Genomic DNA, 72,089 nt, shown 5'->3' with positions numbered 1-72,089 from the left:
GTCACGTCTAGTTGATCCAGTTCGAGTGCAGCTGAGTCATTTGTTCTAAGAGAAGAAGATATTAGAGATGAGGGTCACAGCTTTCGAGAATCAGCTAAAGCTCCAAGCTGCCAAGCATCACGAAGAGATGGACTTAATGACAGCACTTGTTCATTCTCTTGATTCTAGACTTGACCAATGCTTGGCTCAAAGGGGAGATAAGAGTGGTTGTAAGGATGATGAGCTTGCTAAGAAGACAAGAGATGATGATCATGAAGATCAAGATCAAGCTCAAGGTCCAAACCAAGAATAACCAACAAATGGTGAGCCAGAGAATATAGGTCAAGGTCAAGATGTTGATGCTGCTATGGATACAGAGACTGCAAATATTCAGGGGGAGTCGCCAAGACAGACAGAGTCGGAGATTGCTGGTACAACTGGTGCTAGTACTTCTAGGACTCAAGATAAAGGTAAAGCTGTGATGGCTGCTCCAGATGCAGATCTTGATGATCCTGATGATGATGATGAGGAAGATTCCAATTCAGGTAACTCCAATTCTAAATCTAATAGAATAGAAAGGAAGATTCGAGATAAGTTAGTGAATGATCCTCATAATCATGGTGATAAAGAAAATCTTAGCAAAAGAAAATCTACTCAGGATAGTGAGTCAACTAAGACCGTATCTACTACCAATGCCTCTACAGAGTCAGATTTGCACCCATTAATTGTGCATAGGCTAGAAAAGAGATTGGGTTATGATCCACAGGCTCATATGAGAGCTAGAGCAGAGATTATGGATTATGATGATTATTACGTCTTCCAAAGATGATTGACTTCTTGTGACTGGACCAACACATTTCCATTTGTTTCAGTTTGGCCAGCCTGAATTGCTTTAAGTATAGTCAACTCATCTGGGGAGAGCCCAGTTGTACCAACATCCTTCACCACTTCCTCATCTTTTGTTTTGCCAACTTCAGTTGTCAGATTATGTATTGCAGTGGAGTGTTCAAATACCTTGCTGGCTAGAGTATCTAGACTGCACCTTAACTGATTGATCTCAGATGTAATGGGAGTGAGATCAACCTGGGGCGCTGCAGTCTTGGTGATCTCAGATATCACCCTTTCCATAAATTGTTGTTCTCTAGCAGCCAAGGTTTCTTCTATCTTTTGACCAACTGAAATGGCCAACTGGTTGCCAAGCTCGATCACATCCGGACCAGGTTTTTCAATAAGCACCTTAACCTGTCTTTCAAGTTCTTTCAAATCAACCTCTAAAGATCTAACAGTTGTGTTCAGCAGGTTGGTAATGGATGATGTGACCCTAGTTTGAGTAAGTGCAAAAGCCTCCCTTAAAGATGTTGCAAGTAGATTGGAGGAATTGACCAACTCATTGAGCTTGTTGAATACCAATTCTCATTTGCAGAGAACTTATTGATCCCTAGGTCAACCACTTTGACATTTGTAATGTGTTCCTTCTGGTACCTGGAGAGGGACTTGGTATTTTTGTCTAGTACCTTTTGAATATCCTCCACCCTTGTAAGAAGGTTTTGGATATCCGATTGAAAGGATACAAATTGGCTATCCAGTGACGGAAGGGAAGGTGTCACTGGACCAGTTCGAAACGCTACAGGTACAACTGGAGGAGGTGTTACAAGTGTTGATCCTCCAGATGTAGTAGCACCAGTTGAAACAAGAGGAATTGTTGAAGAAATAAGGAGAAGAGATTCAAGTTGACGTACAAGCTGAGAATGCTCAGGTATGTACGCCAGCGACGGTGGGGTTAGAATGTGTCTATTTCTAGGCACATTCATGGAAGAGAGGAGTTGTCTTGAGGCGAATTGAGGAATTTCTTGTAGTGTGGAGAAGTCAGGAGGTGAAACTGAAACTGGTAGATCTAGGGGTTGACCAGAAAAGGAAGGAAGCTGATCATGTATAGATGCATCAGCCATTTCCTAGTCAGAATGTGTCTCATCTGAATCCGAGGATTCAAGCTGAAACTCACCCACACTCATGCCTAGATCCATGAATGATAGGGGTGGCTGAACAAGCTGTTCAGACTTCTGGTGACCAGTTCTAGTTGCCTGGATGGTTTCACTAGTTTAGGGATCCATTGCCGAAGCATCTTCTCCATGGAAAGAGGTCACTGGTGCCTAAACCACAACTGCTCGATTCTCAGTTGTAGTATCATGGGCCGTAGAGTCTGGAACCTCGATCTCTGGCTGTGACTGACCAGAAACTTCGTCAGTTTGTGCTTCAAGAGTGTCAGAAGTATGGCTCTGCAAGTTAAGTGCTGACATGGACTCTAAGTTGGGTTGGGCTGACCCAATAACTACTTCACCACTTCCTCCTACAGCAAGTTCGGAAGTGGTTGCCTGCTGTTCACCCCTTTGACTATCTCCAGCATCTTGTTAGGAAGAGGCTGGAGGGCTGGCAATGGTACTAACGTCAGTGGCAAGATCTGACTGTCTCCTAAGGTGCCTTTTTGTTGAACGTTTTGCCTTTGGAACTACCTAGACACTTGTTGGGAGGTCTCGAGGGTGAGATGTTGGTGGAACTGACAGGCTGGAGCTGGTGCGGAAAGACTGCTGCCCAGGTTCGGCAACCGTCACAGTACCAGCAAACGAACTGGTGGGTTCCTCATTATTTTGAGGCCCACCCAGTAGTCTTTCTGACTCACCTTGGACTGGTGCATCAGTTTTTGAGAATGCCAGCTGCATTCTACTTGGCATCTCGACCTCTCCAGGTGAGGAGCAAAGAGAGTCCAAATTCCTCAGCATCTCTGGGACAGTATAAAGTGACTGTGTATTATGATAAGCATCACTGCCCGGGATCTGAAGGAAACACAGAGACAAGAATCTGGAGAAGGGTATGCACAATCCTCTGTTACCCTTCAACTTTTGCACAACTTCTGAAAATAATCTTAGCAAAATCCACTCTAAGGCTATTCCACAAGCAGTAAGCCATCTCTGCTTGGGTAGAGTTAATCTGGTCAAGGCCACCAGAACTTCCTCCCATACTCTCCACCAGATGTATGAAAAAGTATCTCCATGAGGATGTGAGTCCCTTCAACGTCATGGCACATTTGGTTTTCAACACCCCATTCTCCAAACATTCCTTGTTTCCCATGTCAAGGAGCACCTGGTGATAGTTTATATTTTGCGAAATGACTACAGGAGTCTCACCTTCCCTCCAGTAGTTGAGATGCAGAGCATCTCTCACAGTATCTGCTGTGATGGTACACGCAACTGTTCCATCCTTGAGAGAAAAAGAAATGGATGAACAGTCATCAGCGAGTTGTGTGGATTGAGAGAAAAAGTCACACCAATGGGAGAATCCAGAAGGAAAAGTTGAATTTTTCCGATGAGAGAATCGGTGGCTTGAACCCCTTTCAAACTAGCCATGGGATTATTAGGGTTCAATTTTATTAATTTTGCCTCAGGGGCACCATGTGCACGATTGGCTTAAGAGGATGGATTGTATGCAACAGTGAGCAAATTAATGTCTCTGCTGCGAGAAGATTTGGGAGCCATTTGATTATAGATAAAGAAAAGATTGAAATTTTGATAACTAGGGTTTTGATAATAAGCAGAGAGAAAAGAGTAATTTTTGATGATTGGAATTGAATGAAGGAATGTGAAACGAAAGTGAATAAGTGAAAGTAAATACAGGGTATTTATAAGCTGGATTCACAATCCCATAGAATAAACAAGAATATTTTGTTATCAAAAATCAAAACTTTTAGATATTTTGTTAAAAATAAGTTTGAATTTTGAGCCAAAACATTCAATTCCTAATGTCAGCATTAAATGCTACGACGGCTTATATACCCACTCGCCCATTAACTTTTCACGATCCCAATAAAAGTGCATCTTTTTACAACATGGTAATGACACGTCATGTGACAGTTGTAAGTGGGTTAAAACACTTGAGTATTATCACGTGTCACACAATTGACCAAGTATTCTTACCGTTATGAAAATCTGGTTAACCTCCAGTTTGAAGACGACACAAAACATTTACACTGGAGGAATAGTCCAGTACCAGTTTCAACTGGAGAACTCTCCAGTTGCAAAAGCAATTTTTGTTAAAAAAATGTTTTGAGTCTATTCCCCCTAAACATGAGATCCATTTGATCAAGGACTGGTTTTTGAGTACATCAAGGCGTTCAATCTCCAACCAATCAAGGATCACCTGAACCATCCTCAACTGGAGGGCCTCACCAGTTTAATGAGCATTTAACATGCCCAGTTTGCTGATGAGATGTTTAAAAGTTTTCTCATCAAGAGGTTTTGTAAAAACATCAGCTAACTGTTTGTCAGTGGGAATGAAATGAATTTCAATATCTCCTTTCATAACATGGTCACGAATGAAATGATATCTGATGTCAATGTGTTTTGTTCTGGAGTGCATCACTGGGTTGTGAGATATAGCAATTGCACTGGTGTTGTCACAAAAAATTGGGGTTCTTGAGTATTTCATACCATAATCAAGTAACTGGTTTTTGATCCAAAAAATCTGGGCACAACAACTGGCCGCAGAAATGTATTCTGCCTCATCAGTTGACATTGAGGCCGAAGTCTGCATCTTACTGGTCCAACTCACCAGTTTCCCCCCTAGGAAGTGACATCCACCAGTTGTTGAATTTCTATCAACCTTACACCCTGCATGATCTGAATCTGAATAACCCATTAGATCTAACCCTGATCCTTTGGAATACCAAAGACCAAGGCTAGGGCACCCTTTCAGGTACCTGAAAATGCGCTTAACAGCATGCAAATGTGATTCTTTTGGGTTAGCCTGAAATCTGGCACATAAATATGTTGCAAACATTATATCTGGTCGACTTGCAGTTAAATACATCAGTGAACCAACCATTCCACGATATTCTTTTTGGTCCACTGGTTTTCCATTTGGGTCAGAATCCAAATTTAAAGGAGCTACAATGGGTGTGATTTTTGATGGGATTGAATCAAATTTGTATTTTCTTAACAAATCTCTGACATATTTTTCTTGGTTGATAAAGATACCATCCATGGTTTGTTTAATTTGTAGACCTAAGAAAAACGTCAATTCTCCCATTAAACTCATTTCATTTTCAATAAACATGATTTTTGAAAACTTTTCACACATTGCATCATCAGTTGACCCAAATATAATGTCGTCAACATAAATTTGTACCAGTAAGATATTACCTTTTTCTTTCAAGAGAAACAAGGTATTATCTATTGCACCTCTTAGAAAACCATGTTTAAGAAGATGTTTGGTTAAAGTATCATACCAGGCTCTGGGGGCTTGTCTAAGACCATACAATGCTTTGTTCAGACTATATACCCAGTGAGGATGCTTCTCATCAATGAAGCCTGGAGTTTGTTTAACATACACTTCTTCTTCCAATGTTCCATTGAGGAACGCACTTTTGACATCCATCTGGTAGACTTTGAAATGCAGATGAGCTGCATAAGCCAAGAAAATTCGTATGGCTTCAAGTCTAGCAACTGGAGCAAAAGTCTCATCAAAATCAACACCTTTTGCTTGACAGTAACCCTTGGCAACCACTCTGGCTTTGTTTCTTACCACATTGCCATCTTCATCCATCTTGTTTCTGTAAACCCATCTAGTTCCAATAGGTTCCTTCTTCAACCCTGGTGGACAAGGAACAAGTTCCCATACATTGTTCCTCTCAAACTGGATAAGCTCTTCTTGCATTGCTTCTACCCAGCTTGGGTCTTCCAAAGCCTCGTCAATCTTCTTCGGTTCAATTAGAGATAAGAAGGTAACGTTCAAGCATTGTTCACTTGTGGCTCTTCTAGTCTGAACCCCACTACTTGGATCTCCAATTATTTGCTGGATGCGCTTGTGTCCATTTAGTGTATTGACTAGGTTGCTGTACAACAATATCAGTGCAAGTAACCTGAGGAACCTCCACAGTTGTTGAAACTGGAGGAGGATCAGTCCAGACTTCTTCAACATCATCATCAGAGTCAATGAGATCACGATTTGTATCGTGGAATTCTTCAATTGAAGGCACATGTTGAACAACTGGAGAACTTGGAGTCTGAACTGGTTCTGATATTGGAGTGGCACGAACATCTGATCCAATCACCATTTTTTGTGGTAAATTAAAACTGATGTAAGGATAGAATGAAGTGTCACTAGAGCTTCTCTTCTGTGCAACTGCTTTCAAGTCTTGGTGACTGCAAACATCTTTTGGTGTAGAAACTGATTGATGAGCTTGATCAGATACACCAAAATCAACTGGAACAACTGGAGATAAATCAAGGCTTGGTCATTTATTGATTGTTTCATTTGATTCATCGAATGTGACATTAATTGTCTCATGTACCTTTTGGAGTCTATAATTATAAACTCTATAGGCCTTTCTGATATCTGAATAACCCACAAAGACACCTTTGTTAGCCTTTGCATCAAACTTACCCAACTGACTGGAATCGTTAAGAATATAAACTGGACAACTTTATACATGGAAATAACCAATATTTGGTTTACGATTCCTTAGGACTTCATAGGCAGTCTTCCTATGTCTCTTGACATAAAATGACCGATTTTGGATGTGACAAGCAGTTGCTACAGCTTCAGCCCAAAAACTGGTTGGAAGACCTGATTCAAATAAAATACTTCTTGCAACTTCAATCAATGTGCGATTCTTTATTTCAACCACACCATTTTGCTCTGGAGAACTAGCTGAAGAGAAGTTTTGGGAAATGTCAGTTTCACTGCAAAATGATTCTAATTCTTTATTTATAAATTATGTACCATTATCACTTCGCAACTGACACACTTTCTTGGTATACTTGAGCTCAATTCTTTTGATGAGAGAGATGATTTCACCAGATGCATCACTTTTTGATCTGATGAACACCACTCAACAGTATCTTGTGTATTCATCAACCACAACTAAAGTGTATCTCTTACCAGCTTTAGTTTGAACATTCACTAGACCAAAGAGATCCATATGTAACATGTGAAGAGGCTCAGTGATGCTGAAGTTTTGCCTGGTTTTGAAACTGGCTCTTTTCTTCTTGCCCATCTCACACCTTGGACATGGCCTTTCCTTTTTAAAGGAGATTAAAGGTATCCCATCCACCAGTTGCTTTCTTGATAATTTGTTGATGTTTTTGAAATTTAGGTGGGATAACCTCTTATGCCATAGCCAGTTGGTGTCCTCATCAGCTTTTGCATAGAAACAATGCTCTTTTGGAGCTAGTTCCATATCCATCATGTACACATTTCCCTTTCTTGGAGCAATCATTACCACTTGCCAATCCTTGTTAAAAATGGTGCCTTGTGCAACATCCAACAAAACTCTGAAGCCATCATCACACAGCTGACTTACACTGATCAGGTTATATTTTAAACCATTCACAAATGCAACTTTAGTGAATTTGACTTGTCCATTGTTAAGCACACCATATCCTTCAGATTTTCTACTACCATCATTACCAAAAGTCACTGTCGGTCCATCTTGGACAGTGAACTCTTCCAGCAGGGGCTTACATCACTTGAGAAGTCACAGTTGATTGTTGAGGGGTGGAACTGGAGGTTGAATATGGAGCTTGTTCAATTACTTCAGATCCATGAGTAAAAACAATTGGTACTTGGTATTTGCTTCCCTTTCCATTTTCAGATTTGGTTCCAAATGGAACCTTTTGTTTTTGTTTAGACTTAGAAAGGGTTTTGACATTTAATTTTTCAACCGAAAGAGAAGAGGCTCCTTCCAGATTTTTTATTCTGGCAGTACAACTCTGAACCTGCCTAGACAAAAGTTGGAGTTGACTGTCCAGCTTTAGTAAAATGTCATTTTCTCCAGACACCTGACCCTTGGACTTAAGTTCAGTTGGATTGTTGGCCTTAGGATTCTTGGGCTCCTTTGACTTTTGAGGTAAAGGCTTTTCACAATCAACATTTTTAACTGGAGCTTTAGCCTGATTGGCTCCAGTTTTGACCTCAATGGGGGTGATTTTAACAGATCCAGTTTTGAAATTCTTAGGTTGATCATGAGGTGTTTCAACCTGAAGATACGAAGGCAATGCATGGAGATCTGGTATGGCAGCTGCCATTTGAAGATCTCCAGATTTTCATGCATTCTTTTGGGCATCAATTGTTCTTGAAAAGGCATCATAATTTTTCTCAGATGCATTAACCCAGGTCTTGATAATCTTTTTTTCTTTCTCAAGATCAGATTTTAAACTTTGATTTTCAAGTTTTAAAGCTTCAATTTTCAAAACCGATTCTTTTAAAGCCAACTGGACACTTTGCAAGTCATGCAACTAGGGTTTCACATTGTTTAATTCAGTTAAGATTGTTTCCAGATATTTTTCACTGTTAGTTCTTACAGTTTCAACAAACAATAAATCACCATTGAGTGATTCAGCAATGTCCAGTTTCAATTCAGGGTCATCCTGCTTATCATAATCACATACCTTTTTCAAAATGATGTCCACCCATCTTCCTGCAATGACATTATCTTTCACCAAATGTTGTTGCTGATCTTCAAGGGCCATAAAACACATATCCCTAATCTCTTCTTCATCATCAGATTAATCATCAGAGAGTTCCCACTTCCCTTCAGTGTTTGCCATCATGCATTTATTCTTTTCTTTTTCTTTTTCAAGGGACAAGAGGGCAATTTGTGCCTTAAGCTTCTTATATTTAGCTTTATATTTATCATCAGGCACATTATAAGTAGGGATAATGGGACCAGATTGATTGTTCATTTGACTAGACCTACAATCCTTCATAAAATGACCTTTCTTACCACACTTATAGCAGGTAAGATTGGCTTTGTCTAGAGAGTTGGAGCTGGAAGCATTGCTGGAACCATTAAATCTATTATATTTGTGCTTAAACCTATTAAAGGTTTTAGAAATCATGGCAACCAGATCATCATCGTCAGTTTCATCACAACGGTCTCAGTGGTTAACCCAGAGTTCAGTAAGTTGCTTAACATCTCCTTCATAGAATGTAACTGGACATTCTCAGAAGAAATTAAGGCAGCACAAGGTTGTCCGGTGAAACTGGTTCCCTTGGAACTTTGAGCATGGTTTATGGCATCCTGTTCAGCCATAAGTCTTGCAGCATTGTTATCCTCTGTGAATCTAAAGGCTCCATAGAGAGATGCAATAGTGTGACTGTGCAGGGTTTTACCTTGTCTTAGGACAAGAATCATGTTTTCCCATTTGGATGGAAGAACATCGCAGAATTTCTCAAGAAGAATGTCCTTGTCTTTTTCAACACCCAACCCTCTTAACTGATTAATAAGACTAGTAAATCTGATATAAGTACCAGTTAGACTTTCATTGGGTAGAGCAAAGAAGGATTCATACTTCTTGTTTAAAGCAACCTTTTTAGTGACAATGGTGTCCTCACCTCCTTCAAACTGAAAGACCAATTCATCCCACATAGCCTTGGCACTGGGAAACAACACAAGTGTTGGAATTAAGTCTTCAGGGACAGCAGCAAGGATCATGTTTTTCAGTCTGGTATCTAAGTCTACCAGTCTGCGATCCTCATCTGACCAGTGGTCTTCTGGTTTTTCTCTAGACCCTCTTCTTCTAGTTGGATCAAGAAGAGGACTTACCCCGAGAGACATGGGTATATAGGGTCCATCTTTAAGGATTTTTAACATATATCTCTCTATCCCACCAAAATGCAGCAACATTCTGGCCTTCCATGTCCCAAATGTTTCACCATTCCCATCAAATTTAGGAACAGGAGTATTTGAATAATGGACATGGACATGGTTTGGTGCATTAGGAGGAGGTAGAGGAGGATTGTTATTAGCAGTTTGATTAACATTTTGATTAGGTATAGTATTGTTAACATTAGTGTTTTCATCATTACCAGGACCATTCCCACCTTTAGTAGCAGACATCTTAGCAGATCTAGGCAATTATGTTAGCCTTCTGCTCTGATACCACTTGTAAGTCCCAACTCAAGAGATGGTACAAACTGAAGACATCTCTATGTCAATGGTGAGAGTTCTTTGCAATATAAACACTGAACTGGAGACGACCAGTTACAGTGATTGTATACCAAGTCCTTGAATAGATTACTTAGCAGGTGACAAAGAGAAAGACAATGCAATAAGTAAATATACCAAAGTAAAATGGTGAGACCAAGTTGTAATTTTCAAATGTATTTTATTTATTGATGCTAAATAAAATACAAGGTTGTTGCGGAACCAAGATAATACATAAATGTAAATATCCTAACAACCTATGAAATACAAATGATCTATACTCTGAAATTCTCTTTTAACAATCGAAAAACTTAAAGTTGTAAAGTGTTCCCTTTTACGATTAAGAGAATATTGCACAAGTACACCAAGAATATTGCAAAAATCTGAATATGCAAGTTATCTTCTTGTTGTGCAAAGACCTCTATATATAGACAAAGTTGGCATTGGGAATCCAACTTTGTCGTATAGATATGGTTGACAACATTTAAGGAAACTAAGTGAGTTCCTTTGAAATGCTTGATAAGGCAAGTCAAGACATTACTTTATCTAACCTGCTTTATGCACTTTTGTAGTTTAATCATAAACAAATGATATTGTCTGTATAAAGTTGCATAAAGCAAAAAGGTCTTTCTCGTAAACAGTGTAAAGCATTGTAAAGGCTTTAAACTGATATTCTCCAGTTTAAATCTGTGTAGAATGCCAACTGGGCTTCGCTGCCATTGTCATTCTCTATCTTCCATTTGTTGTCTTCGACGTCAATTGGAATGTCTTCAGTTCTGATCAGATCTCAACTGGAGGAAGTCTTCAGTTGCATTAACTGTACGTTGCAACTGGACTTTAATATATTTCTGGACAAATCTTCTGGTCTCCAGATGCAACTGGAGACTGGCCAGTTTGGACGAAACTGGTTCTAACAGTAATATCAAAATATTAATTAACAAAACATGTGAAAAATAACAAAGCATGAACAAAACAAACTTAAAAGATTAAACCCTTTTGTAGTAGAAGAATAATCCATAATCAAGCTACAATTAACAACAAATGATAATTAATCAAATGATTATTAAATAAACACGAACAAAATATCAAAAATGAATTTAAAGGAATATAAAAAAAACCATACGTTTTTTATTTGTTTGTGAAATTTTCTGAACTTGATTTGTCTATTAAAGTTAGGATGAAGATTAATAATATAAATGAGAATGATTAATAAAAAATTAGGTTGTACATATAATAATTTATTAGGAGAGTTTTAAAGGATATTATATATCATTAAAATTTAAAAAGATTTATATTGATAGAATAAGATTTATAATAGAGTTTTAAACATAATTATTTATTTTATTAAAAAAACGTAGAAGGAAAAGGAGAAAGTTCTTTTTAGGCTTAAAGAGATGTTTAAGATGTGCCAAATGTACCTCCAATCTCCTATTTTAGTAATCGTATAGATGATCGGGTGAGTTCCTAATGTCACATTAATATACTTTTTATATTTTTTATGTGTTCTTCCGCATATTACGCGGGTTAATAATCTAATTAATTATGAAAACTAATCCTACATTTTATAATTATATAAAGTAACTAATTTAATGATATAAGTATGAAAAACAATTCCTAAATTTCATAATTTTTTATTTTTATTTCTTTATAATATTTTCTTTTTTATATGTCATACATTAATATTAAATTATGACTTTATATAGGACTTTTATCATAAAAACGATTTTAAAAATGACAACATAACTATTTTTTACATCTTTATTTACGTTTTTTAAATTATGATATAAAAACTTAACATGTCATTAATTATCACTAAAATATAAAAACTTTCAGCAGATTATAATATCTACATTTAACTTTATACGATTACTTTACATTATTTTATGAAATATATAATTGACATACATATCTTGTTGATAATTTTTGATACAAAACAATTTTTAAAATGTAGTATCATCAAATCTTAACATGTCTTATATATAACTATTAATTTAGTATAAGTTATAACAAAAACTTAATATGTCTAACCTGTATATAGTCGGTTTGATAATGTGTCTTATCTATAACTATTAAAATGTACTCTTTTTTATGTAACATATATCTTGTCGATTTGATATGTTTTAAAATTGTCAATACTTGACCTTACACGGAATTCGACTTAAAACTGACGCGGTAAGTTGGGTAAGAGTTGTGAAATCTCGACCCAGTAATCCGTCAACTTGACCTTTTTAAGTTTGGGTCGGGTTGACATTTTTGGTTATAAGATCAACCTCCTAACCCAAATATATTTATATTTATATAATTCTTAATATGTCGACTCATCAACTCATTTGATCCGACAACCCACAACCCATTTGACGTAAAACCAATTCGTCAACCCACCAACCCATATGATCTGAGATCAACAAACTAACCCATTTAACAAATCAACCTGCCAACCCACCAACCTCTCTAACTCACCAACTCCTCGAGTTGGTGGTTGAGTTTGGGTTGATGGGTTGGCAGACCTCGCTTGAGATTTCCAAGTCGGCTTTGATATCAAGTCGGCTTTGGGTTGGGTATTATTGTAAGAACCCAAACCTTTTTAATCGAAATCCAATTTTTTTTATTTTTTTACAGGGCCCCACTGCGGCGCATTGAGGCAACACATACCCACTGCGGCGCAGTGGAAACCCATGGCCCAAACTGGCCAAAAGCCCACTGCGACGCAGTGAGCCTGAACGACTCCCACTGCGGCGAAGTGGGACTTACTGCACAGAACTTTTTGCCAAAAATCCATTTTTCCTGCACAAGACTTCACAAACTCAACTCAAACATCCATTTAACTCAAGATCTGACATGCCCTTGCAAATAGTTGTGTGTACACATCGTTGTGACCAAAATACATCACGACCCGAAAGCCAAATTACCCGACTTGACGAAATGGGTCGATGGCCCGAAACGTTAATCAACTAAACACTTGCAAAATATACAAAAAAAACAGCGACTAACTAAGTACATGACATCAAATCAAGTTTTACACCAAAAAAATAGATTTGTTCCATCAAACAAGACTTGTATCAAGAGCAATTGGGTCAAAAGGATTCGTCTACCCCAAATTATCCATAATGCCAACCTTCCAAATGGCAAGAGCTTCCAATTCTACTTCACTCGATTGTTTCTTTACCCTTGCTACTACCAACTCCTATAAAAAGAGTTAAACAACTAAAACGTAAGATACGCTTAGTGAATGCATACACATATAATCATAATCATGTCATTTCAACTTTGTGCATCAAGCACCATATAAGCCTAGCAAGCTAGCCTTTTTCATACAATTCAAACAACATACTTTCATTTTCAACATGGCCATGGACAAATTTGGCTAGTAGGAATTTACCCACCTACTAGCTCTTGCAAACAAATTGACTAGTAGGAATTTACCCGCCTACTAGTTCTTTCAAATAACTATTAAATGGGTCATATGAATTTACCCACCTATGACCTCTAATAACAAGAACATGACTATATGCATATACACTCACCTCAAACTTGGCTAGTTGACACAACAAGGCTACAAGATCAACAATTTATTCTTCAACACCTATACAAGAATAATCACATATCATCTATGAGTTCCATGACTCAACTACTTACAAACATCTACTTGCATTCAACAACTCTAAGATTATGGTGTTTAGCTACTAAACACTTTTCCAACAAACTCTAAATTTTCATGATAGAACTTTATTTCATGATTTCTAGCCAAACACCACCAAATATGAATTTCTTATTATGGGGGATTTTCCATTATCAACAACTCTTTAAATCAAACTAACCAATTCTTAATTCAATATATTAAGGTTCTTCTTGAAAATCTCAATTAATAAAAACCCATAATTCTAAGGTTAAGAACCCTAAATTTCAATAACAAATAAAAACTAGGGTTATGAAATCAATACCTCAAGAATGAGAGACAAAGAATTAGGGTTTTCAAATTGAAATTCTTCCCTTTTTTCTTCCTAAATATTTCGGTCACCACCACCTCCAAGAAAGCCCCAAATTTCAATTTCTAATTCAATTGGAGATGATTATTGTTATTGTTTTAAGATTAAACTTCTTCAATTTGAGTTTCTATTGCATGAACCATGGAAGGATTTTGAGAAAATGGAGTAGTTATAAGAGAAAAGAGCTTGAGTAGAAAAACATGAATTATCAACTTAGTGGCTGGCTTTTCTCCCTGCTAGCCACTAAAGTTCCAACTAAATCAACCTCTTAACTCAAAACAAAATACTAGGAAATTAATTTAATATCAAAACTACAAAAAGGGTTAATTTTCTATTATCTTAAAATACTGGGATGTTACAATTATCAACCCGCCATTCCGATCCCCTTAGCCTAAACCCATTATAATTATATTATAATTATATATATATATATATATATATATATATTTATCTTAGTTATTATTGTATATAAAGTTATATGTACGTTCATTAGAAATTTTAAAGTCGAGTTTTGGTGAAGTGGATCGTTGTCATCCTCACCCATTTTCATAAGTAACTTTTAATGGGTTGGGTTATGTTCAGAGATTTTTGAACCCGCCAACCCAAAGCCACCAACTCGATCTCATCGACAGCTTTATACAAAAGTAATAATTAGATTATTCATGTGCTTTGTCCATTTTAATATACATATCTTATTTATTAAAATGATTTCATAAATTTGATGTTATGATAAAAGTAAGTATGGTTGGGTTAGGTTAAAAAAAAAAATTTCCTCGTCAAATTGAAACCATCTACCCAAGCCCATTACAGTCGTATATAAAAATAGTAATTGGATAATTTTTTATGTGTAATGATAAAAAAAAATTATAAATATATGTTATGTTTTTAGTTTAAAATTTATCCATCCAAATATAAAATATATATCATTTATAAGAATATATAAACAAAAAGTGACTTCAAAATAAATAAATTTAATAAAAATGGTAGCTAATAATTAATTATTTGATTGAAAATTATAAATATTGGTCACTTCATATAACAATTCTTCAATTATAAATAATTTTAAACAACTTTTAAAAATTAAGTTAATTATATAAATGTTAAATATAATAATAATCACATATATCGTGACAAATGAAAATGACATAATTTGGTTATAATTTGGTTGTAGCTATTAATTTCTAACTTGCCAAGAGTAGCAATTTATTTTTTATTGTGGAGATTAGATTTTAGTTTTTTTTTAAAAGGGTTGAGATTAAGGGCGCGTTTGGTTCACAGAAAGTTTTTGGAAAGAATGGAATCTTTCGAAGGAATTGGAATCGGAAGGAATGAAATTTGACGGAATGTTTTTGATTTTTTGATAATTCAAGTGACGGAATGAATGAAATTCCTCCCTCCATCTCCAAGGAATGGAGATTCCATCAAATGATGTAATGTTTACATTCCCACGGTATAAGATTCTCATTCTTTGAACAACCAAACACACTAAGGAATGGAATTCAATTCCAATTTCATGAGATTCCATCATGAAACAAAAAATAATAATATTATTTTCTCTATGCTTTGAACCATAAATATATATAATAACTATTTATTTATATTTATGCCTTTGAACTTCAACGTGACCTGTGTTATAGAAGTACTACTGGTTGTAAATTTGATTGGCTTGAATGGATTACCTATCCATCTATCGGCAACCCCCCTTGACTTGTATACTTGTCTGCCCATTAAATTCAATAGATATTTAACCGGGTTAGGTGAATAAACTGTCACTTCATATCACTTCTTTTAGATGGCAGTTAGCAACAATTTGATCTCGTCTTCAAATCTAATATTTCTCATTTGTTGTAATTTTAAATCCCCAAAAACCTCTTTGAACTTTGTGACTTTTGGAAACTAAATAACATTCGCCTTAGGCTTAAACCGATACCAACGCGCAATATGACAAGCCTAGAATTTTTTTTCTTTATTTTCACCGGTATTGTTTTTTTTTTAATGACAACATTGTGTTTATTGTTAAGGTGATTATCGGTGATAATTGGAGACAGTGGGAGAAAATATGACGTTATAAACATAATCGACAAACTCATGTTTTTGTTATATATATTATTACTAGTATTGAGGCTCGTCCAATGGACGGGTAGTCTTAAAATATATTAATCAAAGCTAAAAATTGGAATTTAAGTATGTTAAATAGATACCGAATAAAATTAAATTACCTAAAAAAAACATAAAACGATTCAAATAAGGCAAAATGTTGAAGAAGTAATGCGTAATAAACTAATCTTTCGGGGAAGACCTATCATTCATATCGGAATCATATACATTATCAAAACATAAACATATATTAATACTTGAATAAATAAAGAAGTTCCATTGCGTACGAAGATCAAGTACTAATTCTTGATGGGTAAGTTTCTATATATATTCTTAGTAATTGATTCTTGATGACAACTTTTGATTATAGACGAATTAAAAATTTCACAATAACGGTATGATTCGAGCAACCATCAATATGATCAATATCACAACTTAATCAATACGAAAGCTAAAGAAAAAACATATGAAAATTAACTCCATATAAATATTGATTCCAGTTTACCTTTTTTTTCAACTTTAGTTAAATAAAAAAAGAAACAAAAAGTGTACAATATATAATTTAAAAAATACATACCAATTCATTAACAAAGACCATCTCGAATGTTTTGATTTTGTTCGGGTTGTTTCACTATGAAACAGTCCATACATGCACAACACAGAGTCGTAAATGATGGTTAACATGTGTTAGCTTAAAATCTTCAAGATGAACTAATGTGGTCTTATTTTTTGTTGTTGAAAAATAAGTCATTATGCACCCATAACGGACAACAAACTAAATTAAAAGAGATAATAATAACAATAACATAAGAATTCAATGTTAAATAATAATAATGATGATTAAATATGAACAAAGTATATAATATAAAAACTCGTTTGGTAGTTGATCGTAACTTTTTTTTTGCCGTAAGTTTTTTTTTTTTTTTGAGAATATGTGAGGGGTTTTTTCTCAGTGATATATAATAATAATAATAATAATAATAATAATAAAGATTTTTTTTATTAAAGGTCGGTCATTATTTATTAAATAAATATTAAAAAAATTGAGGATTAATAAGGAGAGAGATTAAAGGTGACAAGTGTACCCCAATCTCCTCTTTTAGTTATATTATAAATTAATTAATTAATAAATTAATATAGATAAGAGAATTCGAATTATAGATAATTCATTTATAAATTAAACTTAATTTATAATAAAAACCATGTTATAAATGGTTGTTACTTGTAAAGTACATTATAGCTCAGTGGTTGAGCACCAACTTTATATGCTGGAGGTCTTGAGACATGGGAAGGATATTTGAAGGAATTTCACAATAAAGTCTTCCATTGAAGTATTTGAGTCCTGCAGAGAGGACAGAGTTTTATCCCAATTAAATGTCGTGCCTCCAGGCGGTTTAGTTGGGAGTTTCTCCTCCTACTAGGTATTGAGGGTGAGGGGGCTCTCGAGCGTAGACTCAGTTAAGACAACGTAAGCTAGATCCACCGTTGCGAGTAAATGATTTACCTTTTAAAAAATAATAAATAATTAAAGATAGTCATTAAAACTAAATTAATTATTAAATGTGGTATAAAAATTGGAAAGTTTAACCCATTATTGCGTGAGAAATTATGAGAGGTAATTTTTAGTTTAAACTTTGGGTGGAGGAATATGACTGTGTTAGAGATATATTAAAAACTTGAATGTCGAGGTATACAATATCTTTATGATACATCCCACCAATTGAATAGATAGGACTTTGGTATCTAACTCTTTCATACTTAGGAAATAGAATGTTGAGATTCAATGTTTTAAGAATGCGTTTAAGTCTAGGTTTGCTAATTTTAATAGGAGCCCTTATAAACTCTATTTGTTGAAGCTCTTACCTTTTTGGGGTGCATTATAGCACAATCCGTGACTACTAAGAACCTAACTTCTTTCTCCCTTTAGGACAAAGATCCATTACTATGTTGTATCAGTACTTTCATGCATTCTAATTGCACATGTTCATAGTTAACGGATTAGCCACGAAAATTACCCACAAAAAATAATTAGTGGGTATTTACCCACTAAATACTCACAATTTATACATGATTAGTTAAAAAAAATTGATAAAAAGATTTACCCATAAATTTCCCACGTATTACCCATATAATCTCCAACAATTATATATTTGGTGTGTAATTTGAGGCTAAAATATACTAGCAAATTCTTTTTTTAACAAACTACCCATGAATTTGTCTTTCATGTGTATCAATGTGGGTAATATGGTAGGATATATATATTACCAACGAAATACAAATGTTGTGGGTAACGTTTTATTGAATTTGTGGGTAACTAAATTCATACAATTCTAATCATAATTAATTTTTGAGAAAAAAATTTTATTGAAATTTTATATGGGTAATTACTGGGTAAATATATAACGATTTTTCCCACGGTTTTGTTTATATGTTTATTTGGTATTGATGCTTTTTCATGGGAAATTTATGTGTGAATATATAACCTATGGATTTCCACACGTCATGTTTTAAATATACATCCATGTTATTATCATGTTTAAATTTGTGTGGTTATTTTGATATTAGTGTTTTATTTTTTTTATTTTTTTGCTAATTTGTGGGTGTATATTCACCTTGAAAAAATATGCGGGTTAAATGGGATTGGGTAGAATATTTTAGATTTGATTTTTTGTGTTTGGAAAGACAGAAAAAGATAATTGGATGGAAATCCTCTGATCCCATGTATTATTTGGTATCCACTAATCTCGCTCCAAGCTAGTGTATAGGTGAATCTCAACCACTTAATAATCCCCTGATTATTCTAAGTTTACTTTTTGCAAGACTCGAACCCAAGAGCTCTCCTAAAAAGTGTCGGAGTTGTTTGTTTAAAGATACATCACATTTGATAAATCTAACTTTCTAAACAAGATCATTAAAAATCAAACATTTTAATCCGATAAATAAGTAATAAACATTAGCACAAGAGAATCTTTTGAAATGCTTATATATTACCAATAAAAATAAAACCACTACGTCTCCCTCAACACAATCTTTAAGACTCTTTCAATGATTATTTTTAAAGCGGTTTCAAGTAATCATCCATACTTCATGGAGATAAAATTTTGAAATTATGGAACGGTTCTGATGATAAAAAGAAATGCTTATGGAACCATTTTGATTAAAAAAAAAAAAAAAAAAAAAAAAAAAAAAAAAAAAAAGTTTATAGAGACTGTGTTTACATCTGAATATGATTTGTAACTATCTCGCGTAATGCGCGGGTAAACATATTAAGTTTTGGTTATGACTTATATTATTAATACATATAAATAAGACATTATCATTTTAGTAGTATTTGAGTTTAGTAATTTAATCATTATCATTTTGTTATTGTTTTTTAGGTTTCTTTTAGTAACAGAAGAGGCAGAGGTTTGATTTCAAATCTAATGATCCATCATTATTATATGCCTACAACAATAACCTTCTTCTTCTTGATATCCTTCTAATTTGTGTTACCAATAATTACGCCGTCCCCGGTCCCTTGGGCTTGGGGTAAGCCTTAAATGTGCGATGCCCGATATCCATCATGTATGTATCGTTTTTACTATACCATTTTTTTTAAAATCGTTTTGCTTTTTTGTGAGAGTGCCAATTTTAAGAAATTCTGGTTGGTATTGAAATTAAAGAGTTGTACAAGTGGATTAAGAATGATGGAAGTAAGTTTGGACTGTTAGGTTGATTACAAAGAAGCTGTAGCATTTACACATTTTTTTTTTTAATGAATTCTTGGATTTTGGTGCATGCCAAGAATACAAGTTGTGTTGCTTTTGTGAATTCTAAATGACATCCTTTGCTTATCTAATATCTTTTAATCACAAATTGTATACTAGTAATTAATGGTTGGTATATGCTAGAGTGTAATTCTAATGCCATCCTTTTATTTTATATTATGTTCTAAGCTCAGATGAATTTGGAAGATGAAATTGTGTTTATGATGATTGTTTGTTGGGGTGCCTAACTTTATAAGGAAAAGATCAACTTTTTGAGGAATGTGACGCGAGTACCATCATTGCTAGAGAAGAACAACATGGGTGTGCCGTGGAACAAAACATGCATGGAGTTGAATGAGGTCCTCAAAGAAATGAATATATGGCCAATTTACGTGATCAAATTGCTAATTAACTATTTTTAAGTGCTTCAATCTAATGTTTGATGAATTCAACGGATATAAGTGTGAGAGGATGTTAATGTAAGAGAATATTTATGAGTATGATTTATAATATTATGTTTTTAAATTTGTTGAGTGCCATCTATATGTAAAAATAAAAATAGAACAGATGTACCAAACTTAATTCGGTTAGAAGGTTAAAATGGTAATTTTGTATCATTCAGATTACTCATTCAGGAGAGATTTCAAAAAATTCATTCAGAACTGTTGAACCATTCAAATTTTAAAATCATTTAGCACTAAATCATTCTTCGTTATCAAACACAGCCTAAGTTAAAACTCCTGCAAATTAATTGGGCCTTTTGGAGCTTGGACATCCAAAAGATTATTAACTAAGTCATGATATTAATTCGGCTGGGATATAAGAAGTTCTTCCGATGTAAAATCTATAATTTATACTCTATATTAAAGAAAATACTCCATGTTGAAAGTTACATGGGGAAATGTCTAAAATGTCCTCCTATGTAATATTTTCATCTACAAGATTACAACCTTTTAAAATATTTTCACATACACTATTCTCTTAACATTAATAATTAAATTACACTATCAATCCTTTATTTTTCTAAAATATCTTCATTAACCTTTTAAATCAATTACTTTTATATGAATTATCTACGGCATTCGACGTCGCATCCACCATCAACCTTCGCCTCCACCACCACACCGTCGCCGTCACGACCACCGCCGCATCGCGCGGGTACAATGCTAGTTCTATATAAAATAAATAGCCCATTTTATTTATGGTAATGTTGAAAGTTACTCTATCCAATATTACTAAAATACCCTTTACTTTTTAAATCTTCTTCTTCTTTTTTCACTAATTTAATCACTAACCATTATTTTAATTATATTTATATCAATAGCATACATTACTTATCGTCACCATTATCAGTCGCCACCGCCACCAGCCATCACCACATTGCTGCCACCGCCGCATTTGCGCGGACACCATGCTAGTATATATAATACAGATATCTATAATTAAATACAACTACAGAAAATACATTAGCTAATTATTATTAACCAAAAGTAATTAAAATTATTATGAGTCATAAATTTTCACATAAATAATAAAAATTTGTTTCTTTATCAAACCATGGCAGTTTAAGACTTTTCGTATCACTAACTTTATTATCATTCATTCATAATCAATTGAATAAATATAAACAAAAAAAACCCGAATTCTTAAACCAATACATAAACCACATGCATAATCATTGAATACCCTCATGAATTCTTAAACTAATACATAAACCAAATACATGACCATTGAATACCCTCATAAATTTTGGTTTAACAAAACAATTATTACTCATCTTGTTCTAACAAAGCAACTATAACTCCACTTCATATTATATATATATTTAATCACTAACCATTATATTATTTATATTTATATCAATAACATACATTACTTATCGTCATCATTATCAGTCGCCACCGCCACCAACCATCACCACATTACCGTCACCGCCGCATTTGCGTGGACACCATGCTAGTATATATAATACAGATATCTATAATTAAATACAACTATAGAAAATACATTAGCTAATTATTATTAACCAAAAGTAATTAAAATTATTATGAGTCATAAATTTTCACATAAATAATAAAAATTTGTTTCATTATCAAACCATGGCAGTTCAAGACTTTTCGTATCACTAACTTTATTATCATTCATTCATAATCAATTGAATAAATATAAACAAAAAATCCCAACAAAAAATCCCAAATTCTTAAACCAATACATAAACCACATACATAATCATTGAATACCCTCATGAATTCTTAAACTAATACATAAACCAAATACATGACCATTGAATACCCTCATAAATTTTGTTTTAACAAAACAATTATTACTCATCTGGTTCTAATAAAGCAATTATAACTCAACTTTATATTATATTATATATATATAGATATGGATAGATATAGATTCTAAAATGTTAGTATGTATTGTGATAATTATAATACAATCAATATACCACATTGATATACAAAGCCCAGGAATTTGCCAATATGATGGTATATGATTTAGATACGATTTATCTAGTAGAAAATGAATTGTGTGTAATTTAGTAGCGACTGTACCCACGATTTGTTACGGAAAAATGTTGTAATTTACCCAATCGTTTTTACACTCGATTATGCTCATGGCAAATTTCTTTTTTTACCCATGAATTATAAAGCGTAACTTAAAATATATACCTTCGGGTTTACACATGGTTATCATCGTGTGTAATTTACCCACAAATATGTATGGATAAACTGAAAAATATTTACCCACAAACTTTTACACACCACTATATGTCTCTAGATTTAGCCACAACTTGGTGGGAAATTTCGTGTAGTTGTGAAAAGTGTCACATAACATTTACCCACAAATTTGACACAATCACCCACTAAATATGTCATGGGTAAAATTACCCACTGATCACATCATTTGTGAGTATAAATTACCCTCAGAGGTTTTACCCACGTATATATGCTCTTGGTTAATTTGGTGGGTATTAGTCAATTACCCACAAATTTTAATCATTTACACACGAATTTAGTTTGTGGGTAATCCGATGTTTTATTTTTGGTATGCTCAACAGCTCTACAGTAAACGTATTGCCAATCGGCCGCATGACCAGGCAATGGTGCAAATTTAATTTTCTTATGATTTTCAACTGAAGAATGCTAAAACATTAAAGCATATAAGGGAAATGAAGAAATCCGACTTAAGATGACGTAAAATGTCACTCGGTGTCACATCAGCTTTCACCGCTTTCACCACTGGTGACTTGGTGTTTTGGGACGCATGATGATACAGGGGTGAGTTATTTTGAAAACTCCTAAAAAAAAAGAACTCAAGAACCATTATGGACCACACATTCTTTTCCTCTTTCTCTCTCTTCAATTAAATAATAAAATTCACCCAAATCATTCAAAATGTTCTAACTCACAAACCGTAAATCGTTAGACGAAACAAAAGACATGGGTAGTCTTAAAATTTCGTCCTCTTTCATTAGAGATTCAATTCGATATAGTTTTGACGACTTTTTAATTTTCGTTTTCTTTTTGGTAGTTACACATAACTTACACATGTGTAGGTTGAACAAAAATTATGATTCGGAACGGGCTTCGCCCTTAAGGATATTCATAAACCAAAGCTAGTGGGGGTGATAGGTCATAGAGGGTGATAGGTCATAGGGGGTGACCAGTGAGGGATGATCTACCTAACGGGCCCCGCCCTTAGCCGCTATTCCTCCGCCATGGACTGACGGGCTCCGTCCTTGGCTACCATGGCTGTGCCATGGATTGACGGGCTCCGCCCTTGACCTTCATTGTTGTGTGCATATGTTCATTTACTAATTTACATGTGAAAACAATGATCTTACACACGTGTAGGATGAACGCAATGGGGGAAAATTAAAAAGCCGTCAAAATTATATCGAATTGGATCTCTAATGAAAGAGGACGAAATTTTAAGAATACCAATGCTTTTTGTTTCGTCTAACGATTTACAGTTTGTGAGATAAAGCATTTTAAATGATTTGGGTGAATTTTCTTATTTAATGGAAGAAAGAAAATATAAAAAAATGAATGGTACAGAATTATTCTCGCGTTCTTTTTTATTTGTGAGTTCTCAAGTAACCCTTACTTTGATGATACATAACATTATCTTTTTCGATAATAAATAGATATAGCCACACACTCCTATAACCCAAGACCCTAATATAAACCGAATAAATTCCAAGGTCACCTTTGGTTTTGATATAATGCTTTATAGATTGAAGTGGATATAAAAATGATAAAAATTATAAAAGATAGAGTGATCTGCCGTGTCATTGATAATCGGTAAATCAACACTCTTAAAAATTAATTTGCAAGAGTTAATGGACAAATCTTTTTTTTTTTATTTGTTTCATTTATTTTACAGAATGTGTGTTTTTAACCAAGTATATTGCCTTTTTATCTATAAGGTGAAATTAAATAATGAGAATAGTGTTATTTTTGTTTATTAAATTAAAAAAAAAAAACATAAAACTTGAGTGATTAAATTATTAATTATTAAGGCCTGCAACCATGACACGTTTTTTCCATCAATGTGAAAACCCATATCATCGCGTCAAACTGAATATCATAATGAAAATTTCACAAACAAGAAGCAGTAAAACCATACATACTACCTGCAAATACAACTATATGAAAGCAATACCTTAGCAAGAAGGCGTGTGAATGTCAAAGTCTTTAAAGTGAAGCAGTTCATTGTAAGTTCGTCACATAACATATTATGTCACAGAATACAAAGTATGAAAACATTTAATACATCCTCTCAACAGTCACTGCCTCATAGAATAAAAAATCACAGGCATATAACCAAAATCTTTTTAGGCACAACGAGAAAAGGGAGTGTTTCTGAATTCAGTGAACGAGACAAAGAGATACAGATTCCATATTCATTGTCATCTTCCCCTTTTTTCCCAACACGTGAAATGCAAGATCAGATACCCAATTAGCTTAAGGGGATATCTTAGTTCTCATCTTCCGCTGAGATTTCAGCTACAACTGTTTGATCTGCATCACCCACACAATTGCTTCCAGGCAAATCAACCGGACCTTGTAAGCTTACATCTACTTTAGGGATTTCAGCTACAACTGTTTGATTGGCATCATCCTCACCGTTTTCAGAAACGACAATGGGAACTTGTAAACCATCAGAAACATTGATTTGTTGGCTTGAATCTCCACCATCATCAGAGGTATGTTGATCGTTTGTATAGTGTGGTGTTTCAGAAGGACCATCCGTCTCTTCATTGGAACATGCATTAAGCAAATTGGAATCAACTGTCAAATTTGCTTCCTCAACCTGCACAGGAATCTTAGACCCGGACTCAGTTTCTACGACTTCTGCAGCTTCTATGTTTGCTGCAGCTGCTGTGATTTCTTCTTGTCTTTTTGCTTCTTGTCTGTACTTTCCAATCAAATTGTAGATCCTTTCTTGCTCTGCAAGCAGATCACCGTAGCGACTCTGTAAAGTTTTCTCTAATTCTTTTTGCTTTTGTACATCTTCCCAGATGCTATTAATACGATTTGATGCAGCTAACTTCTCTTGTCTTTGTAATGCTTGGAAGCACTCATATTCCGTCCCAGCTGTGTCCATCTGCTTGAATGTTGCCTCCACTTGCGACCAGATTTTTGCAGATCGCATCTGTACATGTAGTAACCATTAGTAATAATAGTTAAAAGATTCCTGAACAATATCGTGAAGCAAACAAAAAAACTAGAAACCATCAACAAATTTCATCCAACTTGAACATTTGCATTTCAGATACGATTTGTTCAAAAAGCATGCTGAATTAGGGCATAAAAATGACAAATGCTTTTAATTAATGAAGTTGGCTTTTCCAACTTTATTTCTAAATAAAATGGGTCTTCTACAACGGCAAGTAAATTCTTACAAAAGAGAGGTACTAGATATAGCACAAATCAATACTTCCTCGTTAGCTCAAGTGGTTGAACACCTGCCTTACAAGCAGGAGGTCTTGGGTTCAAGACTTGGGAAGTACATAGGTAATCTTTCTATGAAGGCTTGGCTTGGGTATACCCAGGTTCAAGTCTGAGAGGGCGGGGTTTACCCCTATTGATCGTCGTGCCTTCGGGCGGATTAGTAGGGGGTTTTCCCCCCATCGGGTATTTGAAATAGGCATTTCTACTTCGAGGGAGCTCTCTAACGCGGACCCGGTTAAGACAACGTATGTTAGACCTCCCGCTGTCAAATCGCAACACGAAGTTTTCAAGCGAAATTCACCTTTCAAAAAATAAAGATATAGCACAGGTCACTGTCAACTACTGTAGTAGGCAAAATAGGTAGAGGGCCGCTAAACAACTTTAGAACTCTATAAATGAACTCGCCATTCAACCCTTGAAACTCATTTGGCCCATTTAGCCGAACATATTGTCAGATCATTATTATATTATACTAGATTATTTTACAGACGCATTTGCATTTAAAATACAGGTCAAATCAACCCATTTTTGAAAGCTAGCGGGTCACAATTGCCACCTCATTAATAACGCTTTTCAAAATAGTGAAAGACCAAGATAAATTAACAAACCATGCTTCATGGAAAACCCAAGTTCTAAGAAACACATATTTTAAGATTCCTATGTAACAGATACGTAAAGAAATAAAACTACAATTACAGTACCTTGAATGTAAACATGAAAGGTTTCATTTCAAGTACGGAAACAAGTTATGTCATCTAAAGAGACAATCAGCCAAAAACTTAAAATTTCTTGTTTTACCTGGTATCCATTGGTAAGAAGCTTTATCTTTTGCTCAAGGCGTTGCGCCTTCCTTGTATCATCTTCCATTTTCTTTTTCACATTCTCAAACTCATCTTGAAACGCTGAAAGCTTCTCCATGTTTCCAGCAACACTAGAGAGACCATAAGCATCGCGGGAAGGGAAGTATATGATGTCATTCAAGCAGGTGCGATGTGCTTCAACAAATTCATCAGTACCATCCTCCTCATGGCCCATTGCAACACGTAGGAATTTTGCCTCTTCTTTAATCATTTGATCAGCCTGCAAAGCAAACCCTCCTTATTAGTAAGTTCAGTAACAATAGAAGTACCAATGCGCAAGGCGAGGCTCAGGCCAACCCCCAGCGCCTGAAATCCTAGGCACAAGGCCCATAAACAATAAAACGCTCTTTACAATTATGGGGATACACAACAAAATCACTGTTCCAAAAATCACTTGATATATGATATCATCACTAATCAGCCTACTCTTCATTCAACAAAAAGATAAGGTTTCTTATAATTTTATATTACTAAGAGTCTTCTGCTATTTTATATACCTTCTTTAACTGAATTTTTCTTCATTATCATTTGTCAGAGACAATGAATCAAGGTGCTGCTATATACACATTTGAGGATGACAGCATAATCGGATGGTTGTAATTAAATTTGGTCGATGGTTTTAAACAATTTGTGTTGAACGCATTATGGGTTAGTTAAATGGTAGTTAGTAATTTGGGTGGCATTTGGTTTGCTTTTTACTTAAGTGGGCTTTTTTTTCCGCGCTCTCCTCTGGCCTAGGCACATATGAGGTCATTGCGCTTTGAGTGCGCCTTCGTCTTTGACAACTATGCTTCAAACAAGAGCTCTTGAAATAATACTGTACCATCTTGTATGGTACAGGCAATGTGTTACTAAGCATCCATTCCTGTTATGGATTGTAATGAAAAGAAAATTAAAGACACAGGGGCACGGGACATGTTGCATGGCTTGTCTTTGGCTTTGCTATCTCCATTTTGTAATAATACACTACCTGATTCCCAATTCCCATCTGTTTCTCGAGTGTACTGATTCAACAAGGGTATGGCTTGAAATTAATAGTGTGGCTGGTATTAATCAGGCCTTAGTTCAGTGGGATGATATTATCCATGGTCTCATCCCTATAGCAAAGAAAAGCTCTATCTTAACTGTGGTATCCAAGTTAGTGATGGCTACTATGGTTTATTATCTATGGCAAGAACGGAATGCTAGACTGTTTTGACAGTAGAAGCCATCAGAGGATCAGGTTATTGGGGCAGTTATTTCCACAATCTCAAGCTAATGACTTTTCAGTTGAGAAAGACTAGAAGAGTGGAAGACCCATTGGTAAAACGGAGGCTACCTTCATCTCTACTTATTCCAACTTAGTATGAAAATTCAGCCTATATAGTATATGCATTGTATCGTTATTTTGTATTTCTATTCAATGACTAGATAAGCTAGTTTCGGAGTGTTTTGTCACCATTGTAGGAGTTGGTTGTTGCTTCATAGCATGTACATGTATAAGTCGGTATGGCACACAGTCACATCACCTGAACTATTATTGTTTTTTTTTGGGGATTAATAAACACAAACCGGGGTAATTTTTACCCTATTACCCCAAAAACATATGCATAGATTATATATGTGTGTGTTTGTGCGGGCGCAAGTGCGAGTATATGTATGATTTGAGCGACCATTGGAGCATCAGATGCATGCACACAATCGACTGTCTGATAATAATATGAAAGTTAAAAATTATATTTAGGTGGTAAAAAAAAATATGCTTATTCCAAAAATTCGGTTCTTTATGCCCCATAGATTGTATGAGTATGCTTTTTCTTTAGACCACAGTGTACTAATTTTTCCTTTTCCTAGTATTTTCATTTGGCTAGCATGGGGCATTCTCTAATTTATGTGCATACATGCAAAAGAGAAGTATATGAAACAAACTGCCAACAATACTACCAACATTTAAGCATAAACTGTTCAAGAAATTACCTCATTCAGTTCATCCTGATCAAATTCTTCTATTACAGGAACAGAAACTGATTTCCCGCCAGCCCCTTTTTTTCCTTTCTTTTTCTCCTTCTCCATCTTCTCGTCAAGAGGATATTTTGCATTATCATGTTCCAGAAGCAACAAAAGCTCCTTCCTGATCATCTCATCAGCCTGTTCGATCGGAGTAGGTGGAACAAATGAGCTCTTATCTTCATCGCCTCTCATCAAAGATTTCCTTATCAAATCCAATGAGCCAGCTGGCGGTCTAGGGAGCTCCCGTTGCAACACTTTGGACCTTTTTTTAAGTAAGGCCACCTGTCTTGCTTCCTCCTCGGCCTTCTCCCGGGCTATCCTGTCAGACATATCTTCTTCCATTTTTTCCTCAGGTTCCTCAATATCTTCAGGAACAGGTTGGACCACAATCTGATACTCGTTTTTGGGCTGTGGAAGACCAGTCAAACCTGATCGTATATTCCGTCTCATATCTGCTTGCCTTCTGAGCTCAAGTTTAGCACTATCATGCATTTCCATTTCTTCATTGATATGAAGCTCATCTCTTATGGGTGTTCCTTTAGGGGTGACACTAAAAGAATGACCATCTCTTGGTGTCATTCCAATCCTAGGTGTCAGGCCAGTGGGTCCTGGAGTCAACATTGGTGTTAAAATTGGGTTTGGTGTTTGAATTTCTTTTCTCTTTGGGGTGACACCGGAAAAATCAGAAGGGTGCAAATCAGGATTTTCACCGCCAAGTAACGGTGTTTGAGATAGTCTTAAACGGGCCTGATTCTCAGCCTCCATCATGATAGCATCTTGTTTTCCGGCTGGTGTTCTTTGTGGGGTCCTAAGTGGGGTCATTCCTTGACGTGGGGTTTGAGTGTAATCAGCTAAAAGTGCACGTGTTGCGCCACTTCCTTCTGACAAATCTTCACTTAAGGCCGGGAGACCAGACTTTGCAATTAGTTCTAATTCATAATCAGGAATTTGTGGTGTCGGGAGATTCATTTTTGGCCTTTTTCTAACAGTTTCTGGATCATTCATCTTGTTAGCTTGAAGTATAGCTGACGGAGCATCCTGTCTCTGTGCGATTTTGTTCCTTGCAACATCCTGTTTTCTCAAACGGGCCTCCTTATCAGCCCGTCTCTCACCCTCTAGTTCTTCAATGGTGGTAGGGAATTTTGGTTGTTCAACTACCGAACTTTCATCAGTCACATCATAAAAACCTGGAGGGGGCCTTTTTTCAAATGGGATTTCAGCATTGTAATCGATACCCTTTCGCTTCCTCTTCCTGTGCCTATTATCAATTCCAGCCGCCTTCAACTCTCTCCTCTTCTGTAAAGAAGCAAGTCTTCTAGCCTCTTCAAGTTGCTTCTCTCGGGCCTTCCTTTTCGCCTTTTTTCCCCGAGTATTGGCCAAACGGGCCCGGGCTTCTGAAAGCATTTCTTTTTCATCTTCATCCATATCAACAGGGTCCGGCCGAGCAGGTTTTGATTCTGGGTTTGGATCAATTTCTCCGGGTCGCAATTTTCTAGGATCATCCCCAGGTTCATAATTTTCATCCTTTGCGCATGCTGCATCGAGGAGTTTTTCGTAACGCTCAAGGCACTGAGATGGTGTTCGACCAACAATAGGAGCAATTGTTCTCCACTGAGTGGGCATGAGCTTAGCAAGATGAAGCAGCTTCTCATCCTCTTCTCTTGTCCACTCAGTCTGCGAAAATTAAGAAAGAGAGTCAGATTATGTCATGTGAAACATTTTAATATTGTGAAATGAACAAAGTTGGGCTAACTATAAAAAACCACAAATGCTATATCTCCAAGGAACTGCTTTAAGGAACAGATTTAGTGCTTAACAAACAATTCCTCTGAAATGGTTAATGAAGCACAGCACCCACAGAAACAAAAACAGAACTTAATGCTATTGAGGCTAAATGATAATAAAAAAAAAAATTACTTGATCCAATACTTTCACATGAACAGATTGAGTTGGTATTTGGTAGTTTACTCACTAACTTAGGTATGAAAAACATGCCATATGTCTAGAGGGGTCAAACTTTAGTAAGAATGGTCAGGTTGGGACAACAACACACACACACTCTTTTTTGTGAAATTTAGAAATAAGATTTAAAAAATATTATGTGTAAATCTATTTTCACAAAAGCAAAATTATTGCAATTATAAACCATATCTTTACCAAAAAAAAAAAAAAGATTTAGAAAGTTGTATGCCATAGAATGAAGTTTATACGACTTTCATTCCATTTGACCCATTCGATCTGCTCGAGATATAACCGAAGTAGTTTGATATTTTCATGTAAGTACTATTTCAAATTAGTTGTACAACATGCAATTAGACTGGCACTATATACCAATTTAATGTTGTCTTCTGGTATGCAGATCTAAAGGTTGGGAAGAAAACTTAGGATAACCATACTATCCATATTTGTTTGTACCGATAGACCATTTCCAAATTGAGTAATGGCCACTTTTTTAGACACAATGAGAATCATGAATTTCAAACACGATAATACATCTTTCAACCACATATGAAGGAACAAGTAAACATATATCATCAACAGCGAATAATACCTAAGTTGATAAAAAGTTGCAGTAGAAATTCAATTAAATTATGAACCGTCATGGTTCTGGTCTACAGATATTATCGTATGTAAACTATGAGAGCAATATTTTATTCCATAACGATATAACTTACTGAATCAACACATTCGTCATATGTGAATATGAAAAGCCCATAAGAAGCACATAGTGTTTTAATTACATAACCAAAACGCATTGTTGGAAATTTATTTCGTAAAAGTATCAGCGTCGAAAAAAAACAGTTAAAAATTCCGCACAATACTGTTATCAATGCACATATTTACCACGAACACAACCAAAATATAAAACATATGACCTTAAATCGAATAATGCAACTCTCTAAACTATATATTAAGCACAACAGCCTTTTACATAGTTGTTCTAATATGTAAATCTGTCTATTGACACGAAATAAAACAAATACGAATCCAATACCTCCACGTATCCCAGCTAAATTCTCCTAAGCTTTTCAAGCAAAATCACAAACATAAAACATTTTATACGCAAAGTGTGTCACACCAATCGTCGTTTTCTATACACGCTTTAATTTTCTATTTCATCTATTAGTATCAATACCAAGCCAACTATCCCTCAACTTATGCCGATAAAAGTATAACAATTTCTTAACCTAAAAACACACACACACAATATATATATATATATCAATATATGTATATATATACACTAAAATTTCCGACTTATTTATTTATTTACTAAATATCAAAAAGCAAGCAATTTTTCTAGGGTTACATGGGATTTACAACTTAATAACTCCGTAAATCAAATGGAAAAGGGAATATACATCGATATATACATAATAATTATAAGGAAACGACGTCGTATTGAAAAAGAAGAGTACCTTTTTAATGGAAGGATCAAGCCATTCATACCAACGAGCTTTACATTGTTTAGCAGATTTACGAACAAGTAAAGAAGAGATACGGGCCCACTGATTTTTGCCATATTTCATAACCGCCGCTTTTAATATCTCATCTTCCGTGTTCTTCCACACGCCTCCCTTTATCATTATCCTCATCTTTCCCGATTTTTATTCTCAAAATCTCACTCACTCACTCACGCACACAGATGTCTTTTGAGGGATTTCAATTGATTGAAATTATAAACCCTAATTTTATTTTATTTTTTTACATATATATATATTATTATTATTATGATATGATGTATGATAATCCCTGATGTGATTGGGATGGGATTATTATTATTATTGATTTCGGTGGGGGAAACGAAAACTGAGAAGAAAAAAATAAAGGCAGAGTCTTGTTTATGTATCGCTTTTGAATATGTTATGGGTTTTGGTTTTGAGGTTTTTGTTTTAGGGGTTGGGCTTCAAATGGTTTTAAAAGGCCCAAACTAGGATATATTAAATTACCATTACCATAAATATAAAAAAAAAAATTAATAGTTAACCAAAATAATGGGTTATTATTAACTTTTGAGGGTTAAGAATTGAAGAAAGAAAGTCGGGAGTGAGGGAAGAAAAAAAAGTATGTCCAGGAGGGTTATTAAAGTGTTAACGATGACTATCAAATGAAACAATCTAGCACCTTTTTTTGCTAGATTAGTATTTAGTTATCCAAATCAAACATAGTGAATACTAACCGATTCAAAATTCGATGTTCAACCATTCCATTTAGATGCAAACAAACAGAACCATAATTTCATAGTTTACGCAACCTTCATATAATCTTGTAGCAAGAAAGTGGATTTACTTTTTTAACAAGTGTTATACCGAAATTCATATTCATATAGATCTTCTAAGTGAAAACCGAATGGGATTACATCAAATTTTAAAACAGCGTAATCAAGTGGCCTTGCCAATTGTCATTGTAAACTTGGTCAGCAATCGGAATCTAAACTGCGAACTCCTAAGGTTCATCTGTTTGGACCTTTGGTGCTGGCAGATTTATTATCTCAAAATATTTGAATTTTTTTTCTTAAAAAATGATGATTCCATTTATAATATTAGCTTGTAAATAGAAAATACAAGAACATGGACTAAATTCATTGCCAGGAATACTTGTTTTCTACAACTTCTCAGGTTTCTAATGAGGTGTCTTTACTTTATAGTTTACGAGAACGGTACATGCGCGTTGCAGCGGCCGTGGAGTTAGCGGCAGTGAGATGATGGGATGATAGGTCACAGAGTGTGATAGGTCATAGAAGGTGATACGTCATAGAGTGTAATAGTCAAATGTCTTAGCCGTACGGGTTTCGCCCTCGGATTTAAAAATTCGTCGAAAGTATATCGAATGACATCTCTAATGAAAAAGCATGAAATTTTAAGAACACCCATATTCTTTTTATGATTTATCGATATACGATTTATGAGATAAAAATTTTTGAATGAATTAAATGAATAAAATGATTTATGGAGGAGAAAGGAAAAAATGAATGGTTGGGATTTGAGGAGGAGATGAAAATGAAAGTTGAAAGTTGTGGGACATTAATGTATGGTACATCATGCATTATCATGTCTACATTGTTGAAAGTTGAAACCTTATTTGCTTTATAATATACAAGAAAGATATCCGCGCAATGCGGCGGTGATGGCGGTGACGGGTGGTAGTGGCGTGCGGCGGTAACGGCGGTGGTGGAGGTGATAGGGGTGATGGAGATGTAATGGCGTCGACAGTGGCAGTAACGAATGTTGGTGTGCGGCGGTAGTGTCGACGGTGTTGGTGGCGGTGATTGGTGGTGATGGTGGCGCCGGCAAGTAGTGTAAGTTATTGAGATAATGTGACCTTGATGAAATGTGAAATATTGAAACTTAAAATTTAACGAAATGAGATTTGCTGTATAATAATAATAATATAGATGTAGATAGATAATTAGATTATGGTTTGTATTTGTGTGGGTTGAAATTGTTATGGGTATTTTGGGTACATTCAATGGATGAATGTAAAGTAGGCTGTGCAAATGGCCCGACCCTTGAAAACCCGGCCTGGCCTACGACCCGCAAGTACATGAAAATTGAACCGTGACCTGGCCCGTGATGGTTCGGGCGGGTCACGGGTTTCCTTCACCCTTTTCCAGTTTTTGGCTTGACCCGGCCCGACCCGTGACCCGAAAATGCAACAAAAACTTGACCTGTGACCTAGCCCGTTAGCCCTTCGGACGGGTCGGTTCGGGTCGGGTCACGTGTTTCGGTTTTTTACTCATCCCTAATGTAAAGAATGTTGAATTTATGGAGGTAACTTAGGTATTTCAAAATCTTAATTAAAAAAAATGGTTTTGTATTATAAGGTATTATAGAAGTATAAATTTGATTTGGCACCCATTTTGGCCATTTCCAACCTCAAATTAATGAATTTTTAGATATTTAAATCATTAATATTGTTGATAAGTCGAGGACAAATGGATAGCTAGTCTATACTTCTATATCTATATATATATATATACTTCTATAGTATCTTATAAAGCACTTTGTCATTTTTTAAAGTCTTAAAAGATGATTTGAACTACCTAAATTACCCTCCTTCTTTATTCACTAATTTAAACATCTCTATCTAATATGCCTATAATACCCTTAATTCCTAACCACTCATTTTTTCTCTCTCTCTTCAAATCTCAACCACTCATTTTTTCTCTCTCTCCTCAAATCTCAACCACTCAATTTTTTTCTCTACTCCATAATCATTTTATTCCTCTGATTTATTCAATTTCTTTTATCTCAAAAACCGTATATCGATAAACTATAAAAATTATATGGGTGTTCTTAAAATTTCATGTTATTTCATTAGAGATGTCATTCGATATACTTTCGACGAATTTTAAAATTCGAGTACGGGGCCCATACGGCTAAGACATTTGGCTATCACACTTTATGATTTATCACCTCTTTTGACCTATCACTCTCACCATCTCACCGCCGCATTGCGCGGATACTATTCCTCGTTTAATGTAAAGAAAACGCAAGTTCTTATTTTAAAAATAAGAAAATGTGTCTTGTTTTAGATGATAACGGAAGGCACCCAGGCTAGAGCCGGCAATTTCCGACACGGACCTGTTAGCACGACACGACACGACTTGGTTTTTTCGTGTTTCGTGTTTGGCCTTAACGTGTTTCGTGTCTTAACAGGTCCGGACCTGTAAAACACGATAAGATAAGTAGTATATATATGGACATGTTAAGACACGTTAAAGACCCGTTAAAGACACGTTAAGGACACGTTAAGGACACGATAAGACACGTTAAGACACGTTAAGACACAATAAGATACGTTATCAGGTCCCTTAACAGGTCCCTTATCGTGTAACTTTTAACAAGTCCCTTAACAGGTCCCTTATCGTGTAACCTGTTAAAAATCGTGTCGTGTCCGTGTTTGGAAATACTGACACGATTAGCTATCGTGTCTTGTTTGTGTTTAACCCTATCGTATTCGTGTCTTATCGTGTTCGTGTCTTATCGTGTCGTATCGGACATGATATGCCAGCTCTAACCCAGGCAGCTTCTCAGTTACTTGCATCACTAGTACCACTCAAGATCAAGGATGATAATACAAGGTCCAGGAATTGCTGCTTAACTGAATCAGAATGAAACCCGATAACAATGGCAAATAAACTAAAGAGGATATCCTGCGAAGAGTACAAAGGACCACAAACAACGGGGTGCATACTACATAGTTCTTATAACCGATTACATGTGTAAGACAGCAATATCACTTCAATGAAAAAAATCAAGAATAGCTTCAGAGGCCTGTAAATCCGTAGCATAAACGGATCTAAAAGCATTGGTGCAATTCAAACAATTTGAAAAATCTGAAAAAACCTGAAAAATATAGTGTAAATAAAATTATCCACTTGATTCACGCATCATGGTGCTACAACGCAAATGTCGTTGATTCTAGTCAGATTATAAACGTAAAATCTTAGGCTACAAAAATCATGGGGTGATCTCTTTCACATCATCTTACAAAGTTACATCACATGAGCTCTTACCTAACAAACAAACAAGTTGGTACCAAATGATCATCCCAACTGCTGCTGCTCATATATCTGCATGTATGTCTCGGAAAGTGCAACCATCTGTGGAAGTGTTTCTGCAACATGGAGATCTTGCATCTCATACCTAAGAAAAATGACACAAGAAACTTCAGATGACACTGGTAAAAAACCAACATGATGAGAGCAAATCCGTAAATGTAGCTAAAAGAGGAGGGCCTACCAGAGCTCTTCTGACTTGCGCTGAACAAACACCCTATATGATCCTTCACCTGGTTTGCCATCATGAACAATATTTGCAATCAAATCATACTTGGAACGCACTCTTTCTTCCTCTTTAGCTGGTGTAGGTAGTGGTATGTAATCCTTCAGCTCCAGATTCTTCACAGGAAAGTTAACTAAAAGAGTAATGAAAGTGATATAAGCATAGAGAAACGGGCAACTTGGTAATCAAACATAAACAATAATGAAGCAAATGCTGTATAAGTTACAAATCAGAAGGATATTCTTTCGCCACAGCGAAAGCTAGAGGAAGGCCATAGCATGTCAAAGCCAGTAAAAGTTGATTTAAAAGCCCAAAGGATGAAATTATGTAACAAGTGTGGACCAAACACTAATAAGTAAAACTTATCTTTCTTCATCAGTCATAAAAATGAAATAAACTGTATAACAGCTCACCAAGGGTTGGATTTTTCTCCACGAAGAAATTATTCTTTGTGAAGCGGCGCATGTGAAGAATAAGATACTGTGGAAGTCTTGTAACACGATATTTCATCCTGGCTATATGAGGGCGCACAACTTCAGTAACTAAATCCCCATCAAACTTCTTCAGTATGTTAAAAAGTGGAACCTAGAACCATTATTTAAAGTCAGGCCAGCAAATAAATTCAATGTTGATTATTGAACCATTTTGCAACAGAAACTTAAAATAAAACTCAAAGCACAAACCTGGGGAATTATGTTTTTCTCCATCACGTCTTTAAAAAGTGGCGGCGGCGGTAAATCTAGTCCAAGCATCAAGAATGGCATCCTACTGGTCTCAGCACCGTCATTTGCATTAGTCTCTTTCACAACTTCTAATTCCCCCTAAAAAGAGTAAACTCTCATTCAATATAAATGAGTAAGCAAATAAAGCTAGGCCAGGACTGAAATAAAAAACTGTCATACCTGAAAACACTGATGAATAATGCTACTCCTAGTCTTCGAACTTCTAAGGTCTGCATGCAGGGTATTTAGAAGCCATGATATGAATTCAACTGGATCAGACTGTGCACCTATGCGGAATCGTTTTTTACTAGCTTTCATAACCGCTTGCAAAAATTCATGAGGACTCACCTACAGTTCAATAAAGTAATATTACTAGGTATGCAAAAGCCATAGATGATAGATGTAGAGATAAATTATAGAATTTGATGTGATCAAACCTGTCCTTTGAAGTTCCTTGCATGCCATATCTTCCTTGTGAGCTCACCAAAACGTTGCACAAGAACAGACTTGCTGTGCATGTAATTTTCAGGGATGAGAAAGAAGTTTCTCAAAGGAGTCACCCGCATTAAAGATTGAATGGTGACGTTAACAAAATCAGTCTCCTTAATGTTATTAAGCCCCACCTGGAGAATCACCAAAAGCAAAATATTACCATCGGTACTGAAACAAAAAGGACATGTACTCTGCTACCCTGTCAAATTGATCATAACGTTAAATCAAATTGAGGGCAGCAAACTACATCAAATACAAATGAAATATAGAGGACTGAAATAATGAAATACCATTCCAGGAAGATAATCGGACCCATCAAGCGCCCTTGACCATTGTCTATTTTTATCAAGTTGCAAAACTTGGTCTCTGCTAAACCTATCAGATGAGACCAGAAACATCTAAACATCATAGGTATGATAATTAAATCAAAAGAAATACGTATATAACGAAAAAGAATATGATAATTAAATCAAAAGAAATACGTATATAACGAAAAAGAAATCTAAGTAATGCAAATCCAGACAAAAAAACAAAAGGACAAAGGATACTATTAGAAGCAAATATTCGTAAGTTCCAGAGTCCAGGCAAAAACCAACTAGCAAACAGCAGCAGGAGGTCAAAGAGAGACATAATAATGAACCACATCTATACTTCTATACTTCCATACTACTATATAAAAATTATAACCCCTATGTTGAAAGTTTACATAAATGGGACATACGAATTGACCAAAATACCTTAATGAATTAAATCACCATCAACCCTTAATATTAAATTACACCATTAGTCTATTATATTAGAAAATATCTCTACTAACCCTTTAAATCAAATACTTCTACCTACACCAATAGATGTCGCCACCACCGTCATCTCCGACTCGCCGCCGCATTGCGCGGGTACCATGCTCGTTATCACTAGTTAGTAATGCATTTCCAGAGAAACAACGAAAAGAACTATTAACAGTAAACATTTATAAGTTTCAGACCAACAGAAAATTACTCAACAATCACAAACGATCTCACTTAAAAAGCAAAAAGAGGTCAAAATACACAATCATGAACCTCCAAACAATCACAAAACTTAGAATCACTTCATGTCCATTAAATGAGACATATAGAGAGAGAAAGCACACGTAATGATGTTGATCAACAGCTAACCTTGGATTCAAAACATGTCGAATATCATCGAGTGAAGGATCATTGATTTCATAACCATCAGGCAGACAATAAACTCTTTCTGTCCTAAGATTGATGTAGACATGGTGTCCTGCTTCAAGGCTGTGAGTATATGCATGTGACTTCTGCCCTCTTCCTTGGAAATACTTACCACATACCAAACATGCATACACATTTAAATTTGATAGAGAGACCGAACAAAACTTTTCAAAGTCAAAATCCAAAACCTGTAAAAGATAATGTACAATTAAATTATAGACTGAAAGCCTCTATTCCACAATATGTGTCAATATACAATTAAAACATAACTAATACGTGATAATAACCTGAGTACATGTTTACAATTCATATTGAAGTTACCGCCATTATCATTTCTATTTTTCCTTATTCCCCAATACGGCAATACTGGTAACCATATTCTCTAGTCCAAGATTTCACATTAAAAAATTTACTAACTTCTCAAGTATCACAAAATCCTAAAAATCTCAACATTCATCCTATGCTACTTTCACTTGTTGCAGATTAAAATGCCATTCAGAGTTATAAAGCTAGGGTATAGCACCCTGTGATAGTCACTGGCTTACTGCTACGTAAAAAAAGCATTTAATAAATAAAAAAAAGTTTCAAGTTATCATTTCATCTGAATAGGTAATGTTATGTTTTCGTTTGTTTCAGCAGCATGCCAGCATCAACTTAAGAAAAAGTCAGTTTCACACCAACAATTAAAAATATAAACTTTCCCCCTTAAAAATATTATGAAGGCTTGCCGTGGATCCTGGTCTTAGATACAACTAGACGTACTGATAAATAAGCAATATCCACCTAAGAAACTAGTAGTAATAGCCATGACCGTTACCAACTTTCAGTGCACAGAGTAGTATTCTCTTAGTCAACACATAATGCTCCAATAATTTCTATCTCTCAGTTCTTAAGTCTAAAATCAAACTTGCAACAAAACTATCCCAGAAATAACTATATAATGACTTGCATAAAACATGTAAAATTACTGCCAGAATTACTTTCCATTTGATCATCTAACAAGTAACTAGTTTTTGCAGCTACTATTAAAAATCTATGCATCTAACCCTATAATCTTTTCCCTAGGATGAGAACCCAGTGGATGATAAGTTACAAACCAAGGTAAGAGCGAATTCTACCAAATCAATATATAAGACGATTAGCATACCTATTGTCAAAGACTATCTTGTGTCCAAGATCTAATGTTAAACAACCTAAGCCTTCTAAAATTCTCAATATCAATGACTGTAAAATATGGCTAAAGATGTAGCAATCATTAAGCTCCGTCGTTTTTAGCACTGTTTTGAAACCGGACACGACCGGCCAGTCAAACCGTGCACCGGCGGTGTTCCCGGGTTTTAATAAACGGACCGGTTCGATAGTTCTAAATGATGTTTAAAATCTTTGTAGAAGCCAAGATTCGAACAGGCGACCTCGGAATCTTAAGGAAGAATCCCTGACCAACTCTCCCAAGAAGGAGGTTGTGCTAAGGAGACAGCTGCTTCAAATATATATGATGAATATGTATTTCATTACAACAAATAATGAAAAAACGGATGTTGGTGGCTAGATTCGAACACTTGACATGCGTTATGGATGTGATGCGGCCTAACCACTCTTCTATCTTTGCTTTTTGCTTACATTTTTCAACTAGTCGTATAGATATGTTTGGCCAGTAAAGTATTTTTATTGAAAAAAAAAAATAAGACCCAATTTTTCCAGTCCGTTCCAACCGGTTGAACCTTGAACCGGCCCTCATAACGGTTCGCCGTTCGGTTCGGGAAAACATTGGGTTTTAGAAATGCTTGCATTGATAATACAACAAATTAACTACATCGTTCAGTATAGCATAAATTGACTTAGGAAGCTGAATGACTTGTAGCACACAATCACTTAATAAGTTGACAGTAAATACAACAAATGCATAACCAGACAAATCGATCTGCTCATCTTAATAATTATCTAACTACATCCTTCTACAGTTCTGATACTATATCAATGTTTTAGATATTTTTCTTTCGAAGTCTAATTACTCATTACTCATAGGTCATAAAGCATTGGACAGATTACCACCTCATTAAAAGAGCCCAGCTGATCATAAGCGTACGTTTTAAGAACATAAAACTTAGGCATTATCTTCTGACTGAAACATTGGGGGTTGCTTAAAGCTATGTTATCAATTTCAGTGAAATTTCGGTGGTATTTCGGTTTTTGGTGGTAGAACATAATTCCGGTTTTGAATTTGGGTTTTTATATCGTTTCCGAAATTTTCGGTGGTTTTGACCGAAATTTCACCAAAAATCAACTATCTAAATTTCGGTGAAATTAGTGATTATTTCGGTGTAATTTTTTTTCTTCTTTTTTGGGCCTAACTTAATAAAAATAAATGGGTTGCTTTTTCTTTTTAATAGCTCATATGTCAATTAAACCCATGAATAATAAAACCCACCAAAAAAAACCCAACCCAAACCTAATTTCTCATAAAAACCAATCGGATCAAGATTCAAGCAGCAGCAGTAGAGACTTCAAGCAGCAACAACATATGATTTGTATCTTATTTTCTATCTTAATTTCTATTTTATGAAGTAGCAACAACATATATAACAATCAGCAACATAAATAACAATCTGCAATTCTGTTTTTCAGTTTCATGTAGACGTTTTGTTTTCAGTTTTTGGAAATCTGTTTTCTGTTTGCTGAAGTCTATTTTTCAGTAACTTGAATTCTGTTTTTCAGTTCGAGTGTTTTTAGCAATCTGTTTTCTGCATTCTGTTTTCAGCAATCTGTTTTTAGCAATCTGTTTTTCTGTTTTCAGCAATGCGAATTCTGTTTCAGCACTTCTAGGTTTTATCTTTTACTCTTATATATGTATATATATATAAATATATATAATATTAGAATTACAGAAATACCACCGAAAAAAACGATATTTCGTATACTAGTCCTTGACCGAAACACCGAAATTTATGTCCCTAACTACTTAGGCTTAAAACATAGGAAGCCAATAAAGTGAGCATAACCAAACAACAAAAATAACGACCCATGGCATACTTACACTATCAGAAATCGAGTCGTCTCACCAAATTAACTAACATAAAGCATCAATAGAGTTTTAAATTCAATCTCTCATATTTTGTCGCACACTGAACACTTGTAAATGCTAGTTAATAGAACTAACAATGATCAAAAAGGTTACTAAAATCTTTTGTGACATATACAACTGAAAAGCCAGGAAAGTCCAGTAACCACTTTAAACGATTACCACAAGCATATAATATATTTAGGATTGCTTATCTTAACAGCTTATGTTTCTAAGCTAAGCATTAGCAGATAATCAACTTATACATCCTAAGGGTAAACTTAGAACTTGGAATCCAATAAGAATAATCAATTTAATATATATATAATATATATATATATACACGAGAGCAAGTACCCGCGTGTTGCGGCGGTGAGATGGTGGGGTGATAGGTCACGTAGTGTGATAGCCAAATGCCTTAGCCGTACGGGTCGAAAGTATATCGAATGAGATCATGAAATTTTAAGAACACCCATATAATGTATGGTTTTTGAGATAAAAGATTTTGAATGAATTGGAGGAATAAATGATTTATGGAGGAGAGAGAAAACAAATGATTGATTGAGATTTGAAGAGAGAAAAAAGGTGTTAGGTAAATATAGAATTGAAATATGGGCATTTTAGGAAATTAAATGTTGAATAAACATGAAAGATCTGCTTTATAATATAGTATATATATATATATGTTAATAGACATTTTTACCTGTCGATTAACGGTATCGAGATATGGACAATCTCGACGAATTTCAATCATCCTATTACCCCTTCCTCTATTGTGATTAAATTCCTCTTCATCATCATCATCATCATCTTCTTCTTCCGGGTGACCATTATTCTCTAGATTTTGACCATTATTATTATTTTTATTATTATGATTATTATTAACAGCAGCATCGTCGTCATCTTCATCGTCATCATCGTATGTCGAAAGAGGAAGCAGAGCGTTGTCGAAAGCAAGCTGAGACGATGATGTTGTTTCGATTAATTTCTGTTTCTTGATTAAGTGTTGTTGTTGTTGTTCATTGTCTTCTTCTTCGCCGTCCCTTTTCATTTTCATCGTACGGACAGAGTGAAATTTGGGGGTTTTAATTTGTCTCTCTGTGTGTGATTCTGTTCCTCGTCTGCGAGTGAATAAATATTAAGTTTCTAGGGCTTTGTTTAGATAAATATTTAATGTCTTTAATTAAATTATTAAGGGAAAATATCTAAAAGTTACATATTAAACCTTTAAATTTTATAAATATACATAATTCTTGAATTTTATATAAATTAATCCTGAATTTTACATAATCCCTCTACTTACCTAAGATAGATACTATATATTTTACTTAACATTTTTCCTTAAATTAGATATGTTTAAAGTTTTCTAAATGTTAAAATCAAGATTAACAAATAAAGTAGTTAAAAAGATTTTGGTTTTTTAAAGACACCACGTCATCTTGATTTTATATTAAAAAGTTAATTGATTGAAAGAGTTAGAAATTCCTAAGAATTTATCGAAAAGAAAATTGTTTTATATCAAATAGGATGAGAAGATCATCCACTTTCGATTCCATGATACACTAACTTAGGTTGCATTTAAATTAAGACCCAATCCAAATATGTTGACAAGATAACCTAGACTCGAACAAAGAAACTCACTTGGTGGCCGACAAGCTTATAACTCTATTCAAACTGTAACACCCCAATTATTTTAAGGTAAAAAAAATTAACCCCTTTTTATAGTTTTGATATTTAATTAATTTCCTAGTATTTTGTTTTTAGTTATGGGGTTAATTTAGTTGGAACTTTAGCGGATAACCGGTAAAATACCCACAAAAAGGTGGGATGGGTCATGGCATCCCCTGAATGTGCCAACCATCCATATGACTTATGAGTCATATTCCACTTCTCTTCATCTCTACTTCTTCATGCAATTCCATCCCTTTCTCTCAAAATCAAAAGCTTAATTCTCTCTAATTCATAAAGGGAAATCATCATACTAAACATCACCATCATATAATCTTCATTCAAGAAATTGAAAAGCTAGGGTTGTGGGTTTTGTGTGGTGGTGGCCGAAAATTTCGAGGAAGAGGGGGGAAAGGAGGATTTTCAATTTAAGTCTTGAGTTAGCTCATTTAATCTTGAGGTATTGAATTCCCTTAATTTAGTTTTTATCTTTTTTTTGAAATTAGGGTTCATGGATGAACCAAATTGGGGGTTTTGCTAGAAATTGAATTATGGTTAATTTTTCCCAATTCCTTAGTTAACCTAGTTATCATTGAGTTATATAATGTGTTTGATTATGAAATTGATAAACTCTTGTGATAAATTGAAGTTATGAGAAAAGATGAATCTTTTTGCTAGTTATTAGTCCTTTTGGTAAGCGTAAGCATTTCGTAAGCAGAAAAAACTAGATATTAAACTCCCGGTATCAGTTACAATGCTCACTATTACGGATCCCACGACTGAAAAAATGATGAAAATGGTAGAATGAGCTACGTAGTGTTATTATAAGAATGAAAGTAACTCAATGACAAATGGGTTGGGTTTTGGGTTTAGAAAAGGCTAGTAAGTGTGTATGACTAGGTTAAGCTAGTCAAATTGTGAATAAAAGCTTATGCATTATTGTTGAGCTTGTTGAGCATTATTGTTTAGCTTTGTTATCTTTGTTGCGGAGGAGGTGAGTATATTTGCATACCTTTATGTTTACGTTGGGTCAATTACCATGAGATGTGGACGTTCCAAGCATGGTAATTGATTTGGCATGAAGCCCATGTGGGGCATTGTTTATGAGGCCTAAGAACCTCCGGGGCCTAAGAATCCCGATAGATATGATTGTTTAGCTTATATGGATCCATATATGTATTGTTTGTGTGCAAGGTGAATATGTAAATGTGACATGACGATGTCATAGGTTACATGTGAAAGTCCTTGTACTATGCCCTCCTTCGTATTCGTAAATGTATGCAAGTATATTCGCTAAGCCTTTGCTTATATTTTAGTTGTTTACACTCTTATAGGTAGTTCCGGAAGAAGGAACTAGTGTTGTTGATTTGAAGAAAATTGAATTAGAGCTTGAAGTAATCTTTGGAAGTTCTTGAAGGTATTTAGGTCACCTTTGGATGGATGACAATCTTTTGGTGAAGATACCTAGTTGTCCCTCTCCTTTGGCTCATGGTACATTTTGTTTTGGAGTCATGTTTCGGTAACATTTCTGTAAATGCTCAAGTTGTAAAGTTTTTGGAAGTTGGAATTGTCGCATTTGGGCGATATTATTGCCAAAATGGGTAAATGACCCATGGGGGTTGATCTTCGATTTATGAAACAAACTATGTTGTAATTGTGTTTAAAATGTGTCTATGAAGTCTTTATAAATCTCTAGAAAGTGTCTTTCAGCTGTTGGTTCAAAATTTGATGGTTACGAGTTGTTCACGGTTGAAATGAGTTTTAGGGTTGCTGTCAGGTGGTCCACTGCGGCGCAGTGGGGGTGACCTTGCCCACTGCGGCGCAGTGAAATCCCACAGAAACAATTTTGGTTCCTCCCACTGCGGCACAGTGGGAGATGTGTCGAACCCACTGCGGCGCAGTGGGGCTTGTTCAAGTTCTGGCCGAGGATATCCACTGCGGCGCAGTGGAGAGTCCTCGACCCACTGCGGCACAGTGGGGTATAAAAAAAAAAATTATGATTTTGGTTTATCGAGTCGGGTCCTTTCACAAACCCATTAACTAACTAGTTCAATCCTAGAAAATTGGCACCACCAACGTTTAACAAGATTTACCTCAATTAATTAATTTGTTTTGGTTAAGTATTAACAATTATGTCTATTTGAAATTAATGTGACATCATCAACTATTAAATCCAATTAACAAATCGTTTCCTATAACTACTATGTCGTTTACTATCACCCCATGAACTAGCACCAATTACTTATAGACAAATAATTGAAATCAAACTTATATACTTCTGACACAATCGACAAAGCATGTAAGAATCACCAACAAGCACAATAATATAGAACAAGAAAACGATTCATTAAGATCACGACATAACTTTAATAAAATCAAATTGAATTAAAAATATGCAACCATAGTCAATGTATCACTTCATCTCAGTGGATGACGAATTATTTAGCTACTCATAATCATAAACAAAGCACAAAGAGTAAAAGTATAAGAGAACATATTGTACCAATGTGTAGAAAACAAGTAGAAGCTAAGAAAATCGATAACCGAATGCCTTGAAGCTCACGAACAACCCTTAGACCTTGATGGACGAAAAAGCTGCTAAGTATTGCCCCAAAGAACCCTAAAATCGACTAGAGGTGATTGTATATCGAATGGGAGGGTTTTGGTCTTGTATTTATAATGAAAAATCAAAAACCCTTCAACCGACCTAATTTATGCGCCGCACACATGTTCTATGCGCCGCACAAACTCACAGATTTCCATATTTCAGACTTTCCATGCCCGATATGCGCCGCACGAGCCTCCTATGCGCCGCATGACAACTTTTGCCAAATTCCCTGACCAAAATTACACAATTCTGTGCGCCACACACAACATCCATGCGCCGCATAAGCTTCCAGAATTCACGAAACTTGTATTTTTCAACTCGTCTCCACTCGTACTCGTCCAAGAATCATCCTAATGCATCTTTTAACCTTCCAAATGCCATTTCTAACCAATGTACCTGTTCTAAGCCTGCAATAATCACTAACAACACCATCAAAGCATCGAATATACATATAATTTGCACATTATTAAGCTTAAAACGACTTATAAACGATATGAGAATATACATATAAATGGACATATCAGTATTGCCCATCATGATGACAAACTTAAAAAGTTTATGCATTAACTTGTATATGCCCATTTGTATTTTGTAATATGGTAAAAATATTGAGACAAGATTATACTATTTTTCTAAAGTTTGACTATGAAATGCAATTTACTGTTGCAGAAATAACAAAACAAGATTGTTAAAGTAATAACTAATAACGTGTATATCACCTAAACAATTGATTGATGTTTACATTAACCAAAATAAGGCTACTTTCAATCTTTCATAAAGGGTTCATGAAGAATTTGTATTGAATATAGCGAAAAGAGTACATTGCATATTTGTTAATAGTACTACACTAGATTGTAGATATATCTATTAATAACCTATCCTTTAGAAAAATAAAATCTCTATTATTAATAAAATAAGATTGTTTTTTATAAATATTTTAAGAAAGTTTTTGATGTGACAAGTCCATATTTTATTTTAAAAAGATTTTTATTGAATTATGAAAAATATAAACATACCCATTTACATGTTGAATAAAAATAATTAATTAGTTATTGAAAAGAAAAAGAAATTATCTTATATAATACTACAAGTAAAATATCTTTATTTATTTATTTAACTCAATAGTTATTCGTGTTTTAAATATTATGATGTGTTTATTGTGTTAGTTGAATTATTAGTTTTATATCAAGTAATTATAATATATCAGTAACAAACATTACATATATTTTTTAACGTATTTTATGATTTAAAAATTTTAATTAACATGTCCGGGTTGAACCCGGGTTGATTAACTAGTAAAGAAAAATTAGAAGATAAACGTGTCATAAAATTGAAATGCTAGCAAAAATATTTAACACCACCATCATTCTTTTATTTAAATTAAATTCTTCTAGATATCTCTTGTAATCTCAAAGGAAACTCTTGTAATTTTTTTGCCATCTGAATAAAGACTCATCATCTTATATTAAACTGATTATTACTCGCGTAATACGCGAGAAATCTATATAATTAATGACATGTTAAATGTTTATGAATATCATAAATTGACAGATTTTAACCAGGTAAGAATTAAACTATTAAAAAACATGAAATTACATTAGTGGTCATTTAGATTCCAGTTAACAGTGACTAGACAGTTGAAAAATATCTATGACTATTAGAGGTCTCAATAATTTGTCACTAACTTACAATATTATTACTTTCTAAATTATATTAATTTGTAATTATATAATTATAATATAATTAATTTCAGTAATTTACTCTTAAAATAATTACTTTCTAAAATTGTAATAGCTTATTATAGACTCCATGTATGTTCCTTTTTTAGATGATGTATTTATTTTTATAACTATTAATTATATTATAAGTTATAACGACAAATTAATATATTTAATCCACGTATTACGCATGAAATAATCTAGTTTAGTTATACATTAAAATTACTAAGCAATTTAATTATCAATCTATATATCGCATGTTGTGTCAATCTAACTTAAAGTTATGTATAATATTATTGCAATTTTCATACAATTATTTTTTTGATATATAATTGTGATAGCTTATTATATACCCCACATGTGTTTTTTAGTTCTCTATTAAAAAGACCGGTTTGACATCCGGTCTAGTTTTTAAAACATTGATTTAATAAAAATGTTATTTGATAAAAATCCTATACAAAAATCCTTATAGCCAAATTTTATTCGGTATATGATAAAAATTTAGTACAAAAATATAATTTAATAAAAATGTATTACATTAAAAATGTATTACATTAAACTTAAAAATGATGTAAAATATAAAAATATTAGTTTCCATAATTATATCGTTAAAAACAATAATTATTAATGTCTACAAACTTATATTAGGAAATAATTATTATTATTATTTATTAAATTAAAATCAAATCTAAAAAAGTTAAATAAAGTATATGACATCATCATTTGATCTAATAGTTCTAATTAAAAGTTGAACTTTATCAATCCATACTTTTACAATTATGAATTAAAATTTTTCTTTTATATATATTTATAGATATACATCATCCTATAATAAACAAAAATAACACATTTGCACTAAATTTGGGATTCACAAAAATCCAAGAAGAAAGTTAAACGCCGAACAACGGCAAATACATGAAGAACCCGACCAAGAATTCGGCGTCGAATGTATAGTTATGGAGAAGCAACCGGTACCTGATGCCAAGTCACTAGCCGGGGTCGGCATCAAGACACCATACGTCATCCTCTTATCTGCATACATCATATCAAAGTCTATATATCTATATCTATATCATATATAAACATGGTACGGAGTAATAAACTTGAACGTATTTTAAACCTCTCCTATTATTTGCTGAGTACGTATTTCCAGTGGCGGAAGATATGAAGGACTAAAGGGGGTTATGGTCCCTCCAAAATTTTGGGTCATATTTATCAATTAATATATTATTTAAGGATAAATAAAAATATTTATGTGTTTTTATCCCTCAACATAGATGCAGAAAACCATATATATATTTACTATTTTCATACCTTTTAAATATATATATATATATATATAAACATGATAATAAATCATCGCCTTTCCATTTCCACCTACTACTGTGACCTAATTAACTATCTATAAAACCATACGAGTCCTTCGCCAAAAACAAGTATCGAATTTGAAGTCACAAAATGAAGCCTGCTACTTTCTTTCATGCTCTTATCCTCCTTTCCACCAAACATTTACTATTTTCCGAGGCCACGGTTGACGATACCCTTGTATACGATAGGGAAGGAAATCAACTCCAGAAACACGCCTCCTACTTCATAAGCCCTCCAATACGGGGGCCTCTTGGCGATTCAGTGACCCTAGCCACTCCTATTGGTGAAAACCAAACGTGTACTGAAGCAGACGTTGTTCAAGTATTTTTAAATTACGCTCCTTCCACCCCTTTCACCTTCACACCTGTCGCACTTAACGAGGATGTTGTCAAATTACGCTATCCCCTCGCCATTCAATCCACAGAAAGCCCATGTGATGGGAGTACGGTATGGAAGGTGTCAAGTCGTACGGGGGTGGTATCTGGTAACATTATCACCACAGGTGGGGTCATAAATACCCCAAGCAGCTGCCTTAGAATCACAAAACCGCAGGAACCTAAGTTCCAAAACAGCTACATGTTTGAATATTGTCCCAATTTATGTGGTGCAGCTCCTAAAATTTGCCTACCAATTGGTAACAGTATGGGACATCTTTCGCCTAATGGTGAGCCGTTTGAATTTGTTTTAGACAAGGCATCTGAGTCGGCTGCCATAGTTTAAATTAGTTTCTTTAAGTACCCAATGAATGTAAAATAAAATGGTAAGCATGGGTGAGAGCTCTTGCTTTACTGCCATTCCATGCTCATTAGGGACTAAAATATATTATGGAATAAAAAGTTTTCTTATATGCAAAAGTTGCGTTTGTAAGACAGCAAATTTCAAAAGTTAATAGACAGCACGAAATGATATACGAGTATATATATCAATTATCAAACACAAATTAAATGTTGATACCAAACAAAAATGTAAAGCGGTTAATTAAGCATTTGGTAAATTTTAACTTAACCAAATTTTTGTTGAAAGTTTCCCGGCTCCATATATAAGTTTGTGGGTTAAGGGCCCCAAATAGGAAGGCCTCTTTTGGGCTAATATTTTGGGCAAAAACTAATAAATACAAGACACCACAAATTTATGTCCGTAAACTATTATAACTAAGTACCAACAAAAGTTACAGCCGCTCCTCGCCTCTTATATATTTTTAAACTAGATAATTACCCGAGTAATACGCGGGAAACATAAGTAATTAATGACATTTAAAATTTTTATAATATCATAAGTTGACAAATGTTTATCCAAGTAAGAATTAAACCACTAAAAAAACATGAAGTTACATTAGTCGTCGTTTAATTCTGATTTACAGTGACCAGACAGTTGAAAAATTGATACATCATCTATTAGAGTTCTCGCTAAGTAAGGTTTTTGTTTCCATGGATGTCTTTCATTCATGCGAATATGTCTGCATTGTCCACTTGTGCTTTAACGTTTTGCTCGAATAATTTAGTTATACACTAAAATTACTAAGCAATTTAATTATCAATCTATATATCACATGTTGTGTTACTCTAACTTAAAATTATGCATAGTATCATTGCAATTTTGTACAATTATTTTTCAGATATATAACTAGATATTAGACCCATGTCCAACACTGGACACGGGATTTACGATATTATCAATATTAGATCTTCATACATTTAAGTTATAAAAGCTTATAATTTTGAAAAAATACGGTTTTAAGTGTTATATTTTGCAAGTTATAGTACAATAATCATATGTTCGTCACTGTCATTATTAGCCTAGACATATTAATGAAATTGTTTGCTGTAGTCATTACACAAGGCACATGCTATATATAATAATTTATCCATTATAGAATATTTTGAAACCAGATGTACTCATAATGTGATATTATTATGAAAGATAATTAAGAATAAAAATATAAACATATTTGTGATCTTGTACTTGACATTTAGGTATATGGATTTAATCATGATGCGCGTCCATAACACGCATTGGTTTATTTTCAATCACTTGTTCTATGATAATATGATAACAATTAGGATTATTTTTATATTCATTGATAACAGTTAGGACTCTTGATTTGAGTGACAAGTGTAACTTTAAACATTAAAATGCAAAACTAATATATGAAAAAGGAGAAAATTATGTACCTTTTTGATTGAGAGATAGAATGAATTTTGAATGGAGTTTATATTGATTTGGATTTAGGATTTAAGTAACCCTCTGTTGTAAATCATGTTTGGTTCTATGATTGTCCCATATCCTGTGATTCCTATTGTGTTTAAGACAATGATGTTGTATATCGTTATCTGTTATTATGTTTGGGATATATATCTAAAGCTAACATTGTATTTATATCTAATATTAAACTAAATATTAATATTTATAATTATAAAAATCTAATCTAATATTTGTTATTAAGTTATTAGGTTTTGAAATAATATTTTGTAGAAAATATTTGATATGTTAAAAAAAAATTTATTTAATTAAATGATTATAAATTTTAAAAAATTCTCTCAAGTTGACGGCTAAAAATAAATATAAATTAAGTATTCAGGGCTAAAAAGTGTAAATTATTGATGGAAAACAAAAAAGTGTAAATAATGAGACTTATTCTACAAATTAATATAAATATTAATATAATAATATATTTGGATAATGATTATTAAGATTTTTAATTTGTAGTTTATCTAAATGATGACATCATCAAAAGTCAATTTGATGAAATCCAACGATATGATTGGTTAATAAGTCATTAGTTCAACTATCTTATAGTATATATAAAGATTGTGATAACTTAGTATAGACTTCACATTTGTTTTTAGTTTTTTATTTATTTATTAAAATGGCCCGTTTAACATCCGGTATGGTTTTCAAAACATTAATTTAATATAAACATTATGTGATGAAAATCTTATACAAAAATCCTTATAACCAAATTTTATCGTTATATGATAAAAAATCATATACAAAAGTATAATTTAATTAAAACGTATTACATTAAAAAAAAAATTATTGTAAAAAAATTAAAAATTAATTTTAAAGATAAACAATGATGTAAAATATAAAAATATTAGTTTTCATAATTATATCATTAAATACATTAATTATTAATGTCTACAAACTTAAACAAGGAAATAATAATAATTTTATAAAATTAAATCTAAAAAGGTTAAATATAGTATATAATATCATCATTTGATCTAATGGTTCTAATTAAAAGTTGAACTTAATATAAAGGTTCATACTTTTCAATTATAATTAAGGTTTTTTTTTTATATATATTTAAAGATTAAATTGAAGTTTAGATTGGAGGCTCACCGAGTTTACGAGGTTCACCTCCTGCTTATTCTATTAATTGATTATTAATTATTACTATTGTTATTTATGTTAGTTAATCATTATTGTGATTTCTATGCTTAATGCATGGTTTAACGACCAAGGACACATATTACGTACACATCCCTATATATATATAAAAGGGAAAGCGCTCGGGTGGCCCAGAGCGATTCGAATGACACGTCAGCAGCGCGGCCCAGAGCGATTCGAATGACACGTCAGCAGCCACATTAGCATTTTACGTGCTGATGTGTAGGGTCCACTTAAGCATATACAAACCATAAATTAGCTTTTATTAAAAAGAGTCCGGAGGCGGGATCGAACCCGTGACCTGCGAGTTCTCAGATAAACATATCTACCACTTGTAACTACCATTGGTTGTTTGTTAATTCGAAAGCCATATTTATTAAAACCTCATTCGTTGGTGATGATAAAGGAAACAAATCTCTAAAATTTAGGAAACAAATAAACCCCCAATGTCGTTTATTTGTACACCAGCATAGATTTTCAATTTCAACTTTGTTGCTGTTTCAAATCCCTAAACTTTAAGACCTAGGGTTTTAAATAAGATGAATCTAATCAATATATATCGATTTGTTCAAATATTTTCTATTTCCATCGTCAATCACATACTTTCTATCTTTTCTTCCAGGTTTTTTTTTCGCAACTCATGTTTGTTTGTTATAATGTATCTGTATATCATAGATCATGAATATTGTTATATACTTATATATTTCGGTATATAAAGGGTCCCCTTTTTGACTTTTTGATTTAAAGGTGTTAATCGTTTTAATAATTTGATTTATTGATGGATTTCTTATGACTGTGATGTTAAACGATTCTTGACTGATTGTTGATTTGAATTAATTGTAGATATCTTTGATTATTGACTGATAGTTTATTTGATCACACAATAACTAATTTTTGCATCGTGACAAGTACTCAGAATGGTTATGTCATTATATTGTAAATTTTGCTTGCAATTGGACCACACAATGGTGTTATACAAAGACCAAAGTAACCAATAAAGTGATATATAAAGTATGTTTTTTTTTCTTCAAACCATTGACAACATATCTGTTACTTTGGCTTATATTTATGGCTTCAGATTCATCTGAATGCAATTGATCTGCTAGACTGTTAACTTTGGTTTCAATCTCAAAATGGCGAAATAAGGTCATTTTGAAAGTTATTTTGTTATTTGTGCAGCAAATGGAAGCCTTAACAAGGAGAAGTTGCTTTCATATGCAATGAAGCTTTTGATGTGGCCCCTGAAAAAGGCTTTCATTTAAGGTTGGTTAAAGCTATCTTCTTCTCTTTTTTATTTCGGAACAATTTGTAAATATTTTTTAGCTTACAATTTTATGTACCATGCATTTACCTAAGACACCCTCTCAAGAGGTATAAAGTAATTATTACTACTGTTGTGAAATTAATTATGAATTTTTTTCAAGTAGCACCGTAAAGAAGTTGTTGCAAGATATACTGTTAAGTGTTAAACTTTTATCACTAAAAATTATTGTACACATGTTGTATAGGTGTAATAATTCTTTAGTATATATTTTGTATATATATATATATATCAATTGATGATCTCTGGTTTATTTAACATGTGAAGGAATATATGATTCTACTTTGATTTGGATCTAGACTCAATGGGCTAATCTGAGCATCACTACATGGCCTTTTGATTAAAAAAAAAAAAAAGTTAATTTGGTTGGTTCGGTCTTTTATTCTCTTCTTGATAGGTTGTAGTAAATATTTCTTGATATGCCAATTTGACTTTTTGTGTTTCCTTCTATTTGATTTGTTTTTTGGTTACAGAAGGGTTGTTTTCGAAGCTCACCTTTATTCGGCATAAACCCAGATATCCGACTCGCTTTGCAAGCCGACTAATCTTAGGGCGAACACCCTTGTGGTTATGTACAACTATTTCCTTGAAGCTCACTTAAACCATTTGTTGGAGTTCTGCATGCAGCAAGATTCCAGCTTGCTGAAAGCTTCAATGATTATATGTATGATCAATTGATCATTATCAAGTTATATATGGTTGTGACCACAATGGCTCATGTGTTTATCATATGTTTTGCATGAGTTGATTGACCAAGTATGATTAAAATTAAACCATGTTGATGTTGTACTGTTTAATGAGAGGAGCTTTTTCTTATTGAACAGATATAATGGGAGTGCTTTACGGGAAGTTGTTTGGATTAGGATAAGAGGATAAGGATTCACAGTTTCACACCATCGCTATAATGCTACGAGAAACATATTCTGTAGTTAGTTTCTAATGTATCTTGCGGAATCTACAAAGTCATCTTCACACTTTATTTCAATGGTTTATAATGTTTTGGTTTTTTGAATCAGAAGAATTTAGTCCTTTATTTGTATAGTGTCTACGTAATTGTTTTCCTTCTAAATGTTTTAATGCACATATCTACACGAATTAAGCAATTATTATTCTAACAAATTAAGTAACATACCATTTAAGCAAGCATATATTTACGTAACCAAATCTTTTTCTATTAGGGCATTATTAGAACAATATAAATGTCTATCACAATTTATTTATTTTATATCATGTTTAATAACTCAATTTAGAGAAAATGAAAGTTATGATTAATCAATTGAGTTTAAGTCAATTATGTTTTACTATATACGAAAAAGGTACCCGCGCGTTGCGGCGGTAATAGATGTGATCGATGACGGGGTGGTGATGTAATGGTGGCAGCGACAGTGGTGGCGGTGTTAGGTGATCTACCTGACGGGCTCCGCTCATAGCCGTACGGGTTTCACCTTCGGATTTAATTATTCGCTAAAAGTATATCGAATAACCACTCTAATGAAAAAACATGAAATTTTAAGAACACCCATATAATTTTTATAATTTATCGATGTACATTTTTTAAATTAAAGATTTTAAATGAATTAGATGAATAAATGATTTATAGAGGAGAGAAAAAAAAATGATTGGTAAAAATTTGAGTAGAAAGAAATGATGTTAGGTAAATAAAGAATTAATATATGGGCATTTTGGGAAAGTAAATATTGAAACTTAAAATGTAGACCGGGGAGATCTGCTTTATAATATACGAGAGTAAGTACCCGCGCGTTGCGGCGGTGAGATGGTGGGATGATAGGTCATAAAGTGTGATAGCCAAATGCATTAACCGTACGGGTTCAGCCCTCGATTTAAAAATTCTTTGAAAATATATCGAATGACATCTCTAATGAAAGAGCATGAAATTTTAAGAACACCCATATAATTTTTATATTTTATCGATGTACGGTTTGTGAGATAAAAAATTTTGAATGAACTGAAAGAATAAATGATTTATGGATGAGAGAGAAAAAAGATGATTGGTTTAGATTTGAGGAGAGATAAAGGGTGTTTAGTAATATAGAATTGATAGAAAGGGTATTTTGAAAAAGTAAATGTTGAAACTTAAAATGTTAGAAATGACAAATCTGCTTTATAATATAGTATAGATATAGATTAAGTTTAAGATAAGTTTAATACATTAAAATCCGCCTATATTAACTGACTTAATTTATACTCTGTATTATGCAAACTAATCTTTTGTTACAGTATTTAACTAGATTATTTCTTACGTAATATGCTGGTTATACATTATTAAGTTATAGTTATAACTTATAATATATGTTAATTATATCTTGATAATATTGTTTTTAAAAATGTTTTGTATCAAGGTTATTAGTAGGATATATATGTTAGTTATATCTTTTGTGACGGTATAAAGTTATATGTAGATATTAGTTGCCAAAATTTTCATAATATTGTAAAAAAACAAACATAGATAAAAGATGTATAAAAAGATGATGTTTCCATTTTCATAATTTTTTATTTTATTGATTATCCTAGACACCAGTAATAATTTTTAATTAAATATCATAAGATACTAACGATATAAAATTATAATCAATATTCATTACGTTATATGATAAAAATCCGATAGAAACTCATAATTTAGTTAAACTTACGACATAAAACAAAAACAAAAGTTAGTATAATGTAAAAATAATCAAAAAATTAATTTTAAAAGATATAATATAAAATTTAAGAATTATTTTCCATAAATATATTATTAAAATAATTAGTTTTTATAATTAAAAAAGTTCTCCAAGCAAAAGGTTTTATCAGGTGAAAGTCATGATATTCCATCTTTATTGCATACAACTATATTAATATGTTTACTTTTTTTTTAAAGTAGTTATTATACTTGATCATTTAGTCGACGCGGTACGAGAATTATCGGTTGATGGTTCTTTAATAAATTTTAATGTTATACAAAAATGTATCAAAGCTTTGAAAAATTTGATATAAGATAGCCCGATGCAACGCACGGGTATCACCTAATGGTATAATAGAATCTTATCAATCTAATTTACAATGTATGTAGATTAGAGAAGTACAAGCTAGTGCATTATATATTCATTTAGGGAAATGATTAATTTGGTTAACAAAATGTCTAAAAAATTTTTCTAATCACAAGATCATGCCACATTATGGAAAACCCACAAAAGGATATGAAAAAAGATAATAAGTGCATTAGACGTGTCAAAATCTAATGATATTAAAAAGATTTTTATATTATTTTCTAAAAAGATTAATCATTTTCTATTTATGAGAGAAGGGTCATGACAACCTATGTGCCGTATGCCCTATATACATATTGACCACCAACATATACCCCACCCCTATACACATACACATGGCCGACTCTAAGCATAGGCAGGCTAGGTCCAAGTCGAGAGCCCATTAATAATAGGGGCCCCAAAATTTGAGATATATAGATTTGGGTTATAGTGTTTTTTTTTTCTCAGATTTAATTTGGTGGCCCAAGTAACGTATAATTCTTTTCATTTTGATTTTAAACTTCCAGAGTTCCATGTACAGTTTCTTTATATATATATATATATATATTAACATATTGTATAGTTGTAATGATACAAAGGTTTAACATATTATATTATTGTTTTTTATTTAATTTATCGACTATATTTTTAAGGCCCATTTTCTCTTTTTGCCGAGAGCCTTATTTTTTTTAACCATTTTTGGAGATGGCCGTGACATACACCACACCACCCACCCACACATACCTATTAAAGTGAAAGTGTTCTAAAATATCTATATTTTTTATGATCATCTTCATTTGAAAACCTACAAAACCAATACAATTAAAAGAGAAAAACAAATGTAAAAAAAAATAAAAAAATTAATCAAGCAAGCGGTTCAAACCAACAACATCATGAAGATTTAATTTTATAATGAAAATTTTTTTATTGAATTTTTTTTTATAAACGAATTATGCGTTTCTTGTTTGAGCTCTCCTTGTAACTTGTAAAGGGAGAATATGAGAAAAAATTTAGATTTTTCATAATTATGGAGGAAGATAGAGAAAGAATGTTTCATATAGATATCGTTGGGCTAATAGCTCACTAGCAAAGAAACGTCTTTCATTGAAGGTCTGGATTCAAGGACACCTGAGTTCAAATTATGAGGAGACAAGGTTTACTTCTATTAATTGTCATTCATTTGGATGAAAAATAAGAAGTTTTTCCTCCTACTAGATATTGGGTGAGGGGGCTCTCTAGTGTGAATCCGGCTAAGACAACATATTGTAGATCATCTGTTGTGATATTAGGTCCGCACCTATTAAAAAAATATTACTTCATAGATTAATAAGAGGTTTTTCCTCTTAATGAGTATTGGGTGAGGGACTCTCCAACGTAGATCCTGTTACGATAAAATAATTTGATCCCCGTTGTATTTTGTAATATTCGATGTGTAGCTGTAAAAAAATGCTTCATAGAAAGCAAGAGATTCATATTCAAAACGAAAAACTCAGAGTTAAAGGAGTTAAGTCACTGAATGACTATCGTACTTTCCTTCTTGTACATGGTTGCCCATCAAACCAGAAAACTAAGCTGTATGACCAACACATTTTTCAAATTTGTACACGGTTGACCAAAAGTTTAACTTTTTACCGGTTACATTATTTTTTGATGACGTGGCAATGACGTCGCAACTTGAAAAGTCACTGGATGACCATCGTACTTTCTTTCTTGTACATGGTTGCCCATCAAACCAGAAAACTAAGCTGTATGACCAATATACTTTTCAAATTTGTACATGGTTGACTAAAAGTTGACCGGTTGACCAAAATTTGTACATGTATTTGAATTTAGTTTGGATTTGGGGGTTTTGAAAACCCTAGTTTGGAATTAGGAAATAAATTTCCAGATCAGTTGCATATATAACAGATTTATTTATATTGAATTTAGTTTGGAATTGGAGGTTTTGAAAACCCTAGATTTATTTGACAATTAGTGAAATGAATTCGTTTTCCATATATGAGCATGTATGAATTCATTTTCAATATATGAGAATTTATGTTTAGTTAAATTTTTTAGAGTTTGCTGCTTCAGGCCGGAATCTGCTGGTGTTAATTCGATATATTATTATTATTATACAAATTAGGAATACGTTTTTATACACATAATTGCTGACTGGGCATTCAAGTCATCGTTAAAAATAAACCACTTTATTGCCACGTCATCAAAAAATAATGTAACCGGTAAAAAGGTAAACTTTTGGTCAACTGTGTACAAATTTGAAAAGTATGTTGGTCATACCACTTAGTTTTTTGGTTTGATGGGCAACCATGTAGAAGAAAGAAAGTACGATGGTGAAACTCGTCGAAGTATTTGAAAAGTATGTTGGTCATACCACTTAGTTTTTTAATCGAAGTATTTTTTCTATTCTACAAAAAATGAGTTCAAATACATACGGTGAAACTCGTCGCCTTACCGTATGAATTGGTATCCATAACGTCATTTATAGCAAAATCGTCGTGGATAGACTAATAAGGCAAACTCAAGCTAGATATTTTTAAATTAAGTCTGCAAAATGTACACACTTTTCCAATATAAAAATACTTGGTTATCCATAACTTATGTAACTATTTAGAGCTACTCCAAGTCTACAATAGGTAGCTAAATATTACATTACTAATTAGTTATCATTCTTTCTTGTTGTTTTCAAAGAAACCAAGTTATACGTGTCCGTAGAAAATTTTCTTGAATATCATCACAAAAATAAATCAAAGATCAAGCATAAAATCACATGTTTTAAGCATTGTTTGTGCCTATGCGAGCTAGGACTACAAACATTTTTGTAACTATTTAATAATTGTACGTAGGAAATAATGTTAAGATATATACAATATACAAATAATTAAAGAGATAGTTATCACAAATTTATATATCTCTTTATATAACTAAAAAATGATAGTTTTTTTTTTTTACTTGATAGTAAAAGACGGTACTAGAAAAAAAAAATCTCAGAAGAGGCAATATTAAAAAATTTATGAAAAATAAATTTAAAAAGAGGTAAAATGTTAAAAACTCATAGAAAATTTTTAAAAATTTATGAAAAATTTAAAAATATATAACAAAATTTAAATTTTGAGAGTGGGCATTGACCCCTTTTAAAACTGCACAGATGACATTTATGTTTTCTTGCTAACTAAAATTTTTGCTTACGTTTTATTTTATGGTTTTTAAGCAATTTGTTGTTGCCAACTCATCCTTACTTTCAGGTTTGCACAATTAAAAATATATGATATCATTACTAGAAAATATGGATATACCCACGGATTTTCTCACGACAAAAAATCCGTTGGAAAATTTCTCACGGATCGATTACCCACGATTTGTGGTTAAATTAAGGAGTCAAGACATCTGCATTTTCTTTTGCATATATTTTTCATGGAATACTCATAAAATTATATTCCTGAGAAAACCGTAGAAAAAAAAAAAAATTTTTTTTTTCTCACGTTTTTAGCATTGTAATATTCCTAACATACCACAAACATTATTGCTATAGCAATTCAATAATTGTACGGAAATTTTTTAAAGATATATATTATACTACTACAACTATGCACCAATAATGACACACCAGGGTTTGAGACTTTGAGGTATGAGATTTAATCCATATAGTTGTAAGTGCGACTTTATAGAGTAACACATTTTATGTGGCTTTTACCTAGCATGTTACTCTGGGGTAGCTGGGCATCGTTAATTTATACACTCGCGTTTATCCCGTTGTAGTTGTTTTACGAAATGCGTAAAAAACTACGATTGTTTCATTATTTTTAACCTACATATATTATGCTATAAAAGTTATGACTTGTGGTAAATGAAAAAAAAAAAAAACGATAAGTTTAATTACCATCTTCCGAAATAAAAGATTTATCCTCTAACCACTATTTTCTCTTTAAAAAGTAAATTACTCAGTAAATGTTGGGAAGCTAGCTCCTAATAGGTTGTTTTACTTATGTCTGGTATAGAGTCACCTCGACGAGCAAATCCTCTTAATTAAACCCATCGAAGAGGAAAGCCCCATTACCAAAAATTGAACTCTAACACATTTAGTTTCTGGTAAATTCTCTCCATTGGCGGATCCAGATGAGATTTGAACGAGGGTGAGGCAATAAAATAAATTACTTGAACATTAAGAGAGCTATATATAACAGTTGTGAAACAATGTCCAAACAGCTTCAACAACAGTTGCAAAAGTATACAATAACATCCGGAATACAACTACAAAACAACACCAAAACATCCACGAAACGACACCAAAACAGCTGCAAGAAATCTCCCAAACAACTGCAAAACAACACAACAGATGGCTCATGGACAACACCAATTTGAGTACAAAACAAAAGAAAAAATAAACAACAAAAAACTTGACAAAAAACTGCATAAACAAAGAAACATATTGATTGATACTTTTCCATGATTCTTAACAACAAAAATAAAACAAGCATAACTAATCCATAAATCAACAACAATTCACAAATTACGCATAACATATTAGTTATTTCTAAGTTCTAACTCTTAATAATAAACTTGTAGCAAATTCTCACATTATCTCACAATTCAAATAATTATGCCATAAGAAAAAATAATGACAATTAAATGCTTCATATTTATTAAATAGCTTTAACAAAAAGAAAACGACTTAGGGTTTATAGAATTTAATTTGATATTCAATGTGAATTGGAAACAGACGTGAGGCTTGAAAGCAAAAACAAATATGTCTTTTGTGTGTGTTAATTGGATTGCTTTAAAAAGTGGAAACGAGATTATTAAAGGGAAAAGAGACTCTTGCTTACATATCGTTTTAGTTGGGATAATAATAAAATAAATAAAAAAAATAGTTAGGCTTTTTATTTTTGCGATTGGTACTTCAAAATGTAAACAACTTTACACGAAATGTCATAGTATATATATATATCGAACATTAATCTTGTTAATTTATTATATGTAATGAGTTTTCAAATCGTGTGTGCATCATATTCTATGTATTCGGCCAATCAAAAATTTACACGTAACGACTTATATCATTGTCACATATACACGAATACATGTAATGCACATGTCTTGTGGTTCATTATATAATGTACATGATTGAAATTCCGTACGCACTATATTAATAATTCGTGTAAAGTATTTACATTCTAATTTACTAATCCATTTATTTTTTCAGAGTGGGCATGTGACCCTTGATTATTACACATTGATCCCAGCCCAGTTAAGTGAGTTGCTTCACTGGCCACTATTTAGAAAGAATAATAATCGGTTTAATATAGTTACAAATTTGCCACAAAAATCTATACATTAACTCTTTCCCTTAAATTTTTAAGAATCTAATATGTCTAATTTATCCTTTATCTTAATACATCTATTTTTTTATACTATACATTATAACTAAAATACTATTACCAAAGTTTCATATACTTTATTAAAATTCTCTTTGTTCGTCAAATATAAATTTTTTTGAACTATCATACAAACAAAAGTTCCGATTAAATATTTGATTTGAAGTTAACATTTTCACATCACCTCAAATGTTGTCTATTTTTGCCGCTATAACGCGCGGACACCCATCTAATATATTAAACGAAAATAGATTGTATACTCTAATTTTAGAGGATATAATACTACAATAGTTGATTACTCTCTCATTTGAGTACATTAGATCAATGAGAAGGGTCGTTAAATTCAAATAGTATTTCCCGTTTCATATGCACCACATTACATTTTTACAATACTACGCGCGTTGTCCTTTTCGTGTTGTCCTTTTTGTGAAGTCTAGCGCAATATAAACGTGGTATTATATAGATAAATTATTCTAGATTTTTCATTTCCACCTATATATATAGAGATATAGAACCTTAACTCTTTGCCAAAAACACACAATTATATAACAAAATTTCAAGTCACATAATATACAATGAAGCCTTCTACTTTCTTTCTTGCTCTCACCCTCATTTACCTCTTCACCACACCTTCACTATCTTCTAGGTCCATCGTAGACGATACCGTTGTGTACGATAGAGAAGGTAATCAACTCCAGAAAGACGCCTTCTACTTCATAAGCCCTCCAATACGGGGGCCTCTTGGCGATTCAGTGAAGCTAACCCGGCCTTTTGGTGGAAACGAAACGTGTAACGAAGCATATGTTATCCAACCCTTTTTTACACCTTATCCTGCCACCCCTTTCTCCTTCACACCTGTTGACTCGGATGTTATCAAATTAGGTTCTCCGCTCGCCATTCAATCCACGGACAGCCCATGTGAAGGGAGTACGGTATGGAAGGTGTCAAGTCTTACGGGGCCAATTATATCCGGTAACATTATCACCACGGGCGGGATCATAAATACACCAAGCAGCTGCCTTAGAATCACAAAACCTGAAGTGCCTAGGTTCGGCGGCTACATATTCGAATATTGTCCCTATTTATGTGGTCCGGGTTTCAGAATTTGCCAACCACTTGGTAACAATATGGGACTTCTTTCTCCTAATGCTGAGACGCCTTTTGAATTTGTTTTAAACAAGGCATCTGAGTCGGCTGCCGCGATTTAGTTTCTTTTAAGTGTGAACAATGAATAATGTAAAATAAATATAATGGCAAGAATGGGTGAGATCGAGCTAGCTCTTGCTTAATTTACTGCCATTTCGTGCCCCTTAGGGACTATGGATATGGAATAAAACTTATGTTTAAGTGATCCGAACAATCAAATAAATTACTATTTGTTGGGTTTTATAACTAATTATCACAACAAATCACAAAGCATGCAACGAAAGACAAGATCTATGTAGTTTAAATAATTAACCAAGGAATAGAATTTTGTACCTTAATATGGAGAGATTGAAGATAAAATAAGGTTTAACTTAACCTCTCTACGATTGCACACTCAACGGTGGAACGTTTGTATGCTAGTACTTGATCACGAACAACCCTTTGCTTAAACCCGAAAACCTAGCTAACCCAAAAACTCCTTTTCCTAGCTATGAAAACCGAAAACCAAAACCCTTGGGGTTTATTGGTTTTGGTCGAGAGAGAGGGAGAGAAAAGAGAGAAGAAAACCCTATGGATTTTAATTGTATGAAAAACCAAAAGCATAGGTTTATAATTATAGGATTGGGAAACTTAATGACCAAGTCTTGTTGAAGCCCTAGTTCGACCGGCCCCCTCAAGAATATTCTAGAGGAGTTTCCTAATTGTTTCCTAATTCCAACTCTTCTCCGTTAAGTCCGTTAATTAAGTACCGTTAACTTTTAACTCTTTTAACGAACCCCCGTTAGATTTTCGTGATCAAATTAATCAATAAATTACATTTAATATATTAATTAATTTATATTAACATTCACGTTGAGGTGTGACCCCGTAGGCTTAAATACTTTTCCGACATACGTTCATTTTACGTGATCATATTCCAATAGCTCCCACTTGAGCTCGTAACGAATGAAGGCAATAACATTGGTAAGCGTCTAGCAACACCGCAATGCTCCCGAAAATATTTAAGTACTTGTTTAAATGATTAAGACATTTATTATCCCTTTGTTCAGATACCTTTGTTAAATATGAATATGGATCGAGATCATTTCATCATTTAACGATTATGTTTCTCATTTCATAACTAATTAATGATTACCAAATATAATTGAGAACAATCTGGATTTATTTGGCACGGCCATGCAAACATCTTTAATTAGTCCTAATGAGGGCGCCAATGGTATCATACTTCAATTTTCAAATTGAAGGAACAAATCCTATATTGACTACACGTGTAAGTCATCATATTTCACGACGCTTTCTGAAAATAGCCCTTTATGTACCCCCTTATGCAGGTGAGTTAGAACTATATCTAGTAAGTGCGATTCATATATGCTGACCTACTTGTGTCTCAAGTCAAAGGATCAATAAAAGTAACCATTTGCGAATTTCACTTAATGACGATGATCCATAAAGCGATAATTCGTTAGTGGGGTAGTCTGATATGCATCCGCTATGGATATCATGTAAGTTTGGTGGGATCCATCCATTACATATTCCAAGAATATAACCAATCACTCACATTTGTCTTCGTTTAATTATATTCCCATATAATTAATTGACAATGACAATTTAGAATATTTAATAATATAAAAATATTAAATAAAATATTCAAGGATTAAATATGCAAATATAGGACACAATTTAATATTGAATGAAATCAAACATATCAAGTACTTTATTTCATTATTTAAAATATAAATTGTTTAACATCCCTTATCCAAATACTGAAACTACAGAATTACATGAAATAACTAGCTAATTTAAGACCTATGCCATCGGCATGCATTTCAAGCTTGGGCCTAGACAAAGCTTTCGTGAAAGGATCAGCTAAGTTAAAATCTGTGTGAACTTTGAGTAATCATGTCTGGCACCTTTCTGAACTCCGGGTTTGTTGGCAATGATTAATGCACCGGTATTATCACAGTACAAATCAGTGGGTAATTCATTTGAGGGGATCACGTCAAGCCCGCTAATGAACTTCCTTATCCAGACTGCTTCTATTGCGGCTTCTGAGGCGGCAATGTACTCAGACTCTATTGCAAACATGGCGACTGTGGTTTTTAGCTCATATCATTCCACCGTGCCTTCATTTAAACAATGAAGACGTATCCCGACTGATATTTTGAATCACATTTATCAGTCTAAAATCCAACATCACAGTATCTATTCACTTTGAATTCTGGATCAGGATTTCTTCCATACACCAAGAATAATTCTTTAGTAGCACACATGCACTTAAGAATATTCTTTACAGCAATTCAATGATCCTATCCAGGATTTTGCTAATAGTGGCTAACATATTTTGCGCGAACGCAATATCAGGAAAGTAACATTACTCCCACTAGCTTTGCGATATACACATGGCTCATCGGGATTTTGAATGAAACCAAACTTTTTGATTTCTTCATCAAACCGTTTATTCCAACTTCTCGATGCTTGCTTAAGTCCATAAATGAATCTTTGAAGCTTGCATACTTTGTTGGGATGTTTTTGATCAATAAAACCTTCCGGTTGATCCATATAGACTTCTTCATCCAAGTAACCATTTAAGAAGGCAGTCTTAACATCCATTTGCCATATCTCAAAGTCATAGTACGCAGCTATGGCTAAGAGAATCCTAATAGCTCTAATGTCCGCGACTAGAGAAAAGGTTTCCTCATAGTCAACGCCGAAACGTTGAGTACAACCTTTCGCCACAAGACGAGCTTTATAGGTGTGTACATTTCCATCCATGTCAGTCTTCTTCTTGAAGATCCACTTACACCCAACAGTTTGAGCATTTTGTAGAAGATCAACCAAGCACCAAACTTGATTGTCTTTCATGGATTTCATTTTCACATTCGTAGCTTCAAGCCATTTGTTAGATTCCGGATCTGATAATGCAACTTGGAAATTCGGAGGCTCATCGAGATCTCCAACAATGTCTTCTTCTACCATCAGACATAGTCTTTCGGTAGGACGTTTTGTCCTTTCGGACCTACGAAGTGGAATCACTCCATTATCATCGACTTGAGGTTCATCACATTGAACATTCCCCCCCCCCCCCCAAGTTGATGATTGCTAGTATCTTCAGAAGGTGACACATCTTTCTCTTGAATCTCATCAAGTTCTACAACCCTCCCACTGTTCTCTTGAACTAATTTCTTTTCAAAGAACTCAGCATAACGAGCAACACGAACAGTGTTTTTGGCGGGATCATAGAAGTCGTAACCCATCGTTTCCTTAGGGTATCCGACAAAGATGCACTTAGTAGTTCTGGGTTCAAGTTTGTCAGGCGTATCATGCTTCACAAGTGCCTCACAGCCTCAGACTCTTAAGTAAGACAAATTAGAGACATCACCATGCCATAATTCGTACGGTGTCTTGTCAACCTTCTTGGTTGGAACCATATTGAGAATGCGTACCGCAGTCTCTAGAGCATAATCCCAAAACGAAAATGGGAGAGTTGTACGGGTCATCATCGATCTTACCATTTCTAGCAAGGTTCGATTTCTCCTTTCAGACACTCCATTATACTGAGGAGTGTATGGAGGAGTAAGTTGTTGGACAATGCCACATGCTTTAAGATAATCCTTAAACTCTTGGCTTAAGTATTCACCACCTCGATCCGAATGAAGAATCTTGATGGATTTACCGAGTTGATTTTCAACTTCATTCTTAAACTATTTGAATGTTTCAAAGACTTCATGTTTATGTTTAAGCAAATAAACATAACCATAACAACTGAAATCATCCGTAGAATAATGAAGTAGTTAGCATTTTTCCTTGACATATGTCTAAAAGGGCTACATACATCGATATGTATTAGTCCAAGTAGTTCCTTAGCCCTCTCCGGGTTTTATGCGGAAAGGGTATTCTTGTCATCTTGCCGAAAATATAAGACATGCATTTAACAAATGATTCATCATTTGATTGTAAGATCCCTTCACGTTGAAGTTTTTCAATGCTTTTTTTGCTAACGGTACTTCGAAAGACACGCATTTATCAAACGATTCATCATTTGATTTGTAAGATCTCTTCACATTGAAGACTTTTAATGCGTTTCTTGCTACTTATAATGCCAAAGATACGCATTTATCAAATGATTCATCATTTGATTTGTAAGATATCTTCACATTGAAGTCTTTAAATGCGTTTCTTGACAAAAATTAAACAAGATGACCACGTCAAAGATAGAGTCCAAGTTAACTTGACTCTTTTGCTATTGAATTATCATTTGAATCTCATCAACACTTATAATTCAGTTAAAAGATACTTGAAGAACTGGTTAAACCAACTTGCTTCTTCTTCTTGTTTAACTCAGCTAGATACTTAGGAGAATTCCTCTTCCAGTGTCTCATTATAGCATGGTGATGACAAGCTTGGTGTTTAGCCGTATGCTCCTTTTTCCGAAGGGTCTTTTAAGGTTTTGAGACTAAATACTTTGTTTTCTCTTACCTAAGTTCTTGCCTTTAGCTTTACGGTTGTTTTGCTTTCTAAACCATTCCCCCCTTGAGCATAAAAACTTGGGGTATCTCAGATTTCTTGGAAGGTTTTCTTCATACTCAATCAACTTGATATAAAGTCCAACTATGCTATGCAAATCTGCAATTATCTCTTATGCCAATAAGAATCGACAGAAGATACGCATAGTTTAATCCTTTCCATAATGCTCAAAGTGACTCTTCATCTTGAGTACATGAGCATTTACCGGTTTCCCATACTCGTGTTCAAGTTATGGAGTGACTCAATTAGCTAAAGTAATTCAACTCCAACTTGTTTTCCGTACATAGACTTGAGTTATTTGATCATATCATACAGATTTTGCAATCCGAATTGCTTTTTGAAGTTTAGGAGACATGCTTCTAGCATCAAATAAGCAACCTCAATGTGTCTATTGTACCGAGTAGTTTATGCTTCCAACTACAAAGCAGTGGCATTCGCATTAGGAATAGCGGCATCTGAGTTTCAATGACATCGGTTTTCTTTTCAACTCTTAGAACAATTCTCTATTGACAAAACAGTCATTGAAATTGGTTTCAGAAAGTTTTCTCTTTCTAACATCGACCTGAAAGCCGATTGGTGTATGTTTTGTGAAGGATTTGTTGCCTTTTACAAAACAGATTTAAGTTCAATTATTAGTATTTTCGATAATCAATCCTTGAGAAATTAATTACCCAAATGTTTATGGAATAAACAATTAATCTCATCAAGGCTAGGATCCAATTGACATGCAACCATTTCATCAGTTGATCTGCTAGAAATGATTGCACTCAAAAGGTAAGTGACGATCAGTAATTGCATTACAAGTGCAATTCCTAGATAGTATGGGACCTACGTAAGACGCTCGATTCATCAAGCGATCTATCGTAGTCATGTTTTGTCCCATCTTTTGCCACGGGTCAAGGTCTCACCGTTTAACTCGCTTTAAGTCGTCCAACTAAGAACGTGCAAAATTGACCACCACTGTGTACCAGTGAATGGGTTTTGCCATGCAATCGTCATTTCACCACTGTGTACCAGTGAGTAAAATAACGACCCCATGTGTCTTTGACAAATTGGATGGCAATGACTTAAGTTTTATTGGGTTATACAATTTGATATGTGATCAAAAAGTTATGTTTAGAAGATTCATGCATATCTTCCAAACATAATATTTAATAAATTATTTGTATAGTCTTAGCAACACAAGAGAGCTCGGTAGCTCCATTTGAACTCACAAAGAAGCGCAAGGGCAAAGGTATGCGATAAACGCGATTTAAAAACCCGCCCTTTTAGAAGGCTAACGCACTCCGGCTTATACCTCTCTTAGAGTTTGTTCAAATGGGTGAGCCGGTGTATCTCAAGGTTGTAAGACTCCAATTTTATTAAAAAATCTCTTATTTCGATATTGCTTAGTGATGGTCCACGAATGCACAACTTATATTTTGATTAAGTAGACAAGAAAGAAAGTAGGCAAGCAAGTAATTAATAAGAACAATGTAAAGTTCAATTGTAATACATCAATGTAAGGATAATCATATGTATCATTGATTAAACGATGAATACATGGTTGATTTTACACTTGACTTACAAGAATACAAAAGAACAAAGATAATTGCTAAGTCTAGAGACACAAGAAAAACTTAGGCAATTACAAGTGACACACACACTTTTAAGGTGGCAAGACGCGCTTCATACAATGTGGCTGTGTTGCTTTATATATAGGAAGACTTGGGGCAACACAACCTGCTTTGATTGTGACTTGATGGTGGTTATCGACTTCCTATTGGCTCATGGTACTTGAATCATGTGCCCATTGTCTTCTATACCAAATCGGGTAAGAGAGAGAGAGAACCCTTGCTTTGGTCCCAACATGTACATTTGCCATTCAAGGCAAATTACAGTTGGTTAACCACCATGTGACCTTTTTGTCTTTATGTAGTTTGAATATTTCCCGCCATGACAAACTTAGGTCAGCATGCATCCCGCTCAAGACTTCTCTTTATCTGTTGATGACTTGTTAGAGACTTGCTGACGACGTGTGTCAGTTTTCAAGTCTTCTTCAGCGAATCCTAGACTTAACACTTAGTCATGTTTATCTTTTCTCAAAACAATTTTACATCACAATTTATCTCAATAAATATGCAAAATTATAAACAATAACTATTTAAGCATGCAACGAGTTATGGTAGGCCACCTAAACATGTCACTATGGTTTATTAATGTCTAATCCGGCTCCCCCTTCAAAGAAGAGGACCACAAACATCAAGTTGCCTTGATTGCGTAGGCCTTAAACATGTACATCACAAACAATTATCATATAATCACATAGTTAGCTTTCTGGAATTCTAGTAGCTTCACGACCTGTTTAGACCTGTTTCTGGTCCGATTCAGATTTCGACCAGAACTACAAAGTTTTAGCCCTGTGTGTTGAGAATCTACAGTTCAAAGAACAGCTTCTAACTCATTACGGATTAAAAGATATGAATTTTTTAGTAAACTGTCGCAAAACAGAAAATTTATACGAAAAATTCACATTGTCACACAATTAGTTTTGCAATTATCTAGCATAATTAACCCTAATGATCAAGATTTCATATCAATATATCTAAGTAAGAATCATGAATGATTTGCATGAAAAATTCATGATTTTTACTTCTTTTTAACAATTAAAAGTAAAGGTATAACACATAATTACATACGATTTATCATATAAACATGTAATTAAATCAAAACTTGGATTAGGAACCCAAAAAAAAACTCTTTTTTTTTTTTTTATTTTTCTGGAAAAAAATTTCGATCCATATATATATATATATATATTAAATAAAACCTTTTTCTAATTAAATAATGTAATTAAATTACAAAACCAATTTAACTATATATATATACATAAAATCGAAAATTGGAGATCAAGAACCCTAACCCCCCTTCAAGTTTTGATCTTTTGATAATCAAAAAACATACATAGTAGGCTCGTGATACCACTGTTGGGTTTTATAACTAATTATCACAACAAATCACAAAGCATGCAACGAAAGACAAGATCTATGTAGTTTAAATAATTAACCAAGGAATAGAATTGTGTACCTTAATATGGAGAGATTGAAGATAAAATAAGGTTTAACTTAACCTTTCTACGATTGCACACTCAACGGTGGAACGTTTGTATGCTAGTACTTGATCACGAACAACCCTTTGCTTAAACCCGAAAACCTAGCTAACCCAAAAACTCCTTTTCCTAGCTATGAAAACCGAAAACCAAAACCCTTGGGGTTTATTGGTTTCGGTCGAGAGAGAGGGAGAGAAAAGAGAAAAGAAAACCCTATGGATTTTAATTGTATGAAAAACCAAAAGCATAGGTTTATATTTATAGGATTAGGAAACTTAATGACCAAGTCTTGTAGGGTTTTGAAGCCCTAGTTCAACCGGCCCCCTCAAGAATATTCTAGAGGAGTTTCCTAATTGTTTCCTAATTCCAACTCTTCCCCGTTAAGTCCGTTAATTAAGTACCGTTAACTTTTAACTCTTTTAACGAACCCCCGTTAGATTTTCGTGATCAAATTAATCAATAAATTACATTTAATATATTAATTAATTTATATTAACATTCACGTTGAGGTGTGACCCCGTAGGCTTAAATACTTTTCGGACATACGTTCATTTTACGTAATCATATTCCAACACTATTTGCATATATAACATACGGATGAACATACTTTTTTTTTTGTCAATAATATTATTCGTACTGAATTTTTTTTTGTATCAACATGACGAGTAGCCTACTTTGATTTTAAAACACATGATGTACGTTAACCGGCCGCCGTAGCTTATTAGTTATATGTGCGCCAACTTCAACCCGATGATCTGGATACACACGGTGTGCGCCATTTTGTGATTCTTTTCTCGATTATGATATACATCAATCTTATCCCTAACGTATAGATATAAATCTAAGGTTGTGATATATACATACGTCAATGTTGCTAAATATATATGCGAGTAATTAAAATGATAAAAACACATGTCTATTTAAATGGTATGTATGTGTGTTATCCCAGGACCACAAATTGGTGTTACGATTTATTGTATGTATCTAT

General features: G+C 33.7%; 4 protein-coding genes and 1 long non-coding RNA gene across 5 annotated transcripts; 3 read left to right on the top strand and 2 right to left on the bottom strand.

Annotated features, from left to right (window-relative positions):
* Positions 1-24,475: 24,475 nt before the first annotated feature.
* On the bottom strand, positions 24,476-32,344 carry LOC122600434 (cell division cycle 5-like protein). Its single transcript, XM_043773148.1, has 4 exons — positions 32,019-32,344; positions 28,567-30,273; positions 26,549-26,830; positions 24,476-25,451 (listed from the first exon to the last, which is right to left on the bottom strand). Exons 1-4 carry the CDS (start codon positions 32,193-32,195, stop codon positions 24,774-24,776), a joined length of 2,844 nt encoding a protein of 947 aa, XP_043629083.1. The 5' UTR covers positions 32,196-32,344; the 3' UTR covers positions 24,476-24,773.
* Positions 32,345-35,928: 3,584 nt separating this feature from the next.
* LOC122606002 (U4/U6.U5 tri-snRNP-associated protein 2-like) lies at positions 35,929-43,008 on the bottom strand. The gene is made up of 9 exons (XM_043778975.1): positions 42,576-43,008; positions 38,758-39,002; positions 37,891-37,975; positions 37,546-37,731; positions 37,289-37,456; positions 37,070-37,207; positions 36,800-36,971; positions 36,345-36,519; positions 35,929-36,248 (listed from the first exon to the last, which is right to left on the bottom strand). Exons 1-9 carry the CDS (start codon positions 42,927-42,929, stop codon positions 36,149-36,151), a joined length of 1,623 nt encoding a protein of 540 aa, XP_043634910.1. The 5' UTR covers positions 42,930-43,008; the 3' UTR covers positions 35,929-36,148.
* Positions 43,009-49,324: 6,316 nt separating this feature from the next.
* On the top strand, positions 49,325-49,954 carry LOC122587424 (miraculin-like). The gene has a single exon (XM_043759590.1). It carries the CDS (start codon positions 49,325-49,327, stop codon positions 49,952-49,954), a length of 630 nt encoding a protein of 209 aa, XP_043615525.1.
* Positions 49,955-53,800: 3,846 nt separating this feature from the next.
* On the top strand, positions 53,801-55,031 carry LOC122586598. The gene is made up of 3 exons (XR_006322046.1): positions 53,801-53,887; positions 54,419-54,609; positions 54,770-55,031. It is a non-coding gene; the product is annotated as an uncharacterized LOC122586598 (long non-coding RNA).
* Positions 55,032-62,918: 7,887 nt separating this feature from the next.
* LOC122587414 (kunitz-type trypsin inhibitor-like 1 protein) lies at positions 62,919-63,551 on the top strand. Its single transcript, XM_043759580.1, has one exon. The coding sequence runs from the start codon at positions 62,919-62,921 to the stop codon at positions 63,549-63,551; it is 633 nt and encodes a 210-aa protein (XP_043615515.1).
* Positions 63,552-72,089: the final 8,538 nt, after the last annotated feature.

This window comes from Erigeron canadensis, chromosome 1 (genome assembly GCF_010389155.1).
Source record: "Erigeron canadensis isolate Cc75 chromosome 1, C_canadensis_v1, whole genome shotgun sequence".
NCBI classification, from domain to species: Eukaryota; Viridiplantae; Streptophyta; class Magnoliopsida; order Asterales; family Asteraceae; genus Erigeron; species Erigeron canadensis.
The sequence above is the reverse complement of the archived record's forward strand: the minus strand, read 5'-3'. Positions and strand labels throughout refer to the sequence as shown.

What these genes read in the sequence shown, in the direction of transcription:
- LOC122600434 (XM_043773148.1), bottom strand. Translation starts at nt 32,195, where the DNA reads ATGAGGATAATGATAAAGGGAGGCGTGTGGAAGAACACGGAAGATGAG. An exon ending in TTGATCCTTCCATTAAAAAG is followed by an intron (nt 30,274 to 32,018) that starts GTACTCTTCTTT and finishes TAATTTTCGCAG; the next exon opens with ACTGAGTGGACAAGAGAAGA. An exon ending in TTCTTACCAATGGATACCAG is followed by an intron (nt 25,452 to 26,548) that starts GTAAAACAAGAA and finishes CTACATGTACAG; the next exon opens with ATGCGATCTGCAAAAATCTG.
- LOC122606002 (XM_043778975.1), bottom strand. Translation starts at nt 42,929, where the DNA reads ATGAAAATGAAAAGGGACGGCGAAGAAGAAGACAATGAACAACAACAA. An exon ending in GGAGAAAAATCCAACCCTTG is followed by an intron (nt 36,520 to 36,799) that starts GTGAGCTGTTAT and finishes TTACTCTTTTAG; the next exon opens with TTAACTTTCCTGTGAAGAAT. An exon ending in CGCAAGTCAGAAGAGCTCTG is followed by an intron (nt 36,249 to 36,344) that starts GTAGGCCCTCCT and finishes CATTTTTCTTAG; the next exon opens with GTATGAGATGCAAGATCTCC.
- LOC122587424 (XM_043759590.1), top strand. Translation starts at nt 49,325, where the DNA reads ATGAAGCCTGCTACTTTCTTTCATGCTCTTATCCTCCTTTCCACCAAA.
- LOC122587414 (XM_043759580.1), top strand. Translation starts at nt 62,919, where the DNA reads ATGAAGCCTTCTACTTTCTTTCTTGCTCTCACCCTCATTTACCTCTTC.